Source organism: Lactuca serriola, chromosome 5 (assembly GCF_051521515.1).
Source record: "Lactuca serriola cultivar US96UC23 chromosome 5, Lser_US96UC23_V15, whole genome shotgun sequence".
In the NCBI taxonomy this organism is placed as follows: domain Eukaryota; kingdom Viridiplantae; phylum Streptophyta; class Magnoliopsida; order Asterales; family Asteraceae; genus Lactuca; species Lactuca serriola.
Window position 1 is genome coordinate 241,802,034 of NC_136412.1, and position 50,897 is coordinate 241,852,930.

Genomic DNA, 50,897 nt, shown 5'->3' on the forward strand with positions numbered 1-50,897 from the left:
TTGAAAAACTTAGAAACAGAACACTCACATGATGCCCTAATCAGAAAACTTCTAACCTTGAACAGTAACGTGAATAGCATCGATGAATAGTATCATGAACCGTAACGTGAATAGTGTGATAAATAGTACTATGAACATTATCGATGAATAGTATATAGAATATTATATTTCTTGAATGTTTATCCTGTGTAATTATTGGTTATTATCGTCCCTTTCTTTGCGATAGTTTTGTTACTTCTTGTACCTATTTAAGCCCATTTGGTTGTTTAATGAAACAGATCTGATTTCCATCGTATTCTACATGGTATCAGAGCGAACTCAAAACCCTAAATAATCCTGTTCTTCTTCTTCTAGGATGGCAGGATCCGATCCAAAAGACAAAAGCGGAGAAAGCTCCAGCTCCTCCATTGATCACAATTCTCCATTCTACCTTCACCCGTCTGATGTTCCCAAACAGATCCACGTTAATGAGGTTCTCACAGATTCCAATTATGCAGACTGGTCGCAGGAGATGGAAAATTTCCTCTTTGCCAAGAATAAATTTGAATTCGTTGATGGGACTATTGAGAAGCCATTAAAGGGAGCAAAGGATTACATGTTATGGATGAGGTGTGATGCCATGGTGAAGGGATGGCTCACAGCAGCCATGGAAAAGAATATCCAAGACAGTGTTAAATACGCTAACACAGCGTCTCAGATATGGGATGATCTGCGTGAACGATTTGGCAAAGAGAGTTCTCCTAGGGCTTATGAACTCAAACAGAAAATTGCTTCAACAAGACAAGATGGAACCTCTGTTTCCACTTATTATACGAGTCTTCATACTCTTTGGGATGAAGTTTCGTCGATTCTGCCTTTCCCCAAGTGCACATGCAATATTGGAAAAGAGATAAGCGAGTTCCAGGAGAAAGAACGGTTGTATCAGTTTCTCATGGGACTCGATGCGGATTTTGCAGTCATCAAAACACAGATCCTTGCAACAAAGCCCACACCATCCTTGGCCACTGTCTACCACCTGGTTGCAGAAGATGAAAGACAAAGAACTATTTCCAATGACAAGAGAGCACCAACCGAACCTGCTGCCTTCAAGGCGTTCCAAGGAAAAAGCACTAACTTCAATCCTCCAAAGGAAAGAAATTTTCAGAAAAGCTTCAAGGAGAACAAAGAAAAGAAGGAAGATGAACAATGCACGTTTTGTGGTAGAAACGGGCACAAACGAGACGGAAGTTTCAAACTTATCGGTTACCCGGAGTGGTGGCCAGGAAAGAAAGGTGAGAAAGCCAAGCCAAGGGCTGCTTGCACGGAGACGAAGAGCAGTCCCATACCGGAATTAACCAACGAACAATATCAGTTGTTCGTGAAGCATTTCTCCAACAGCAACGAGTCGGTAGAACCGAAGGCAAACATGGCAGGTAAAGGAGGTAATGATGACTGGATTATTGACTCCGGATGCACTGAACACATAACACATCTTTCTGATATACTTGAAAATAAAGAAATTACTCCTTTTGAGAAACCTGTTATCATACCTAATGGTGAATTCGTTCCTGTTAGAGGAAAAGGAAATTGTACTCTCACAGAAGAAGTTAGGCTCGATGGAGTCTTGTGTGTACCGGATTTTAAATGCAACCTCCTTTCGATGAGCCGAATAACTAACGATCTACAGTGTGCTGTAACCTTTTTTTCCCAATTTCTGTGTCATGCAGGGACTTCGTATGAAGAACTTGATTGGAGCGGGTAAACGTAAAGGGGGGCCGTACCGTATGAGCATGGTCAAGGAAAGAAAAGCAATGCTGACGTTTAGCGACATCTGGCACAAAAGGTTGGGTCATGCTTCGAAGGGAAAGCTCTCAAAGATTGATTTTATTAAAGGCAGTCCAGTTGTTTCTAGTAGTATAGTTTGTGATTCTTGTGCAAAGGCAAAATTAGCCAGGACACCTTTTCCCATTAGCATCAATAAAACGACTTCAAATTTTGATCTTGTTCATTGTGACATTTGGGGTGGGTATCGAATACCCTCATATACAAAAGCAAATTACTTTCTTACAATAGTTGATGATTTTAGTAGAGCTGTGTGGGTGTTTCTAATTAAACATAAAAATGATGCAAGTAGATGCCTCATGGATTTTCACAAGATGGTAAAGGTCCAATTTGGAAAATCCATCAAGAAGATTAGATGTGATAATGGTGGAGAATTCACTTCCAACTCCATGCATCGATTCTACAGCCAAGAAGGAATTCTCCTTGAGACAACTTGCCCCCACACTCCACAACAAAACGGAGTCGTGGAAAGAAAACATCGGCACCTCCTTGAGACGGCCCGTGCAATCCGTTTTGAGGCTAACATACCTAAAAGGTTTTGGGGTGAGTGTATTCTTACCGCTGCATATATAATAAATCGCCTTCCATCGAAGGTCATTAAAAACAAAACACCCTATGAGCTTATCTGGAATCAAAAACCACAATATGACCACATGAGGGTTTTTGGTTGTTTGGTGTATTACAAGAACATGAACACAAAAGGTGACAAGCTTGAAGAGAAGGGCAAACCTAGAATATTTTTGGGTTACCCTCAAGGTGTCAAAGGCTACAAGGTGTATGATGTCAGAGACAAAAGAATTGTGATTAGTAGAGATGTTTTGTTTAATGAAAATGTTTTTCCTTTAAAGGGAATCAATGCCCAAACATGTGACGATGATGAGCAACCGGTGAAGTATGGATATGATAGTCTGAATATGCACCAGTCCTTACATGAGCCCACACAGCCAGAAAATAAAGTTGAATCTGAAGACAAACTTGAGGTTATTTCCTCTAAACAGGACCATGACAATCAAGCAAGAAACACAACCCAATCCAACCATGAGGACGATACCGGTCCAGTTGAAATGATGGACCATGCAGATGAGGCTGGGACAGAAACTCAACTAGGGTCCAACGATACTTTGGATCAACGTGGTCATGATATAGAAGATGATGTTCGAATCAGGAGTACTCGAGTGAAAACTCAACCACAGAAATTTAAGGATTATTTGGTGAAGCTTCCCCCTTCCGTCGTACACCATCAACCGGCTCCAGATCAGGGATCCTCTACGGTACGCCCAATCTCTAATTGTATTTCTTATAAAGGTTTTTCTAATTCACATGAAGCTTACCTGTCAGCCATTATTTCAAATGATGAGCCAAAAACTTTTAAGCAAGCTTCACAGGACCCACGATGGCAGGAAGCAATGAAAAATGAGGTACAAGCCCTTGAACAGAATGGTACTTGGTTCTTAACTAACTTACCTCCAGGAAAGCGAGCTATTGACTCGAAGTGGGTTTACAAGATCAAATATAAACCTAACGGAGAAGTGGAGCGATACAAGGCCCGATTAGTTGCTAAAGGCTTCACACAAATGGAGGGAGTCGATTATCATGATACTTTTGCACCAGTAGCAAAGCTGGTAACAGTTCGAACCCTTCTGGCAGTCGCAGCAAAGAAAAACTGGATTGTTCATCAACTCGACGTGAACAATGCCTTTTTGCATGGCGAATTGGAGGAGGAAGTGTACATGAAAATTCCACAAGGCTTTTCAAGAGAAAATGAGACGCGTGTTTGCCGCCTACGAAAATCTCTTTACGGCCTAAAGCAAGCCTCAAGAAACTGGTATCATAAACTTACCAAGTTCCTTCTAACATTGAATTTTCAACAATCAAAGGCAGATCACTCATTGTTTCTGCAAAATAAGAATGAGAACTACATGGCTATTCTTGTCTATGTGGATGACATTATTATAGTCGGCAACAATTTCGAGCTGATTCAACAAACAAAGAGACAACTAAATGAAGCCTTTAGCATCAAAGACCTAGGAAAGTTGAAATACTTTCTTGGTATAGAAGTTGCACACACTCAAGATGGTTTGGTTCTGAGTCAAAGGAAATATGTCATTGACATTCTTACAGATAGCGGAATGCTAGGATGCAAACCTAGCACTTTTCCTATTGAGCAAAACTTAAAACTTAACCAAGGAGCAAATGAACCAAAAGTTGATGCAAGTCAGTATCGACGTCTCATAGGCCGCATGCTTTACCTACAGGCTACTAGACCTGATGTCACATATGCTGTCAATGCATTGAGTCAGTTTGTTGCTGATCCGAGACAAAGTCATATGGATGCTGCGAATCGCGTCTTGCGGTATCTGAAAGGAACAACAGGTCAAGGGGTTTTACTTCCTAAAGATGGCGACCCGGTCTTGACTGCCTTCTGTGATTCAGATTGGCTTGGGTGTCCGTACACAAGGCGGTCTCGAACCGGTTACTTATTAATGCTCGGTGGTGCTCTAGTCTCATGGAAGACTAAGAAACAAACTGTCGTTTCTCGATCCTCTGCTGAAGCAGAATATCGAGCCATGGCTTCTACTGTAAGTGAAATCTCATGGGTCCGATGGCTCCTTAAAGATTTGCAAGTTCACATTGACACGCCAACAACACTTTTCTGTGACAACCAAGCAGCTAGACATATAGCTAATAATCCTGTTTTTCACGAGCGAACAAAACATGTGGAGATGGACTGTTTCTTTGTCCGTGAAAGAGTTGTTTCTAAGGAGATTCTTCCGATGCGTATTGACAGTAAGATGCAGGTTGCTGACTTATTGACGAAGGGACTTAGTACTAGTCAGCTCAGGTTCTTACTTGACAAGATAGACATTGTCAACTTACATGCTCCATCTTGAGGGGGAGTATAGAATATTATATTTCTTGAATGTTTATCCTGTGTAATTATTGGTTATTATCGTCCCTTTCTTTGCGATAGTTTTGTTACTTCTTGTACCTATTTAAGCCCATTTGGCTGTTTAATGAAACAGATCTGATTTACATCGTATTCTACATAGTACCCATGAACAGTAGCGTGAATAGTAACCGTGAACATTAATTTGCCGACCAGTACTTAACACAAAAAACCCTCCACCCCTAAACCTCGTTTAGATACCATGTTAACAAGAATAGATTGATGGTGAAAATACTTTATTGATTGTATATCTTTTACAAGGAGGCGGTACAAGACTATATAGAGGCATGATCCCTATACAAAAGAAACACTACGGGCCCATGGGCTAACTAGACTTAAAACTAATATATGCAATATTTACATTCTAACAATATTCAAACAAACCCCATGCTTTCAAGAGTCAGGTTGATTAGGTGCTTGGATTGGGGTCTGGTAGCACGGTGCATGTCTTCATTTGGTAAACCAAATAGGGTCGGGGCTTATCAAGTGTCTCACTCTATGTTTCGGTTGGTTTTTACACTTGTTTTGTGCTTTAAGAAATGCACCTTGTTTGTGAAAAAGCATATCATATAACAAAAAACAAATAGAAAATAAAGAACAACTTGATTATAAGGAATTTCAACATTATATAAGCCAAGATATTATCACAGATAAAATAGGGATTCTTTAAACCTACAAAGAATATATCAGACTTATAATACATTTGGTCCTGAGAACCTATTGATGGGCTTGAAGGAAACTTCCAGCACTGTTTTAATAAAGGGAATTGAGTGTTATATACGAATACCTGCAAGACACTATCAAGGTCATAGCTCAGGCATAAAGTCTTCAACTGACAACTGCCTCGGAATCATAGTCACTGGATGGTAATATTTCTAAGGCATCTGTTGTATCATCTGTATCATCTGCAACATCTGAAACATTATCTACAATCCATGTTGGCATAGGTAGTTTTGGTATAGGGAGAGTCTTGTTGGTCAGCATGGCAACAACTTCCTCCATTGTTGGTCTGTCAGCTACATCATTTGAGATACACAGCAGCCCAATGAGGATGAATCTTGCTGTGATTCTTAAACCGGCATGAATTCTACGATCAATCATATTTCGATCTTTTCCTAACCACCAATCTCTCCAAACCCGCAACAACTGCACATGTCTAAAGTTATACTCCAACCATTGCACCAAAAAGAAGTTAGTCATGCATTACATGTAGCCCGTTCATATTTTTCCTTATCAAGATAATACAATCATATAGCATTTCTCTCTTACGCCAAATAATTGAGATCCACAAGACATATAAAAAAATAATAATAATAAAAATTATAAATAAATAACCAAAATGCTTTTCCATGATTTAAACCTTCTGTCAGAAATCAGTAATCACATTGAAAAAAAAAGTTACCAGAGGAAAATGGTTGGTAATAAACTTGTAGGAAAATCTATGTCAAATTATATGCTTGGGTCGATCTTAAACAACCACTATATGATTTTTTGTAGAATATATAGGGTGTGGATGATATTATAGAAGCACCATTCTAATATCATAGACGAATCTGACCATACTTACAGTTCGTTGTGCTGTGAAATAGTGTCTATTATACCCAGTCATGATTTCCAAAATCAACACACCAAATCCGTACACATCATCCTTAGTTGACAGCCGATTATCATGCCAAAAATCCGACAGTTTGGGGTCAAAACTTCCATCTAAAAGAATATTTGCAGGTTTGACATTACCATGTATGACATCATGCTGGTGAAGGTAAACAAGTACCCTAGCAACAGCAAGTATTACTTTTTTTCGCTTATTCCAGTCCAAAAGAGTACATCCACGATCTACAAAAACATCATGGAGCACATGTTTGTCAGGTTTAATCTTTTCTTGAAACGTGTCAGGTTTAATCTAAATCTTAAAATCTATCATTTAAATATGAAGTTTAGATAAAGTAAGGTCAACGGTACTGATTGCTTGCTCTTAAACTCGTTCACAAGTTCGCAAGAGGGTGCAATTTGCCCTCTGACATAAGCATGCGTTGTAGGTTTCAAAAAATAAAATTCATACCAAATAGCATGTGATCTAGACTTCCACACACTGCAGACTCATAGACAAGGAATACTTCTAGTCCTTCAGTGGAATATCCAAGCAACTTGAGCAAATTCTCATGCTCAAGTTTTAGCAACAATGCCACTTCATTTGTATAATATTGCGAACCAAATTTAGGATTATGTCTGGCAATTGATACTTCTTGTCCATTTTGTAGTGTTCCCTAAAAAGAGAAACTAAGCTGTAGCTTTTAGCAGCCTTTGGAAACCTAAAAATAATGTAATTAGATAAGATACATGACTACGTATACCTTGTACACGGTGAAACCATGATAACCCCAACGTGAAATTTTATTATTCTCAGAGAAGTTCTCAGTTGCAACATTGATGATTCTGAACTCAAACCTGCGTAATATTCTGTTTTCACCTCCAATACTATCAAAGTATACCTCCAAATATCTTGTAATCCCAACTAAAAATAAAAATCTGTTAGAAACAAATAAGATAGATTTATTGTGTAATATATTCAATAGAACAAGTCTATGTTCTGAGTTTTGTATCATATATATGAATGTGAAAGTAACGCAAAAAAGCATATCTAATGCTTCAAAATGAAACATCCCTAAAGTTCATACCAAACGAAAGTTGTATCTAGATAGAGTCACAAATTATAAGTTTCTTATGGCGCCTCATGCTATTTTTACATAAATCAAGTTTTTATAAAAACTAAGAGGTTAAATTTGTATGTGTCAAAAGCAAAAGATTTCTTAGAGGTGTCCCGTTTATCTAAAGTTATGATTTTTTGTTGAAAGAATTTTTGATTGGAAATTAATTTTGTTTAGCTAGGCACTTCACTTTTTTTTTTAAAAATGTAAGATTTTATAAAAACTAAAGGAAAAACTTTATATTCTCCAAATAAAAAATCATTTTAAAGGTTTCTTCTGTATCAAATATTATGAACTTTGAAAAAAGAAATTTCAAAAAGAGTTGCTCAAGTGTTCCCACTTTATTTAACAACAAATGCTTATTTTTTATAAAATATAAACTGTTGGGCTGATTTCATTGATCAAATCTGGATGAGACGAAAGAATTATAAATTTTGAAATCACAGTCGGTGTGTTACCCGGCTAGACGGTGTAAATTCATCCAAGTGGATTAAACTCTCAAAAAGGAGAGCCCAACCATGCATATATTATATTCGTTTTGCTTGATTCCTTCTCTACACACTATTTTATAAACTGTGTGGTTGTTTCTATCTACTAGCTTTGTTTAACTTGTGAGTGAACTTAAATTGTCAAAAGGCCATTAAAGTTTTTATCAGCACCTCTCCCATTTTGTGTAACCCATGTTGGCATAAATGGTTTTGGTATAGGGAGATTCTTATTGGTCAGCATGGCAACAACTTCCTCCATTGTTGGTCTGTCAGCTGCATCACTTGAAATACACAGCAGCCCAATGAGGATGCATCTTGTTGTAATGATTGAATTTGCTTGAATTCTAGGATCAATTATATTTCCATCTTTTCCTGACCACCAATCCCTCCAAGCCTACAACAATTTCACATGTCAATAGTTATACTCCCACCATTGCACCAAAAAGAATTTTGTCTTGCATTTTCAATATAAGTTTGGCATTCATTTTGATTGATGTACTTTATACTTCATTCATTACATGTAGCCCGTTTAAATTTCTTCCTAAAAAAGTAACACTATCATATGACAGTTCTCTCTCACACCATAATTGAGCCAACAAAACGTAAAGAACAAAGAATAACCAAAATGCTTTTCCATGATTTAAACCTTTTTGTCAAAGATCAGTAATCACATTGAATCACAAGTTACAAGATCAGTAATCACTTTTGCTTTTGGTTATGGTGTGTCAAATATAGAAGTGAAATGATATAGTAGAAGCACAATCTTAGCATCATAGAATCTGATCCCTTATTGATAATCATACTTACAGTTTGTAGTCCTTCAAAAAAGTCTTTATTATACCCGATCATGATTTCCAAAATCAATACACCAAATCCATACACATCATCCTTAGTTGACAGCTGATTAGTCTGATGTATTGCATCCACTTGGACACAATCAACCTCCTTTATAGGCAAAAATCTTGCAAGCCCAAAATCTGACAGTTTAGGGTGGAAACTTTCATCTAAAAGAATGTTTCTCGGTTTGACATTGTTGTGTACGACATCATGCTGGTGAAGGTATACAAGTACCCTAGCAACAGCCAATATTATTTTTTCTCGCTTATTCCAGTCCAAAAGAGTACATCCACGATCTACAGACATATCATGGAGCATAGGTTTGTCAAGTTTTATTCTAATATTGAAAAATATCATTTTCAATATGAAGTTTTAGTAAAATAATGTTAACAGTGATGATTATTTGGCATAAACACCATCACAGACCCTTAATTGAACCAGGCTGTGAGAAAAGCATGAGATGCACTTTTCAAAAATAGAATTCATACCAAATAGGAAGTGATCTAGACTTTTACATAGTGCAAACTCATGGACAAGGAATACTTGTGTTTCTTCAATGCAATATCCAAGAAGCTTGAGCAAATTCTCATGCTCAAGTTTTACCAGCAACGCCGCTTCATTTTTATACTCTTGGGATCCAGATTCAGAATTATGTCTGGCAATTGATACCCCCTGTCCATTTTGTAGACTTCCCTGAAAAGAGAAACTAAGTTAGAGCTTTAAGCAGTCCTTGGAAACTTGAAAATGATGTAAATAGATAAGATACATGACTATGCATACCCTGTACATGGAACCATCCCCCCATTGTGAACTTTTATTATTCTCAGAGAAGTTCTCAGTTGCAGAATTGATAGTTCCAAACTCAAACCTACGTAATATTCTGTTTTCACCTCCAATAGAATCAAAGTATAACTCCAAAGATGTTTTACTCCCAACTACAAATAGATATCTGTTAGAAACAAATAAGATACGTACGAGTATTGTATGATATCATAGAATATAATATTCAATAGAACAAGTATATGTTCTAAGTTTTGTACACAAATAGGGCATAACACATATCTAATGCAATAAAATGCAGCATCCCCAAAGTGAATACAAAAATAAAGTTGTATCTAAATAAAGTATTATCTAACTTCACTTATGACACTAATGATGAGGGATGTGACATGTGGAAATGGATGAAAGAAATAAGGGTTTTATCAACCTGGGAAAACCTAAGGTATATTTACCCTTTTTGTTCTGGATCATTAAAGCACTTAAGTTTGGCAAAAATGTTTACAAGGCAAAAATACCAAAATAAGTATCAAAACATTTCAAGGATAAATCTAGGGAATGCTATTTTGGTTGGTGACAATATCAGCTAGCTCAATTCTAGTAGATTTTCGATAACAATTTGAGGTCAGATATGTAAATCATAATGTATCGATGATCTCTACAGAAGGAAAGATCTTTTTGTTCAAATACAAAGTTATGATGTGCCAATTCAAATTATCATCATTATACTTCTCAATGGTTGCCTACTTATCAACACAAATTGCATTACATATGTTCTTCCAGTGCATGTATACATGGAAACATATATCCACATGTAAATCAGTTTGTGTGCTTATGCATGAGAAAAAACAAATAAACCGAAAGAGAACATAATACCAGATTTTTCCCCATTGGACCAAGACAGAAGCTTTGGCACCTTATTACCAAATATTCTCAAAGCTGAAGGCTGCAATGTGTGATTGGCTTTTTCCTGTAAGGTTAATACAGACTCAAGACAGACCACAACCTCGGCCATTGTAGGTCGTTGCTTTGGATTGCTATGTAAACACCGATCTGCAAGCTTTGCAAACTCCTTCAAACATTTAGGCAAGATTCTCTCCCTTATATACCAATCAACGATTTGCTTTAGCCTTCCTTCTTTGACAGATTCTTGAGCCCAATTTACTAAACCCCAATGCTCCTCATCAAGACTTTTGTCCACTGCTTGTTTTCCACTCAGGACTTCAAATAATACTACCCCAAACGCATACACATCAGACTTTCTCGTCAGCCTACCAGTTGCAAAGTATACTGGATCCAGGTATCCAAAAGTGCCTTTGACAAAAGTGTTGACATAAGTGGAGGGTTGATTTATGGGACCTAGTTTGGACAACCCAAAATCTGAAATCTTAGCAGCCCAGCTGTCATCTAACAATATATTTGAGCTTTTCACATCGCGATGTATAACTCCATGCTTAATACCCGTACCATTGTGAAGGTAATCTAGTCCGCGAGCCGCTCCTATACATATTTTGAGTCGTCTGACCCAAGGTAAAGGACTCTGGAATCTGTGAAGATGATCTTCAAGGGTTCCATGGGGCATATATTCGTAAACAAGGATCATCTCTTGCCCATCATTGCAGTAACCAATCAAAGACACCAAGTGACAGTGCCTTAACTTAGAAAGCATTTGAACTTCATTCCAGAACTCTGCTGCTCCTTGATTCGACTTTGAATCCAGACGCTTAACGGCGGCAACCAAACGAGTTACCCCATTAGTGATGGTTCCTTTGTAAACTATGCCGAACCCCCCTCGCCCGATTTCTAATGACTTATCAAAGTTTTGGGTTGCTGAGTGAATCTCAGAAATCGTAAATTGACGGCACAGATGTGGCAACTCTAAGGACGAGGAAGATTCAGCATCCATATCGGTAGGAAAGAAGATGGTAGATATGAACTAGGACTTTAATGAGAAGGTAATATTCTCAAACGTATGATCGAAGTAATTAGAGATATGGGTTACGGACATGGCGAGAAAGTATTCTTATTCCTAGTCAAACATGCATATCGATATTGCTCTCCCCAAATTACTACGCAAACTAAGAATTAATTTCGCTCTTGTACCACAGGATTGTGCGTCATAGGAATTTTCAATGATGTGCTCTATCATTCCTACATCGAGCAACTATTTTTAATTCGACAATTAAAAGTTGACCATCATCTTTTGGGTACTCCAGAAGACTTCTTAGGTTGTTAATTGCCGCCCACAGATGAAAGGGTTGACATTTTTCCTGTGGATTGCTTTGCAGGTCTTCCATGGTATATTCTTTTTTAAGTACAATATGTTTCCACAAATAATTGAATTAAATAAATCTATTGGAAATTGACTAAACTATAACGGTATAACTAGGCCTTACAATGAAGCGGGTTTGGAGCGGATCAACATTGATCCAAACCCGTTAAGCAATTTTCAAATGATTATCCAAACTCGGCCATTTGGATTAGGAACTGAACTGGGAAGTCGAAGCTGAACGTCTAACAGTCTAACTCCTCGACTTCTCTACGTGAAGATTGATAAATGTATTATAACTTATAAATAATTAATTTTATATTTCAAAATTTTAGACGGGGTGGGTCATAAACGGATCAGATCGATAGTGATCCATACCCGACCCTTTTAATAAAAATGTTAACGGATACGGGTCATTAACGGGTAAACGAATCATAAAATATGATCCAAGCCCATTAATTTTGCATGGGTTTGGAGCGGATCAGGGTTAAAACCCGTTCCATTGTCAGGTTTAACTATAACCTATAAAAATAGCAATTTTTTTCTAAAATTTGAGAAATAGCTCACTTGTCTCGAATGCAACATTCCTGGATAGTAAAACATGCCCCAAAGTTCTCGGTGGTATGTGAGATTAGAAAAGTGTATTCTGGAATCAAATCTAGAATGTACGGACGTTCCCGAATACTATTCCAGAGGGAAAAGTTAGGCATTTCTATTGTTGCATATTCATATCCAAAGCACATTTAGATTTCTATTATTGGAAAGGCATTCCTATGATTTGTATTTTAGAATACATATTTGTAGTGGAGAACGAGCGAATCGAGTGATCACCGTTGTACATTGCTCCAAACTACACATGCTATGGTATAGATTGAACCAATGATATCAATTTTATGGGTTTACTACATTGGTTGCTTCGAAGTCCAAGTTACAAACTAATCAAATCCGTCTATAGTTATATACATATTATTGAAGATAGTTGTAACATCCCCATTTTCACGGCAAAAAAAAAGATCGATTTTGTTTATGCTTTATAAAAATCAGAGTACCTCTTTTAATAAAAATGTTGCGGAATTTGTTCCCAGTAAAACATGATAAATACTTTATCAAAGCATTTCCGAAGAAAAATATTTTTATTCATTTTAAAATATTTGGGATGTCATCGTCAATACAGAAACATAAGCATTAACAGAACTTACATTCATTATCACTAGTGATTTATATCTCCTTAATCTCTCAGTGTAATGTGACTTCATATCAACACCTGTGATATAAATAAACTGAGTGGGTCAGGTTGGGAAACCTGGTGAGTACATAGGGTTTTCAGCCCACAATAATATAATTATTATGTTTAATCATCAAACAATTAACCCAATTACCCATCCCCATTATCTTCTTTACTCTTAAGGATCTACCCCAAAAATCAGCTATTTCTCATTCATTCATTCCTAAGGATTATCCTAAGGAATAGGTACGAAGTCCATTGTTTTCAATGACACAGCTGTTAAGCACGGCTGCTAGTTCTATCACTTAGGCGCAGCTGCCAGAATTGAGACATTCTCTATGAGGCGCAGCTGCTGGTATTGTCCTTCGGGCACAGCTGCTAAGGTTATTTCGTTTATTGACAGTATCATTTTCGAGAGTCCACTCGCAATACATGCCAATGGGTTCTTAAAGTACACCGGTGAACACATCGTTCACAACACCTACAGGTTGCGAGCCTGCTAGTGTTTCATTGGACTGTCTAGAATAGTCTGTGGTTGTCATCCATACTCTGCTAGATGACGGGGCCAACATTTGGGAACAAGGCTTGTCACATTGTCCACTACTCACCCTTACCTCATGGTGTATATCACCTCTCAACTCATCATCCAACTCATATTTCATCTACCCATGTTTTACCTAACATATTATGTAGATATAAATACATATACAGTTTAAATCATATAAAACTTGTATAAAATTGTTCATCCGGCATAAATAGCAAGTATACAGATAATATGCACACATAGCACGTAGTTTATATAAAATACTTCATATCTATGTGTAAGATGAAAGGGACCATGCACTCACCTGTTACGGTGGTAATTCCGAACTTAGACAATGCTTCGTTACTCTTGAAACAATTTCCTTCGTCAAAACAGCGGGTTTTAAAGAAAACCGGGCTTTGCTCGGAGCAGCGTTTCCAAACCGAAAGACCCTTTTTCTTGGGACTCCGGGAGCCTCGGGGCTTCCTTCAGGTGTTAGGGAGGTTCCCTAGGGTTTAGGGGGGTTAAAACCCTTAGAGAGAGAAAGTAGTTTAGAGAGAGAAGGAGAATGGTGTGAAAAAACTCGGAACTCTCTGCCCCCTTTTATAGCCTGTGAGGCCTCAGATTATGTTGGGCATAATCCTTGGCTACAATGGGCGTAGTCTTCGAATAAGGCTGTCAGGTGGATCCAGCTGTCTCGCACTTTGGACTCGGATGGATAAGAACCGAGGTACGCTAGGCGTACCCGGCCTCGGACACGCGTAGGGAGAAGCGACATCGTGCAAATCCGAAGCGAGGCTGATCAGTGATGGACGGCTGTGGCGCTGCCACGTCATCGACTTCTCATCAGACTTCGCAATTTTGAGTGAAATCTTTAAAAATTCGTAACTTTCGCGTACGAGCTCCGTTTTTGACGTTCTTTATATTCACGCGAAGGCGGGAACATACTCTACAACTTTCGTTTAGACTCCTTCGGCTAATTTTGAATTTATTTTAAAAGTTATATTATTAACAGGTCGGGACAGGATTGGTCCGTTAAAAATTCATAACTCCTTCATCCGACTTCCGTTTTCGTCTATCTTTTTATCGTTATGCTACTATTAATGAGATCTTCGATTCTCGTTTAGGTTATGTCGGCTAAAAACCACTAGATCTTATATTCAAATTTCGAGTTGTACATTGCTAAGCCGAAACTTCGAAAAATCATAACTTCATCATACGAAGTCAGATTTGGGCGTTCCTTTTATGGATGCTCTTGGTTTAACATATTCTACGACTTTTGTTTAGATTTCTAAGGCTAAAAGTCACTTTATCGTAAATTCACTATTTACGCTTCCCGGTGTCGCGCCGGTTCCGTTGTGAAACTTCGACGGGTCATAACTTGTTCGTTATAACTCGGATTTCGGTGCTCTTTATATCCCCGGAATCCTTGTTTTGACCACTAAAACTTTATGTAAAGATATCATGCTTATCTCACACTTTAATTTTGATGCTCATTGTCTCTAAATTGACTAGCCTGGATCTGCGGGCGTCACAATTATCTCCCCCTGAGGATGATTACGTCCCGGAATCATCAACGAAACAAGGCTTGTATGACTCCGTACATTATCTCTTCATCATATGTAATAATTATAACTTCGATATTCCTTCGAATCTATCTCTTAAACTTATTGACTGCAAGCAGTACTCGATCTTGCACCTGCTCTCTATCTCAGGTTAGACTCCAAATTATGACCTACAAGTCACAATCTCGATCCTTAGTGGAGACTCCTTCTTCTTCTTAATAAACTTAAGATAAGTTCTTTTATTACTACAATGGAACGATGTGCCATATTCTAATGACTTATCATCGTATGTTGCAATGCTTAGACTCAGGGCTCTTAGAGTCAAATTCCATAATAGACTATATCCTCCTTCATGTTCTAATATGATATAATCACATCTTAAAACTTACATCTCTAGCTACAAGCTTCTCTAACAATCATCATGATACTTCTACTGATCGCCTTGGTTAGCTTTCATTTCAATCTTCTTGTTTAAGTCAGACGCTACATCGAACTTGGTTCCCTGAACCACGTAACATACTCATCGTAGTCGGACTCAATTTGATATGACCACTAGGGTCGAAATAACAATTATCTTCTTAGTCATTACTGAAACAATGGTAACGACATACTTGAATAAAACGAAATCAATTACCAGTTTCTCGGTAACCTTGTGACTTTCCCTGATCCAAGCGTGAGTCCTGTGCTTCCGGTAGTATAGGCTTCTACTACCATTCACACCTACTCATACTCGTCCCAATTATTGTCACGTAGTTTTCCAATTCACCATACAATAAAATCACATAAGAACTTAACACACCAGATAACAAAATGAAGGTTTTATATTATTCTTTGAAACGATGACATAGGTGTTCAGGTTCAACCTATACTATGCCTCTAATAGGATACACCACGTGGTACTATCTACACGAATACTTCATAACTCGATCTTTGGATGTCAAGCCTTCACTCCTGAATCCTTGCATTGTCATCTGCTTCGTCAAGGATCATTTGAAATGTATCGCTTTTGGCTTTGGCGGCACATTTGGCTTTATAGCCCCCTCTCTCGTTGGGCAGTCTTGCTTAAAGTGCCCTTCCTCGTTACATCCGTAACACACCCTTTTGTTGAATGTACACTCGTTGACATAATGCCCATGCTTCCCACACTTGAAACAAGTCACCTCCTCACCGTATTTTCCAGTGTGTTTCTTTTTGCACTTTTCGCACCATCTTTCTTCACTTCCTCCTCCTCTAAACTTCCTTATATTGGAATTTCTCTTCTCATCGGGCCTTGCCGATCCTTCGAATTTCCTCTTTTCGCCAACCTCAACCTTGTTGGCAGCTCTTCCCTTAATCATATCCTCCACAGATTTGGCAGCCCAGATAGCTGCTTCCAGAGTAGGTGCCTGACGCACTGGCACCGCGTAATCCCATGGAAGTCCTTTTGTATACTTGTCGATTTTCGTCAGCTCATCCGGAACAAGACGCAAAGCGAACTCCATCTTCTCTATGAAGTTGTTGGTGTATTCATCAATAAACATGCTTCCTTTCTTCAAGTTAAGGAATTGGTTTTCTAGCTCGAGCAGATTTTAGGTTGAGTAGTACTTACGTTAGAACTACACCAAAAACTATGCCCACGTCAGTTGCAGGGGCTCATTGGGGCTTAGAGTCTTCCCCAGAGTGTTCCACCAATGAACCGCGCCTCCTCTGAACTGGCGTACCGCAAACATGGTTTGTAGTTTTCCTCTGCAACCACACGTCATGAAAGCTAACTCCATCTTTGAGATCCAATCCATGACCCTGATCGGATCTTCCTTTCCAGTGAAAGTCGATGGCTTGCAAGTCAAAAAATCCTTGTACTTGCATCCATTCCTCTCGACTCCGTCATCCTGGTTGTTTTGTCGAACTATTGGTGGGTTGGCTTGACCAACGGTCCCACTGTAGTTCCCTCCTTCTGACCGCCCATCGTCCAGTTCAGGCTGTTCAACTGGCATTGTAGGTTCGTCCCTATTTTCATGCAACATCTGCCTCATTTCTTCCCTTTGTTCAGCTAACATAGCCCGCATCATGGCTTGTACTCCAGCCATGGTGATTGGCTCAAGTGCAACTTCTACTACGACTGGTATTTGCTGTATCACTGGGGGTTGATCTTGGTTCCCATTTGCATTCACGTTTCCACTACGGGTCCTTGCCATCTTGATCTATGCACCGAATAAGGTGAATCTAGATCTTTATTTAGGATTGACATTTAAACCATCCTTATCACTCTGAAACGTTTATATGCTAGTTCTAATATCGTGGTTAAACGCTTAGAATCCTAAACACATAAGGTTTCCAGATCCGGTCGGCAATAGACCATAGATCCAAACAAATAACAACATATCAGGCACAAGCATTTAGCACATAAAAGCATTTTAGGCACAATTTCTAAAATAATCTAGTGATCACACCTCACAATCATCGCTTAGCATTCTAAGTTTAAGTCTAGAAATAAATCCATATTCCTAGTTCGCTTAAACTAATGCTCTAATACCAACCGTGGCATCCCCATTTTCACGGCCAAAAAAAAGACCGATTTGGTTTATGCTTTATAAAAATCAGAATACCTCTTTTAATAAAAATGTTGCGTAATTTGTTCCCAATAAAACATGATAAATACATTATCAAAGCATTTCCGAAGAAAAGTATTTTTATTCATTTTAAAACATTTGGGATGTCATCATCAATACAGAAACATAAGCATAAATAGAGTTTACATTCATTATCACTAGTGATTTATATCTCCTTAATCTCTCAGTGTAATGTGACTTCATATCAACACCTGTGATATAAATAAACTGAGTGGGTCAGGTTGGGAAACCTGGTGAGTACATTGGGTTTTCAACCTACAATAATGTAATTATTATGTTTAATCATCAAACAATTAACCTAATTACCCATCCCCATTATCTTCTTTACTCTTAAGGATCTACCCTAAGAATCAGCTATTTATCATTCATTCATTCCTAAGGATTATCATAAGGAATAGGTACGAAGTCCACTGTTTTCAATGACACAACTGTCAAACACAGCTGCTTGTTCTATCACTTAGGCGCAGCTGCCAGAATTGAGACATTCTCTATGAGGCGCAGCTGCCGGTATTGTCCTTCAGGCACATTTGCTAAGGTTATTTTGTTTATTGACAGTATCATTTTCGAGAGTCCACTCGCAATACATGCCAATGGGTTCTTAAAGTACACCGGTGAACACATCGTTCACAACACCTACAGGTTGCGAGCCTGCTAGTGTTCCGCTGGACTGTCTAGAATAGTCTGTGGTTGTCATCCATACTCTGCTTGATGACGGGGCCAACATTTAGGAACAAGGCTTCTCACATCGTCCACCTCTCACCCTTACCTCATGGTCTATATCACCTTTCAACTCATCATCCAACTCATATTTCATCTACCCATGTTTTACCCAACATATTATGTAGATATAAATACATATACAGTTTAAATCATATAAAACTTGTATAAAACCGTTCATCCAGCATAGATAGCAAGTATACAGATAATATGCACACATAGCACGTAGTTTATGTAAAATACTTTATATCTACGTGTAAGATGAAAGGGACCATGCACTCACCTGTTATGGTGGTGATTCCGAACTTAGACAACGCTTCATTACTCTTGAAACAATTTACTTCGTCAAAACAACGGGTTTTAAAGAAAATCGGGCTTTGCTCGGAGTAGTGTTTCCGAACCGAAAGACCCTTTTTCTCGGGACTCCGGGAGCCTCGGGGCTTCCTTCGGGTGCTAGGGAGGTTCCCTAGGGTTTAGGGGGTTAAAACCATTAGAGAGAGAAAGTAGTTTAGAGAGAGAAGGAGAATGGCGTGAAAAACTCGGAACTCTCGGCCCCCTTTTATAGCCTGCGAGGCCTCGGATTACGTTGAGCGTAATCCTTGGCTACGCTGGGCGTAGTCTTCGAATAAGGCTGCCAGGTGGATCCAGCTGTCTCGCACTTCGGACTCGGATGGATAAGAACCGAGGTACGTTGGGTGTACTGATATGTGTGTTTTTATATATATTTATTTGAAACATATCTTAATATTTTAGCCTTTATTATTATTATTTAGAACTAAAATATACTTAATATGCTTTGAAATATTTAATGACAGTTAAAATGGGAGATGGAATGCAAAAGAAAGAAATGGAGCTGAAAAGATGCAAAAAGGATATTATTGGCAGATTGACCCCTCTTCAGTGTTTTGGGTATATCTGGTTACTCACAAGTCTAATTGATGAGATTCAAAATGTTCTGAAAACTAGACGAAATTTCCTACGACTTACGTGAGAGGGACTTTTGGCTAATTCGACACTTATCTTATCCAAAATTGGCCTTGAAGATGAAGCATAAAAGCTGGACAGAAATTCCCTCCAAGTTACTTATTCCACAAGCACCACTTTCCTTGTCTTTATTTGCTTAATCCCTAAGCCACATTAGTTTCCTTATTCCAATCCAACTCTAATATTCCATATAATTCCATCTCCATCAACTATAAATACCCCATATCATTCCACCAGTTTCATAATCTATGATATTCCACTTCGACTTATGCAACAAGAAAACTTCATAGTTGCCGTTTTGAGGGTCTAGGAGGCGGCCGGAAGGCCGTTAAGCTAACGGGAGCGGAGACCGGAAGGATTGGAGAGCGGATACATGTCGGTAATCATATGGGTTGTTAACGTGACCATGTTTAGCATTCCATTGTGTTACTATTCTGTATTTAGTTTCTGATTTAGGTGTAAAAACCTTTTACTTTGCGTTTATGATTGAATAAAACTTTGATTATTAGACTAATTCCTATATTAAATTGTTTGTTTGTGTTTAATTTATCTTGCCAAGCTTGTTAAAAGATCCTTATGTATTAATGATGATTATTTGCTGTTAATTGTTAAGTGAATTGAGTTGTGTGAACACCTGCTTGATTGCTTGTCTCTTATGATTTTGATGACCATCGAGATTATAAGTCTAGGAATAACGAATGTGAAACTAGGATTAACTTGAGAATAAGTAAGTTAATGTGTGAGCTTTGTTTGATGACCATCAACAAGAGGTTAAATTGAATTAGTAATTTGATTAACTATATTTACAAGTCTTGCTTGATACGAACTGAACACTAGGAAGCATGTTAGTTTAATCAACTGATCACTGTTTAAATTGACTTGCTTGCTAAAAGATTAGTTATAGTGAACGCGAATCTAATCATTTTAGGAATCGGTGAACATGAATAAATGAATTTTTGTATGCAATTGTCTATGTTTTTAAGGTGTAATTTATCTAAACCAAAGTACCTGAAGAGATGTGCTTTCCTGTTAGTTTATCGAGAGTTGTTAATTGTTAGTTTGAGATTTATTAAACCATTTTCTTTATTATTTTCGTGTGACCTGTAACCTATAATCAAATATATTAAATTAATCCACCGTTCCCTATGATCGACACCCGACTTACCTAAGCTATACTGTAATCTGACTAGGTATACTGCCTATAAGTGCATAGATAGTCTAAGTTTGTTAGGTTATAAATATTAAAATTAGTGGGAACTTTTGTGCACATCAAGTTTTTGGCACCGTTGCCAGGGAACGGCTTTCAATTAATTTAGTTTATTTGATTATTCGTTATTTGTTTTTAGTTAGTTTTTTATTTTATTTTTTTTTTAATTATTTTCGTTGATATCATTTCACTTGTCGGGAAGGTTTTTGTTGCTATGTGCAGGAATTTGTGATCATACACATTGTTTGGTTTTACTTTTTGCATGGGTTTCGGGATTGCAAGCGATCAGGGAATTCTTGACTTGTTTAGTCTACTACTTTGGGTGATTTGTCCAACTCAATCCACGAGGCGTAGTATAGCAAGGCGTATCGATGTGGTTAAGTGGAAGACCGAACTCTTGCTACTCTTGACTAGTTGGGTCGACTCTTGTTCTACTTTTTAGTTAATGGTGCAAAGAAAACAAAGGAAATAGTCTGACAGGTCCCGAAAGTTTTTGTTTTCACAAACCACCTCTTGCATGCAAGGGATTTAATCAACAATTGTAGCTTGATTTCGACGAAGACGAGTGATTGTGATATCCTTTTTAGTTATTTTGTTTTTTTAGTTATTTTAGTGAGTTTTTATTTTTATTTTTAGTTTGTTTAAATTTTGTTTTCCATGTTGATGCTCTTGATGTTTCGGATCTTTGCAAAACTTTTACCCTTCAGATGGTTTCAGAAATTTCACTAATTAAGGTCGAATGTTGATTTGTCACGAGAGAAAAAACCGTGTGAGAGTTTGAAGTTGACACTTGAGAGCCATGACTTTCAATAAGTGTGGGGTGCACGTCGATATTTGGAGGGATTATTATTTCGAAGAGTGGCATTTCTAACTATACATTGATTCCCATGGCATGGATGAGCTATTCCCACACCATGGAGTTTTATTTTGATGCAATGTAGAAGTATCATCCCGGCTGCCATGACATGGTTGACACTTTCCTATGTCGTGGGGGAGTTTTTCATCACGAGAGGAGGCTGCTATTCTACATACCACGACGTGACCACCACTTACTACGTCGTGGCCATGCTATTATTCACGATATGGATTTTTCCTCACTCGACGACACGACGTGGTTGACACTTTCCCACGTCATGGTCACTATATATTGCTTTAGCTTGCAATCGTTTGCACCACATTTCAGAAGTCAATGTTCTTTTATATTTTCCGGCACATTCAGAAGCAGCAGTTCCAGTTTCCAGTCTTCCAGCAATTTTCAGAGCAACTTTTAGCAGCCCCATTCGATCTCGTCACTACTACCCCAGGGGAGTATGTTCCTTTTTCTTCGTTTTTATTATTTTTATGAGCTTAATTAGTTTTATACATACAATGAGGGCATTGTATTAAATAAGTGTGGGGTAGGGGTCGGAAAAGAAAATTAAAAATTACTAGATTAGGAAAATTTAAAAAAATTTATAAACTTGAAATAATAGTTTAATTTAAGAAAATCTAGTGATAATTTAAAATTTTGCTAATATTGTATGGGATGATCCAATGAGAACCCAAATGTTTACTTGAGCCTACACATGTTATAGTGTATTTGTGGCTTCCCATTTCCTAGTAAAAAACCATAAGATATGAAAGGTAATCTGGTAGTTTATATGGCATAATATTTTTTGCAGCCTAAACCTGAAATCTATCCAGGAAAGCTTATTTAGTCATTGCACTTAGACTAATACTCTAACCAATAAGGGTTGAAGTTAAGCGCCCCTGCTTAAGCATGTAGGTTTTGAGTGAAAAAAAGTGGGTTACATGTAAAAAAAAAAAAAAAAAAAAAAAAAAAAAGAGAGAGAGAGAGAGAGAGAGAGAGAGAGAAGAATTCCAAGAGCTCCATTGTGGTATTTTAAAGTTGTAATTTCTAGATTATGTATGCTTGGGTCGTTTTACAAAAATACCTTGAGGTTAAGAAAGATTTCTGAGGATTGATTCGGAGGGTTGCAAAAATGAGTGCCGTATAAACTAAGGGGTGAAGGTTCATAAGGATTGTGAGTATTTAGGAATGAGAAGTTTCTTAGGATTTATAGACACAAATACATGCATTGCGGTCTTGGGATAATGGATGGGTTTGAAATGGATTATTCTATGCGATATTGGTGAAATAATAAAAGTCAGTTTGCTTGGGGGCAAGCAAAGGCTAAGTGTGGGGTATTTTGATATGTGTGTTTTTATATATATTTATGTGAAACATATGTTAATATTTTAGCCTTTATTATTATTATTTAGAACTAAAATATACTTAATATGCTTTGAAATATTTAATTACAGTTAAAATGGGAGATGGAATGCAAAAGAAAGAGAATGGAGCTGAAAAGATGCAAAAAAGATATTGCTGGCAGATTGACCCCTCTTCAGTGTTTCGGGTATATCTGGTTACTCACAAGTCTAATTGACGAGATTCAAAATGTTCTGAAAACTAGACGAAATTTCCTACGACTTATGTGAGAGGGACTTTTGGCTAATTCGATACTTATCTTATCCAAAATCGGCCTTGAAGATGAAGCATAAAAGTTGTACGGAAATTCCCTCCAAGTTACTTATTCCCCAAGCACCACTTTCCTTGTCTTTATTTGCTTAATCCCTAAGCCACATTAGTTTCCTTATTCCAATCCAACTCTAATATTCCATATAATTCCATCTCCATCAACTATAAATACCCCATATCATTCCACCAGTTTCATAATCTATGATATTCCACTTCGACTTGTGCAACAAGAAAACTTCATAGTTGCCGTTTTGAGGGTCTAGGAGGCGGCCGGAAGGCCGTTAAGCTAACGGGAGCGGAGACTGGAAGGATTGGAGAGTGGATACACGTCGGTAATCATATGGGTTGTTAAGGTATTTGCCATTAGGTAAAATTCCACTCTATTAAGAACATCATGTGTACACAAATCTGATTCCTCTCTATTAAGGCATCATGTCGTGATGTATATAGATATCAAGACTAACAAATTTTTATGTATCAAACCCTAATGTCTCTGTCTGGTAAAATTCCAAGAGTGATTAGACTTGTGAAACTCCTCATCCACCTAATAAGACATTCAATACAAAAAATACAGATTAAGAGGCTCATAAACCACTGATATTCTATGGCTCAGCTAACAGAGAATGTAAAAAATGGTCAAAGAACATCATGTGTAGACAAATCTATTTTATCACAAAACAACGGATTTTACAGTGTAATATTAAACAAATGCTTCAGAAAGGGGAATTATACCGGACAAACCAATCGATGGTTCAGAATCCGTAGAAACATGATGTGAGAAGTCGATTTTACTTGCAAATCGAATAGGTTTCATTACAGAAAAAACAAAATACCTCTTAGGCTTAGAAAAAATCCACAAAGGCGCTAGGTATTCCACCTATGTTACATAGCTTGACAATGTTAAATGTAGGATACCTATAACCAAAATGCATAATACAGGTCATCGTCATGAAGAAAACTAAAAATCTCAAAATCCGCCAATACTTACTTGAACAAAAAAGGTTTTAGCTCATCTTCGGAATAATTGGGACCTAAATCTGAAATAAAGAAAGTCCAAAATGCTCCATCATTTTATTTCTGCTGTCCAAAATGCTCCATCATTTTATTTTTGCGTGTGTGAAAGCCCATTCCACCAGTAATTGAAGAAATCATAGCAATGCCAATTTTATCCTCCTTACCGCACCTACATAGAGCTTCGTCAAACAATTCAACCTTTTGATGAAGGAACCATTTTGGTCATCCATATGTGATGTAAAATGAGTTCATTTCCATTAGTTGGTAATAAAAAGTGTATTTTTATTTAATTATACTACAAATCCATAAAGTAGAAAACAAAAAAAAATCAAAAAGTAACAATCATATGCAAAGCCTGTAGACCATGTAATTCTTCAAATTTCAACTGTAACGACCCGTTTCCGGTATGTTAATTCCTTGGTAATTGTTGTAAGTTTTGCAAGAGGAACTCGGCGAGTTCATAGCCTGACTCGCCGAGTAGGGTCGCGGCTGCGAGCACGCGTGAGCTGGGGACTCGGCGAGTCCATATCCTGGACTCGGCGAGTCCATCCGTCTGGGTGAAACCCTAAATCCCCGGGTTGCCCACTATTTAAACCACCTTATAGCCCCATTCTCGCGCTCCCTCACCCTGAGAACACAGTGAGAAAACCCTAATCCTCCCTTGAGAGCTTATAAGTGATTTGGTGCCATTTTGTGAAGGTGTGAAGAAGGAGAAGAAGAAAGAAGCAAGGAAACGAGTTGTAGTGCAAAGATCCAAGGGCAAATCTGAGTTTATTGAGGTATTTTCGGAGTTCCCTTCTTGTTATATGCTTTAAACTTCCATTAGAGCTCTTCTAAGAGCTATTTGATGTTTGTTCCAAGCCTTATGTTTGCATGAATGTCTTAATAAGTCGAAATACCTTTGGATCTGAATGTTGGGGTGTTGTAGAGCCCGGATCTACTGTCTTTTTGGAGTTACTTTGCATATCAATCATAGATCTACCCATTTTATGCATCTTTTAGCCTTATTTCCCTTATTCATGAGGTTGTGCACGTAAAGTTGGAAACTTTACGTGGTAAATCAGCTTATTGGACTCAGATCTATCAATTGTATGTGTTGGATTCAAACAAAATCGAGTAAAAATCAGTTGCATGGCGGCAACTCGGCGAGTCGGGAAGAACGACTCGGCGAGTTGGGTCGCGAGTTCCCGAGTCCTTCATTTTGATCAGTGTCGAGTGAATCCAGGGGGTTAGAGAGTGGACTCAGCGAGTTGAGGGTAAACTCAGTGATGGAGGGACTCGGCGAGTTGTTCATACAACTCGGCGAGTCCAAGGCAATCTTCTTAGGATCATGAACAACTCGTCGAGTTTGTTCATACGGCTCGGCGAGTCGGATGAAGATTGTCTGAGTTCTTGGATCAAGAGGGTACTCGTCGAGTCGACGCCACACTCGGCGAGTAGCAGCGTGTAGAACTGAGAAGTGAGAGTAGGACTCGGCGAGTTGGGTGGCCCAACTCGGCGAGTCAGCCCCAAAAGTAAGTTGACTTTGACCAAGGGTAAAAGAGTCATTTTACCCCAAGTGCAGTGTTTAGTATTTGATTGAGTGTGTTCATGGGCTTGTAGCCGAGGAGATTCAGGAGCAGCAGCCGGTAGCTTTCAGAGACACACACTCAGCCGCCAGTTTACGAGGTGAGTTTCCTTCCAGTAGGGACGGGTCTAAGGCCACAATGCCGGCCCGTCCAGTTAGCAATAGTTTCCGGACTTGATCCGATGCAGAAGTTAGTATGTTTGATGCCTTCGTGGCTCAGACAGGATTTGTGAGCTATGTTTTATGTGTTATGTATTATGTGTTCCGGGCTACGGCCCGATGTAGTATGCAGTATATGTGTTCATGTTAGTTGTTATGATATGCTATGCTATGTTCAGTCCCGGACTTCGGTCCGATGCAGCCAGTTCCGGACTTCGGTCCGATGCAGTTAGTTCCGGACTTTGGTCCGATGCAGGGGACAAGGTCCCAGTCAGTTCCGGACTTCGGTCCAATGCAGTTAGTTCCGGACCTTGGTCCGATGCAGGGGACAAGGTCCCAGTCAGTTCCGGACTTCGGTCCGATGCAGTTTCCGGGCTTCGTCCCGATGCAGTGGGCAAGGCCCGATATGTGTTTATATGCTATTGCTATTGTATGGTATGTGGTATTTGGGGGGGAGCTCACTAAGCTTCGTGCTTACAGTTTCAGTTTTGGTTTCAGGTACTTCCGCAAGCAAAGGGAAGAGCTCGGGATGACGGCATCGCACACACCACCGCCTCAGCTTTAGCCTGGGATTGATTTAGTTGTTTGATTTGATGTAGTATGATACAGTTTTCCGCACAGTATTTTATTATGTTTTGGAATACATCACGCATGTTTTTATTATATGATGCTCCGATTACCGTTTTGGTTATATTTAAAAAAAAAAAACAAAAATTTTTGGGTCGTATTTTTGGGTCGTTTCATCAACCCTCCAAATTAGTAAGAAAACGATAAAGATTGGATTGATTACGAAAAGGTTAATGATTATCTAGTGTTTTTGCTCATCAAATCTTATATTTCGGATACAATGGGCAAATTGTAAAATATGTAGACATATGTGCCCTTGGAATTGAAAAAGTAGAAGCCTATGTTCTTATGTATGAAAAAATTCAGAAAGGAAGAGAAATAAAAAATGATTAAGGTCAAAAAAATTAAACATATATTCATTCCGAGTACAACATGCATGATACTTTTCTTCGGTTTTTGATATTTAGATTGAAAATGACTTGAAAATTCATCACTTTGTCTACAAAAGGCAAAATATACCGGTAAATGTTACCTTATAAGTCAAAATTGAGTTCTATTTGTCCATAAAAGTCACAATTTGCCTTTTGTGTCCATTCCATTAGTAAAAAAAGTAACATATAACATTGAAGTTTGCAGACCATGTACCTTAAGTTAGTTGCTGTCAAGCAACAGAGCGAAATACTACCAAAGATTGAAAATTTATCAAAAATAAATGCAAGTCGGTTAAATAAACCATAAAAAAGAACAAAAAATGATAAACCAGATTGATAAAATGTAACGCCCCGATTCTCAGGTATAGATTTAAATAAAGAATTTCTTTAGTTTTAAGTCCTACTCGACGAGTTAAGGCTGCCCTACTCGTCGAGTAGCAGCAAGGTGGGATCGCGAATTTAGTGATCTACTCGCCGAGTCCACAAAGGGACTCGACGAGTAGGAGCTGGCAGATGAAACCCTAAATTTCAAGGCATTTCATCCTATTTAAAGGATCATTGGCCACCCCTTGGCCTCCCCTTCACTGCCTCTTGTCCCTCTAAAGTTCATATCGTGTGTGTGAGCTCATCTTGTGCATTTTAAGCTTGAATGAGAAATTATTGGAGAGAAAAGAGCTTGGAGACCAAGCATTCAGAAGCAAGGAGCTTGAAGGACCTAAGATCTACTGTGGTTAGCATCTTCTGGAAGGTATAAATCGTTACCCTAACCTCATTCATTCTATTGGGCAACTTCTAGGGTTTTCATAGTGTGTTTGGAAGCTACTCTTCTTTGCAACCTCAGATCTGAAGTTGTAACTTCAGAACTGAGCTCCTTTGGGCTTCTTAGTGCATAAAGTTTCCAGCTTGTGCAAGAATGAGACTCTCCCAAGGTGTAAAACTCCATTGGAAGCATAGATTGGTCATTTAGAGCCTTTATAACCTTGCATGTGCGTAAAGTTTGCAACTTTACGTGATAATCATGCCTTAGAGGCTTGGATCTATAATCTGGAGCCTTGCCATGGCTTAAAAAGCATCTGCATGGATGGAGGTCTGCGAGGACTCGGTGAGTTGGATGAACAACTCGGCGAGCCCGATGAATTTGGCCGTGAACTCGGCGAGTTGGATGAACAACTCGGCGAGCCCGATGAATTTGGCTGTGAACTCGACGAGTCCGTTGAAGTTTGCCTTAAACGCAACGAGTCGTTAGAAAACTTGGCGAGTCGACTAAAGTTCCCCGATTCTTGGACACGTATGAGCTCGGCGAGTTAAAGGAGGACTCAACGAGCCAATCAAGGATTTCACGACTTCTCGAGTTCAGGAAGGACTCGACGAGTCAGTGAACTACACTCGACGAGTCGAGTCAACATGGACTATTGACTTTGATTGTGGGCGTTGACTTTGACCAAGAGTTGACTAGATGACTTCTAAGGGTATTTTGATAATTTGGAAACTTATGAAAAAGGGTTGTATGGAAATTATAGGCAGTGAAGTTCGTGTTGGTGATCCGGGAGTTGAAGCTTTCTAGTTTTCTGACATCAGTTGCGAGGTGAGTTATCCTCACTATACTAAGGGGTCTAAGGCACCAAGGTCGACCCATTGGATTTAATATCTTAGTAGTTATTGATATGTTGAGTTTGAGTTAGTGATGTATGTCAGTTGATATGCTAGTCTGGTAGATTTGTAGGATTACCTGTGATACTGATTGATTATCTGTATGTGCATTTATTTGTTACATGTCGACATGTTATGTGGGATGGGTTGAGGTTGTATTGCTCCGTGCGATAGCCAACAAACCCTAGAGTATTCCAAATATGAGTTGAGGGCCTAGTAGGCATTCCAGACTCATACTGAGGACTCGGGAGCATTCCAAATACGAGCTGAGGGCCCGATACGTAGGCATTCCAGACTTGTACTGAGGGCTTGATGGCATTCCAGATACGAGCTGAGGGCCCGGTAGGCATTCCAGACTCGTACTGAGGGCCCAGGGGGTAGTCCAGCTTGAAAAGCTGTGGACCCAGTGCATGTTGTTCGATTTGATTGATATGATATGTTAATGTTGATATTGCTATGTGGACTGTATGTGTATTGGTATTTTGGGGGTAACTCAGTAAGCTTTCGGGCTTACAGTTTCTATTTCTTGTCTCAGGTACATCAGGGGATCAAGGCAAGACCAAGGCATGATCGTACAGCTCCTCCTATTGTGTTTATGTTTCTGGGAAAACTCTGATAATCAATATTTTGAAAACAAAACTGTAATGTTTTGATGAACTTGATATGTTTTAAAAAGTTAAAATTGGTTTAAAATTTTGGATGTTACATAAAAAAAACCCATACCTTTACCGAAAGTACACAATAGCTTGATTTATACACTTCCATTAAATTCATCTTCCCCAGACCGTGAAAATCGATGATTCTGTTCATCAGAAAACAAAAACATCATCTAAAATTTTTGAGAAAGCTTTTGTTTTCCATGAGAGTTTTATGTATTCCATCACTAAAAAGTTCACAATTTGTAGTAATTTGCATCCAAAACCAAAACAAAACGTATTATAAAGAAATTAAAAGGTTAGAGTTTACCTGAGAAAACCAATTCAAGAAGCCATCGACAATTACAACAACAATCTGCAGCAGAAGCACTGCCAAAAGATCGACAATTAAACATTAGAAGCACGTCGAGTCGGGAAAACCAATCGATCTGAGAAACCAAAGTGTGAACTATGGGGAAGAAACTCAAATCAAAGAAGTGATTTGAAGAAAATCACTGAAGTAGATTTTACCTGAATGAAGGGTTCATCTCCTTCTGCTCATACAAAACCCCATGTATATTCTTAGGTCCTGATTTCAATTTTTTTTATGTATTCGTCTTCCAACCTCACCGCACCTACCTTCGTCGATATTTTTGTGGATGGAAAAATAGAAGATGAAGAAATCGAGTTCATTTGAGTCGGTCGAAGTGAGGATGAAGGCCATCGGTGACCCCAGTCTGAAAATCGGCAGTAGTGTGCTTCATCATCGCTTGAGAGAAGATCGAGAAAAGAATGAAGCAGAAGAAATGAGATGAAGAAAAATCAGAAGAATCGAGAAGATATGGAGGAAGTAAACTAACACTTGGTTAGATTAGATGGGATAAGCGGTACGAGAAGCTTCAAGAAGAAGTCCACAGTTCAAGGTATCCGGAGTTAATAACACGTGTCCAAGCTATCGGCTAATAAAATAACAAAATGTCAAAATATGACCCTAAAGAAAAAAAAACAATTGCAACCCCACCCATTATGCTGCAACTAAAGGGACCAAAATAGATAACTTTGGTCCAAGAATAATGTTACTTTTACGCAGAACTTTAATATATATATATATATATATATATATATATATATATATATATATATATATATATATATATATATACGGTATAGACATATAATATTTTATTGTATTTATTTATAATTATACGGTATAGACAAAGAATGTTTATTCAGGAATATATATTTTTCTTGATAAAATGAATAAATTAATTTTTTATGAATAAAGCATAAATTTGTTTTATGAATAAAGCTTTAATATATGTGATTATAGCGATATGATTGATTTACCAATTTAACCAAGGTTCTAAATAACGTAAGGCGTGACTTAGCGATAATGTTAAGCCTCAAGTTTTTCCAAACCTTGGCGAGCCACGTCGTTTGTAAGGCGTGACTTAAGGCGACAATTTTATATATAATTAATATTTTTATATGTATTTTCAACTATTATTCTATTTTATACACATATATGAGTTAAGACGGCGTTTTGGAAAAACTTGACGTTAGGCACAAGCCTTGGAGCCATGACGCGCCATGACAAGCTTTTTAGAATCTTGAATTTAACTAATGTTTGATGTAAATATGGTACATAAAACAATGTTGTTTTTTAACTTTCCACCAGAAAAGTAATAATGAAAGGGGTAGGATAAATAAATTGAGGGTATGAATAATAGTCCCTTTTTCTTACTCTTTGCACTTGAAGTTTAATCACGTCCCTGACACTGTATTTTCCAATTTGTTACAATTCTGACCACTTGACCGGTCAACCAGGTTACATGATGACGTGGCATGCTGACATGATATGCTGACGTGTCAAATTGAATTTTTCTTCCACAAAAAACACTAAGTTTTTTTTTTTAATTTTCTATTTTGACACTAAATTTAATTTTTTCTTTCAAGTTTGACACTATGTTTTTTTGTTCCAAATCGAACATCATTTATCAAATTTTGTTCAATTTTGACCATTTTCCATTTGAAACCGTATAAATATACTTTTTTATTACATTTTAAACCGTATAAATATATTCTTTTCGTTTAAAAACCACATTTTTATTTAAATAAAAGGTTTTTTTTACATTTAAAGCATAATGTATAAATATGCATTAGCTATATCATGAGAATCAAATAAGATGTAAAATTTCACGGGTTGCAAATTTGACATCCGGATTTTGATCGACTACATGCCTCCAACCCTTCAAACTTATTTTAAAGGTGTGTATTTAATATAAAATACGGTTTTGATATAACTAATACATATTTATATATAAAATTTTGGTTTGAATGTAAAAAAAAAACCTTATATTTATACAAAACTATGGTTTTAATTGAAAATTGTCAACATTAAACAAAATTGGAAAAAATGATGTTCAATTTGGAACAAAAAACATAGTGTCAAAATTGAAAGAAAAAATTAAACTTAGTGTCAAAATCGAAAAAAAATGAAAACTTAGTATTTTTTGTGGAAAAAAAAATTCAATTTTAACATGTCACCATATCATGTCAGCATGTCACGTCAGCATGTAACCTGGTTGACCGGTAAAGTGGTCAGAAATATAACAAATTGGAAAACACAGTGTCAAATTTGATACAAAAAAAAACACAGTGTCAATTAGAATTTTGGTGTAATCTGAGTGTTTTTTGTGTTGTTTACCCAAAAAATAATCATTAATCCGGGAAAGAAAATACGTCGGATATGATGGAGCATCGTACGCTCCCCCTTGATGTGAGCATCTATCCGTAAAAATGAGGATATTATTTTTCAGTTATGGGTAGACATGGTGAATGTATTGCCGAACTGAACAAACACTGTAGAATATGTATGATAAACTCGCTGCTGAAGAATCATAATTGCTAAACCGAAGTAATGCTGAAAACCGAAATGCAAACCCGAACTCCCAAATAATGGTCCAAGACCATATATAAATAGTCCGAAGGGAGTAAAAATGTGAATAACTCGGTAGAAGTGAGACACAAAAATAATAATATCTGAACCAACTGTGTCTTCACTCGTAATCAACAAGAAGAATGAAGTCATGAGCCACAGGGCTAAAATTGGTGTTAAAAAAATTGTTTTAATAAAAAAAATTGTATTAATAAAAATAATTGGTATTAAAAAAATAATGGGTTTAAAAAAATAATGAGTGTTAAATATAATTAATTGGTTTAAAAAAAAATAAAGGAATAAATTGGTTATTTAAAAAAAATAAAAATAAATAAATAAATAAATAAAAACAACTTGAAAATACATGGGTATAAAGAAAATGATATAAAAAAAAAAGAAAGTGGGTTAGAAGGTGGATCCACAATGAAAGTGGATTAGGTGTGTGGATCAATAGAGTGAAATTCCGAATGGATCCATGGGATGGGTATGGTTTGGTCAGAAATGGGTTATGGCCCGAATCTTTTTTTTTTTGGACGGAACTTTTTTGGGTCCAGATTTTTTATTATTATTATTATTTTTTATTAAGGGAGTAAGTAGTGGGAAATATGTTAGAACTTAGAAGTGGAAAATGGATTAAGAAGTGGAAAAGATTAAGAGTGGAATATGAGTTAAGAAGTGGAAAAGGTTAGGAGTGGGATATGGGCTAAGAAATGAAAAAGGTTAGGAGTGAAAAAAAAAAAAGTAAAGGTCCGAAATGGGTTATGGTCCGGATTTTTTTTTGGTCCGGAATGGCTGGTCTCGGAATTAAAGGACAAATGGGCGGGTCATCTCGGAACAGATGGTCAAAAGTGATTGAAGGTGGTTAACTCAAAAATTGTTTTGAATCGGAACAAAATTTGTGTGGATCTGAGGTAGGAGTTGACTCCGGAATTAAAAAAAAAATGGGTTCGCATGCAAAAGGTTTGGTCTCAGAAATAGAAATAAATAAATAAATAAGTGAAAGGGACATTTTTGAGATGCATCGGACTAGGCATCCAAATTCAAATGCACAAAAGGACAAAATGGATTTAAGGACTGATGATTTACGACACTCTCATCTTAATGATACATTTATTTTTGATATCCGGTTTTTGGTTATCAAAAATAGGGAGAGAATATTATGATGTCATCCGGATATGGTTTTTATGATTATTTGAGTTTGGATTTTTTGAAGACTTCTGAAGACAATGATTTATTTAGTGATGCGATGTGACACTGATTTTTGGTCTTCACGGATCAAATTTTTGGTATTACTGATGTTTCCCGGTTCTAGATTATTTATTATTCAAACTCCACCACATGATGATTCTTTTGTGTTCGCATCCGGTTCAGATCTTATGACTTCTCGAGTTTGGATTTGTGATTTTTTGAAGACGAAGATTATTTTGGTGATGTGGCGTGACACTTATTTTTGATATTTCGATCTAATTTTTGGCATTGCTAGACCATGTCTTTGGACTCACATTATTTATTATCTGGACTTCATTTTTTGGATACTTCACATTTTTAGCAGGTTATTCTTTGAAAAATTTTAGGTGTATTATGATTCGAGAACTATGAGATGTTTTTCAGACTTTTTGAAGCCAAAGTGTTTCTTTTATTAGATCTTCTACTTACTCATGGTGCTTATGACTAGTTTGAAGATTTGGATTTTATTTTTCTGCTTCATTGGTGGTGCTTTGAAGCCAAAGGCTTTCATTGTTTAGAGATTCATGGCTAATTTCAGACATCACAAATACTTCAGAGTTTCAGAGACATTTCAACGTTTGGTTCTCATTATATTTCATTTTATTACCACACTTGCTAGTCGGACTACTGTATTATAACCTTTTATCACTTCCTTTGTATCCTTCATCATTTGTAAGCATTTAGGGAGAGAATGTTGGAGCATGGAAATGGTCTACAAATAATGAGTGATAGTTAGGTTATTTATTTACCTTTATTGTATTGTAGGTGTATTTTCTCCCTCCTATATAAAGGGAGAGTTGGTCATTTTCTTAAGTGTACACTAAAAATGTAACTTTGCTAGAGAGAGAGAGAAAGTGGTGGGATCTCTCCCATGTATGGAGAGTTTTCTCTCCCATGTATGGAGAGTTTTCTCTCCCACCAATGTTCTTCATGTGTAATATTTGATCTCCTTTTTCTAATCTATGAAATTCTCATCATATGTTCTTCATTTTTAAATCTAATAAATCTCGAGATATTATTCTTTCGCATCCACCGATCGTTCAAAATGGGTTCCAACACCTAATGGGTTAAAAAGTTAGCTTAACTCAAAAACACAATTTACGAGTTGTTGTGAAATGCTCTAATTTGTCCCAATCTTTGAAAAAATCATAACTTTGTCATGGATGCTCAATTTTTGTTGAAACCAATTCTCAAAGTTTTGTATATGAGTCTACTTCATTTCATTAATTTTGGCCAAAAGTTGGAAACAACTCTAAGTAGGGTGAAAAATACGATTTTCACTGACCAGTTAGGTTTTTAGCAGCTATGATACATAGTTTTGTAAAATTCATAATAAATTGTAGAAAAATCGTATGAACTTGTGAAAGTAGTCCGGAAAGCTAAGAGACAGGGCTACTGGATTATGAACTTAGATTGCCTTTTTGACAGGTTTAAGTGGGGCTAAAGCAGTCTTGAACAGACTGCATTGTTTTGTGAAAAACAAAAAGGCTTTGTTTAGTCAAAACGACTTCAATTTTATGTAAAACAACTTTAGAAATAAGAAAAAAGCTTGGTTTTACTTAAAAACATCACATTTTAAATATTTTTGTTGAAAGAAAACATCATATTTTCTGATATCATAATTTATGCATCAGTTTTCTGCATGAGAAATCAAATTTTAGAATTTCTGCATCAGAAATCAAGTTTCATAATTGTTCAAACATAGATTTTTAATTATGTTGAGTTTTGTCTAAGCAAGAGGCAAACATATTTTCTGGAAATTAGAATTCTAAACATTTATATTTAGAGTATAAATGATTTTAGAAATGTCACCATCCAAAGTGGAACGATTTTCAAAGTAAACTCTATGGATGCTAATTTCATTGAGTGATGGATTGATATGGGTGCTACACGCCATATGTGCTCAAAGAGGGAGTGACTTAAGAATTATAAGGTTGTCCAAGTTGAGGCAAAAATTTATTCTTGAAATTGTGATTCTAAACACTTAAATTTGGTGTTTAAAACATTCCAAAAATTGTATAACATAGAAAAGAGCTAACACTTAATGATGTGTTGTATGTTTCACATGTCCTTACAGATCCACGTTATCTTAGGTGTTGTTTGTTTTTTTCTAAAAAAACATCTTCTAACCACTTATTGTTGCGCTGCGCAGCACACGCACAATACTTGATCCTTTACAGTTGTTTGTTTTTTAGAAGACTTCTGATTTGAAAGCTATTGTGTGTATGCTGCGTGTGGATTGAGTTTTTAAGTTTGATCTTTATTATTTTATCCATGGTATCTTTACAATTAAAGATCAAATAGGGCTTTCACTTAACCTACAAAAAAATAAAATAATAAGAGACTTATAATACAAGATCCGGTTTCTTTAGCATCTATTGACGAGCTTAAAGAAAACCTGTAGCATTGGTTTTAGTAAGGAGATTTGAGAGTTATATAAATACCTGCTAGACACTATCGAGGGCATAGCTCAGATATGAAGTCCTCATCTGCCCCAGAATCATAGTCATTGGTGGGTAATAATTCCTCAAAGGCATCTGTATAATTTGAATACTTTTCTATCAACCATGGTGTCATATATATTTTTGGTTTAGGAAGAGCGAGAGATAAAGTGTTAGTGAGCATGCCAACAACTTCCTCCATTGTTGGTCTATTAGTTGGATCTTCTTGAACACACAACCGCCCAATGTGGATGACTCTTGTAATGGTGCTTGAGTCAACATGAATTCTAGGATCAATTATATATGAATATGGTCCTTCCAACCAGTTTGTCCAAGCCTACAACAATTCCACATATCTATGATTATATCAAAACTATTGCTCCAAAAGATGTGTGTCTTGACATTTTCTATATACATAAGTTTGCCGTTCATTTTGATCATGTTCCTCTATTAGTCATTCATTAAATGTGGATTGTTTAAAGTTCACGTTGAATACATAAGAGACACAACATATAACATTTCTCACTCACTTCACATAATTAAGACCCACAAAATGTGAAGAAAATGAAAAACCAAGCATCTTTTCTATGATTCAAACATTGTCAGAAATTGGGCATAGAAAAGCAAGTACAAGTTGAAAACGATTGACAATAAATTGATATGAAAATTCATGTTAAAACATCAATATATGTACTTTGGATTATATAGGATCTGATCATCCATAATCATACTTACATATACATATCTTTCAAAGGTCATGTTGCCTCTGGGATTGTGTATTGTATACCCAGTCATGGTTACCAAAATCAACACACCAAGACTATACACATCAGCCTTAGTTGACATACGACCAGTCTGATGTACTTCTGGTGCAATATATCCCCTGTCACACATAGCAGTGACATAGCAGGTATTAGCTTGGACCATAACTACTAATTACAGGAGCTTTGAGTAAAAAATATACATTGCAAAGATAAATTAATGTATCTGGGAAACTTTTCTCCTAAAACTATAAGGAGTTGATTGCCCCAAAAAATAGGGACTCTCTCTGGCTGTCCTATAACAAATGCAATATTTTACCATCTTGGGGAAGTTAACAGTCTACAAGATTTTTCAAAGTTTATAATTACTAAGGGATATCATACATATATTTTTCTAATATTCACTTTCTTACAGCTATGTCTCGAGCTTAAAATACTTGCGTACTTAATATGAACTGTAATAGACAGTTATGATATAGACTAGAATTAGAAGGATACAAAGTGTAATTATGAAGTTTATATATATCCTATGTAATCTATCGTTCATATACATAATACAATATTTTTTACCAAGATTATTATGGTATCAGAGCGAGGTTTACTCCTAAACCTAATCGGCGCCTAACATCTCTTACTGTCGATCAAACAATAATCGACAATCCCAAATCTTCAAACAGCGACAATCACAAGTCTTCTGATCCTTCAACAACAATCAGCAATCCAACACACAGGTTCTGTTCTTCTTTCTTTTCATCAGCCCTTGTTTTTCTGATTCTATTTGGCTGCACAATGGCCTTGATTGCTGCATTCACCACTGCTGAGAAAACTTCTCACAACTCTCACAAATTCGGATTTACTCTCTCCCCAACCAACTATGGTTTTTGGAAAACAATGATTCATCCATTCCTTGTTACAAACAATTTGATTGGATATGTTGATGGTACCATTCCCTGTCCATCACCACTTGTTGAACAAACCTCCTCATCAGACAAAGAGCCTGTCACGACATCCCAGCCAAACCCTAATTATCCTATATGGGTTTCTAACGACGCTCATGTCAGGATGTTGATCATCTCGACGATCTCGGAGGCTGCTTTTCCTCATGTTCAAGGTACCTCTACATCTCGCGAAGTCTGGCTTTCCTTGGAACGAGCATACGCCCCTCATACCTCCTCCAGGGAATATACCCTAAAAACACAATTACTAAAGATTCAGATGAAGGGAGACGAAACATCCTCAGCATATCTCAATCGGGCAAAGGAGTATGCTGATGCTTTGGCTAATATTGGTGAACCTTTTAAAGAGAAAGACCTTGTCATGCTTGTTATTGTAGGTCTTCGTGACGACTATAATGGATTAAAGTCGACTCTTCTTGCTCGACAGGTTCCTACAGCCTTCAATGAATTGAATGGGCTGCTATCTGATCATGACTACATGTTTAAACAGTCCATTCCTGTTGTCCCACAACCACAGGGTTTTCACACAAATGCTACTGGAACGACTTCTGCAACAATGTCCTTACAATAGGACTCCATGCAAGCTTTAACTCAACTTGTTTCCCAACTTGGCTTCAAACTACAACCTGCTAATCAACAATCTCAAGCATTTTTCACGTCTTCTTCTCTAAACAACCGTGGCCGTGGTCGCTTTCCCAACAACCGTGGTCGAGGCCGTAATCTAAACAATCGGAATAATAGAGGGCAATTTACTTGGGCCTCTAATCAGAACACCGTCTATGGGACATGCAACCGGTGTGGCATTGGCCACCTTCCATCCGATTGCCCTAATCGTGACCCTGCCACCTTCCGGAACCGACAGCCACCTTCGGCTAATCATGCTGAGTATTGCTCATAGGCACAAGCTCCTTGGCTTCTTGATACTGGCTCTAATAGCCATGTAGTACAAGATCACTCTAGCATCGGAACCACCGAACCATACTATGGTGATGAGTCCCTCCATGTTGGCAATGATAATGGCTTACCTATTTTACATATTGGTTCCACTAAATTTTATTCTTCGAAGAAAACTTTTTCCTTAACCAATATTCTTCATGTTCCACAAATCAAACGTAATCTTCTCTCTGTTCAACAATTTTGTCATGATAATAACGTTTTCTTTGAATTTCACGATACTTTTTATGCTGTGAAGGACGAAATTTCACGTAATACCCTCCTCACGGGTCCAAGTGAACATGGGCTCTACTCGTTTCAACTTCCGTCCTTTCAACCAGTTTCAAGGAGTGTCTTCACCGCTGTTCGTGCTCCTATCCATACATGGCATCAACGGCTTGGTCATCCACATGCACAACTTTTGAATTCCATGTTATCTAAATACTCTCTTCCTGTTTTACATACACACTCAAGTTCTCCTTGTAATGCTTTTCATATAGGGAAATCCTCAAAACTATCTTTACCATTGTCTACTTTTAAAAGCTCTTGCGTTTTAGATTTGGTTTTTTGTGATGTATGGGGTCCGACCCCCGTTACCTCCTCTGATGGACATAATTACTTCTTACTTTGCGTTGATCATTTTACTCGTTACATGTGGATCTTTCCTTTAAAACAAAAATATGATGTTTATGCCATTTTTAAACACTTTCTTGCTATGGTTGAACGACAGTTTAAAACCAAACTCAAATCTGTTCAAACAGATTGGGGTGGAGAATTTCGAAATCTGCCACAATTTTTCTCTCCCATTGGCATCATTCATCGTCGTTCATGCCCACACACAAGTGAGCAAAATGGTTTTGTGGAGCGTCGTCATCGACAAGTTGTAGAAACTGGGCTCACTTTACTTGCTCAATCTGGCATGCCCTCTCATTTTTGGCATTTTGCATATGAAACAGCGGTTTATCTAATCAACCGCATGTCATCCCGTACCTCATCAAATGTGTCCCCTCTTGAACATGCCTTTTCTCACAAACCGGATTACTCTTTCTTACGTGTTTTTGGTTGTCTGCGTTATCCTCATCTTCGTCCATACAATACCCATAAAATGGATTTTCGTTCTATCTCTTGTGTCTTTCTTGGGTACAGCCCTGATCATCATGGTTATAGGTGTCTCGATCCTACAACCGGTCGCATCTATATAGCTCGTCATGTCCGGTTTGTAGAGCAACAATTTCCTTTTTTACAATCATCACCCATTCCACCTACCACTCTTTCTCCTGATCCATACATCTCCAGTTACCCTACCATTATTCCATCTTCCGATAACCCCATTAATACTGCCACACCACCTACACCTCCTATTATACTCAACGAAACTCCCTCCACCAGCTCCTCCCCTTCTACGGTTCTCAACAATGAACCAACCTCCACTACCGAACCAACTTCACCACCTTCTGTCCAATCCACCATTCCTGTTTCTGTGCAGCCCGAGCCATCCACTCGTGTCTGACCATCCCACCTTTGACAGAACCCAAAACCACGGGTCCCTTATGACCCGTCTGCCTATGCTGTCTCTACAAGCTCTTCTGATATTGAGCCCATCACCTTTGCCATTGCCAACAAATCACCCTAGTGGCGAGCTGCCATGGCTGAAGAATATACTGCCCTCATACGAAATAACACCTGGTCTCTTGTTCCGCCGGTTCCCGATGCGAATGTGGTTGACTGTAAATGGGTGTACAAACTTAAAAAGGATCAGCATGGTAAGATCACTCGTTACAAAGCACGTTTAGTGTCCAAGGGGTTTAAGCAGCAACATGGTATTGATTACTATGAAACATTTAGTCTTGTTGTGAAATCTACCACTATTCGCACCATTCTTTCTCTTGCTGTTACACAGAAATGGACGCTTCGCCAACTAGATGTTCAAAATGCCTTCTTACATGGTGAGCTCAATGAGACCGTTTATTTACGTCAACCACCAGGTTTTGTTCATCCCACAAAACCTAATCATCTATGTTTATTACACAAATCTCTCTATGGTCTCAAACAAGCGCCTCGTGCATGGTTTCATCGATTAACCAAAGCTTTACAAGCTCTTGGTTTTAGAGGATCCAAAACTGATCCCTCTCTTTTTATTTTTTCCTCTAAGGGCACTCTTTTATACATGTTGGTCTATGTCGATGATATCATTCTCACAGGTAACAACTCTAGTGCTATTGTGCAGATCATCAAGAATCTCAGTCACACATTTGCGATTCAAGATTTAGGTCCCCTTTCATATTTTTTGGGCATTGAGGTGATTAGAAAGAACCAGGATATCATTCTCTCTCAAAAGAAATATATCTTGGATCTGCTTCATCGGGCGAATCTTTCACATGCGAAGCCGGTACCCTCTCCGATTACTACCACAAATAATTTATCTATTGGTGACAGCCCTTTATTTGACGATCCAGTAAAATATCGCCAACTTGTTGGTGCTCTTCGGTATATCACCTTGTCTCGCCCTGACATCACCTTTGATGTTAACAAAGTCTGCCAGTTCATGCACTCTCCCACTGAAAATCATTGGTCTGCTGTGAAACGAATACTACGCTATCTTCAGGGTACATCAGATCATGGTCTTCTCATTCAACATGATTCTGGATCGATTCTTCATGCCTACACTGACTCTCATGCATCCTTCTTAACTGCCTTCTCAGATGCCGACTGGGCTGGTTGTCCTGATGATCGTCGATCCACCGGGGGGTATGCCATATATCTTGGGAATAATCTCATCTCTTGGTCAGCTAGGAAACAACGAACCGTCTCGCGCTCATCAATAGAATCAGAATACAAAGCCTTAGCTGACACTGTAGCTGAACTTACTTGGCTTGAAGCTCTTCTTAGAGAACTCAAGGTCTCTATGCCATCGGTCCCAATTTTGTGGTGTGACAACTTGGGTGCCACATACTTATCAGCAAATCCTGTCTTTCATGCTCGTACAAAACATGTTGAAGTTGATTTTCATTTTGTTAGAGAAAAAGTAGCTGCCGGCAAACTTTATGTACAATTTATTTCCACATATGATCAGATTGAAGACATCTTTACAAAGCCTTTATCCTCTTAACGATTTGCTGACTTACGGTCCAAGCTACAGGTCGTTACCCGGCCTTAGCTTGCGGGGGAATAATAGACAGTTATGATATAGACTAGAGTTAGAAGGATACAAAGTGTAATTATGAAGTTTATATATATCCTATGTAATCTATCGGTCATATACATAATACAATATTTTTTTACCAAGATTATTAAACCGTAACAGAGTTAAAAACAATTTTCAATTGTGGAAGAGTATATGATGATTTAAAGCATTTCCGATGCTTTAGCTTTACTAATACCGAGTGGCCCAAGTGGTCATCGGGTCTTCACCACAACTGTGACATATTAGGTTTAAACACTACCTTGCAACCATGCACAAATGGAACCAACCAAAAAGCAAATTGATTTCACAACCTTTGTTGTTGAAAAACAAGAAGAAAGTAAGTTTTGAATAATATATATTCTTAGATAATTCGAGGACCCTAGTAGTCACCACCGTGATCCCAAAAAGCAGTTGCCTTTTTGTTGGATCCAATGGGATCACTAAGAAACAGAACATCTGAAGGAGTTCAAGACCGCAGCATGAGATCAAGAATGGAAGTGTTTAAATAAAAGGGTATGTGCGTACTTACATATGTCCCGTATACGTGATCCACTTCGATGCAATCAACCCCGTTTGTCGACCTAGACCTGACAGTTTGGGGTGTAAAATTTCGTCTAAAAGAATGTTTTCAGGATTGAGATTACCATGTATGACATTATTCTGGTGAAGGTACAGAAGTACACTTGCAACACCTAGTATTATTTTGTTGCGCTTATTCCAGTCCAATACAGTACATTTAACGTCTACAAAGACACACACACACACACACACACACATATATATATATATATATATATATATATATATATATATATATATATATATATAATTAAGGTTAATAGGTACACTTTGCCCTCTTTTGAACCAAGGTGTGGCATAACGCATAAGCATGTGATGTATGTTTCAAAAATAAGAAGCGTACCATCTATCAAGCAATCTAGACTTGCATAAAGTGCAGACTCATAGACAAGGAATACTTGTGTTCCTTTGATGGAATATCCAAGCAACTTAAGCAAATTCTCATGCTCAAGTTTTACCAGCAACGCCACTTCATTTTTATAATCTTGGTACTTGGAATCAGAATTATATCTGTCAATTGATACTCCTTGTCCATTTTGTAGCCTTCCCTGAAAAAGAGAAATCAAGTTGGAGTTTTAGGCTTTTAGCAATCTTTGGAAACCTTGAAATAATGGAATTAAAGAAGATGTACGACTATGTATACCTTGTACATGGAACCACAGCCCCATCGTAAAATTCTATTACTATTAGAGAAGTTCTCAGTTGCGTCAACGATAGTTTGAAAGTCAAACCTGCGTAATATTCTGTTTTCACCTCCAATGGTGTCAAAGTATAACTCCAAAGATCTTTTACTCCCAACTACAAAGAAAAATCTGTTAGAAACGAATAAGAAAATAGAGGATTATACGAATATATCATTCAATAGAACACATAAATGTTCTGAGTTTTGTAAACAAATGAGCCATATGAATATGAAAGTAAGAAATACAAGCATATCTAATGCAATAAAATGCAGCATTCCCAAAGTTCGTACAAAAAGAAAGTTGAATCTAAATAGAGTCCAACCCAAAATGTATTTCCATCATATCTTTGTGGATTTCGTTTTTATAAAAGCTCCCCTCCCCCATACTTCATAAAAAGGCATTTGCCCCAGTAACCGACTACCAACAGAAGGTCGGCGACAATCACTAATTGCAAAATAAAGCATTATTTAACGTCACTCATGACACAAATGATGAGGGACATGACATGTGTATTGGGTAAAAAGAAATAAGGGTTTTGTCAGCCTAGGAAAACCTAAGGTTCCTCGACCCTGGAACAGTCAAAGGTGAGAGAAGGATTGGTAAGTCATTCCAACACAGAAGAATTAGAAATTAATTCTGAAGAAAGATCATCTTAATATTAAAATAGATTATGGATGGAAATGAAGTTTAGATTAAAAAAGAGGAATATGGAGACAGTGAACAAGGACAATGAGTCACCCATGCAAATTAATGAAAAAATTTCAAGGATGGATGAAAAGAAAATATTCATCTGTTAAATTGCGCTCTTGAATTCATCGCAACAGAGAAGAAAACATGCATAACCTCTATCCCGACACACAAAAAAGAATTCTTCTATTAATGCCAATAAAAATATCAAGCCAGATTGAATATGAGATCAAAACAAAAAGACACCCTTAACCCCTAACCATGAGGATTGCTATGTTATCAATCTTGTAAGGTAAGGAAGTTATTTATGAAATATGTAAAGTTAAACAATGGGCAACCGTAGTAGCACCAAGTCATTTATTCTTGATTCATTTGGAATCAAAACAGAGGAAGCAAGAACCCTGAAGAAGTTGGAATGAAACTTTGACATGCAAATCAGTACAACTGTAAATCTCCGAATGAACATAAATTGAATAAATTATTATATATGCAAGAAAATGTAGGTGGAGAGATAGCAGAAAAGAGCAGCCCTGTGGAACAAAAGACGGTTTTTGTCCTCGGCACACAAAACCAGGCAAAAATGCCAAAATTGATTATCTGTTTATTTCAACAGGATGTCATTTGGAAATGGTGACAATTTTTTATTCAATTATGTAAGCTACCTCAATTTCACTAGGTTTTGCAATTTTTTTAATTATTAAATTTTGTATTGATGATCCTCAATGAAGGAATATCTTCTGTTCAACTGCAAAGTTATCAGACTTGTATATGCTCACCTACTCGCCAAAACAAATTGATAATAAATATGCTCTTGCAATAGGTGTATACAAGCCAACATCCACAGGTAGATCAGTTTGTGTGCTTATGCATGAGAACAAACAAAGAAACCAGGACAAAACAACAATTTACCTGAATTATGCCCACTGAATGAAGACAGAAACATTGGCACATTATTACCAAATATTTTCATGCGTTCTGGGTGCAATGTGTAATTGGCTTTATCCTGTTGAGATAATACAGACTCAAGAGAGACTACAACTTCAGACATTGTAGGTCGTTGCTTTGGATTGTTATGCAAACACCTATTTGCAAGCCATCCAAACTCCTTCAAACATTTAGGCAAGATTCTGTCTGTTATGGTATGATCAACAATTTGCTTTAGCCTACCTCCTTTCAGAGCTTCTTGGGCCCAATTTACTAAACCCCAATGCTCCTCATCAAGACTTTTGTCCACTGCTTGTTTTCCACTCAAGACTTCAAATAATACAACCCCAAACGCATACACATCAGTCTTTCTCGTCAGCCTGCCCGTTGCAAAGTAGACTGGATCCAGGTATCCAAAAGTGCCTTTCACAAAAGTGTTGACATAAGTGTACTGTTGATTAATTGGACCAAGTTTTGACAGCCCAAAATCTGAAATCTTAGCAGCCCAGCTGTCATCTAACAATATATTTGAGCTTTTTACATCGCGATGTATAACTCCATGCTTAATACCCGCACCAGTGTGAAGATGATCTAACCCGCGGGCGGCCCCTAAACATATTTTGAGCCGTCTTGCCCAAGGTAAAGGACTCTGAAATTTATGAAGATGGTCTGCAAGGGTTCCATGGGACATATATTCGTAAACAAGAATCATCTCTTGCCCATCATTGCAATAACCAATCAAAGACACTAAGTGACAGTGCCTTAACTTAGAAAGCATCTCAACTTCAGCCCTGAACTCTATTTCTCCTTGATTAGAGGTTGAATCTAGGCGCTTAATAGCAGCAACCAAATCAGTTGCCCCATTAGTGATGGTTCCTTTGTAAACCATGCCAAAACCCCCACGCCCGATTACCAATGACTCATCAAAGTTTTGGGTTGCTGAGTGAATCTCAGAAAGTGTAAACTGACGGAACTGCTGTGGCAACTCTAAGGACGAGGAAGATCCAGTATCCATACCGGTAGGAAATAAGATGGTTAGAGATCTTGAAAATTTAGAGAGAATTTGAGAAGCTGGAATGTTTCCAGTGTATAGTTACAGATATGCAGTCCAAAGCACTCTTAATGTCTTGTAGAATTTTCAAAGTCAAACATCAATAAATATTTAGGGACGTCAAATCGGAGGTGGAAATGCACGATTTCTCGATAATGAAGAAGTAATTTCGCAGAAAATGTTACCTTTTAGAAACGGCCGCGTATGATAGCTACTGGTTTTGCTTGACTCGGTTTTTTTCTTACTCTGCAGTTAAGTTTAATTACGTCCCTTGGCGTAGAAGACTACGATCACATTTTTCTCGCTGAAAAGCTTTGCCTCTGTATATTTTTCAAACAAATAAACCGTTAAATAATACTAAAATTTAATGTGATTTGTTGATATTTTATTGTTATCTCGTTATTTTAGTGTAATTTAATTCACAAATTAACAGTAAAGTTCAACTCTTATTTTAGACAGGCTAGGAAGTGTAGATTGCATGTTTGTATAAAATAATATTGATTTTGGTTCGACTAAATGGCAGGGGTGAAGGGAGTTGCGTCTCCTTAGGGTCCAAGGGCCAAAGCTCAAGTGGGGTTAGGATAAAATCAACATTTGATGTTGATTGATCTTATCTTTGGTAATCATAAGAATCTGAATTCCATAAAACCCTAGTTTGTGGTCTCATATTAATGCAATGACATGAAACTGTCCCTCGAAGGATTATCTTCATAATCTGAATTTCGTGTAACCCATGTATAAGGTCGAAATATCCTATTCAGAAAATGATCACACGGCCCCTTCAATTAGATCCAAACTACTTATTGATTTCAAAACCTTTTTTTCTCTTTCAACCCCTAACAATTCAGTCAGTTTTAAATTGTTGATATCACACTTAGAAGTATCTGATTCGTTGTTCCTGACCCCTTTTATATGCCTCTTACTCGGTAATTATCAAACAAACCTGTAACTACTACTTTTGTTAAATTTAACCATATCTGTCTTTTTCTTTCGGTTTTTTATTGTTCTTTTTAATTCATTAAAGAGTAAAGTGTGAAATTGGTCGTCTAGTTTGCAAAAAACTATAGATCTCATTCAATCAACAACCACCAAATACCCGTTTGATTTTCATCACTAAACATCTCAAAGAATTTGATGGATGTTGAGTATACAAATCATAATACAACTGTACATGTTGTGGCAAAACCATATGGGAACCGAAATGTGAGTAGGCATTCAACTACGGTGGTGGGGGTGTATAATACGACATTGTATAGTTGTTCATCGGTGTTGTAGTTGACTATGCACACCACAGTCGGCGGTCGTGTGTAGTAATGAGGTGGTAGATATCGATACCCATGATGTTGTGGATGGACTTGTTGGGGGTCTACTTGGTTGTGAGCTACCACCACTACCATTACCGACACCTTCATCACCCTTTTCACTACCACTACCATTACCATCGCTAATTGTAGGCTCTCCGCTGCCATGCAACGATTTTACTAACTTTCTTTGGATCTTCAATAGGTTTTCCATAGTAGTCGTTAGTGACTTGATTTCTTTAATGGAGATAGAAGTTCTTCACTTATACTCCATTGGGTGGTGGTGGGTGGCATTTTAGTTTCCTTCACACGAACCTTAGGTGGCATTTCAAGCCATAACTTTGCATGCTTTCCTGTTACCAGTTTCCGAAGAAAAGTCTTCGACGACACATCCTCAGTGAGGCAACCTATCATATCCTTCAAGACGAAGTCTGTGCATCATAGAGAAAGAAAGAAAAAAAATAGAGAATTCATTTGCCACTTCTTTTTAAAAAATGGGTCTCTTATAAAAAAAATTCCTTATGCATTAGTAGTTGTTTGGTTCACCACATTTTTTGTTATTATAATTCTTATTTTTATTAAGTGTTTATTTATGCACGTTTTATTAGTCAACAAGAATAAATCAAAGCCATGTAGGCTATGAAGTCCGGGTCTCATGCTAGATGGAGTTAGTTGCATATTAGTCGTAGGTGAAGTAGTTTAAATTAAAACATGCATATGTACTGTGTTTTTATCTCCCCTGCATCATCAATTCACAATAAAAGCTTTAAGCTTCAAAAGGTCTCCTGTCCCAAATCTCTATTCTCTTACTGTTATATTGAGTTGTGGTTTGTGAAAAACCAACATTTGGTATCAGAGCTAAATCTGGGGGGCGTATGCCAAAGTATCAGTCCAAAGAAGATATGACGATCGGCTCTGGAAGTGGAAATGGAAACGGTGAGAAAGAAGGAAATGTTACACTGCACTATCCGATGTTGTCAAAAACCAACTATGGCGCATGGGCAATTAAAATGAGGGTTTTTATGTTGGCACAGGGTGTCTGGGACGCGGTGGAGCCTAGAACGCCAAATACCATTGTTGAAGCAAAGAAAGACAACATGGCCCTAGCCGCAATCTATCAGGGTATACCTGAGGATCTACTGATGGTGCTAGCTGAGAAGAAGACGGCAAAAGAGGCTTGGGAAGCACCGAAGGTTATGTTTGTAGGGGCAGACAGGGTGAAAACTGAACGAATTCAGACGTTGAAGACTGAATTTGAGGCCTTAAATATGAAGGAATCCGAGAGTATTGACGAGTTCACCGCGAAGGTAACCAATACTGTCAGCACACTGAGAACATTAGGAGATAAGATTGAAGAATCGCACGTGGTAAAGAAACTCCTGAGAGTTGTGTCGACCAAATTTCTCCAAATTGCTTCAACACTTAAGCAGTTTGGGGATTTGGAAACTATGCCTGTCGAAGAAGTGATCGGAAGACTCAAGGCTTATGAAGAACGTATGAAAAGCCATGGCGATAGTGATGATCGGAAACTTCTCCTGACTCATCAGGAATGGTCAGAAAGAAGCAAGAAAAGAGGAGATGGAGATGTCAAATTCAAGTCGAGTCGTGGTGGTTCTAGTGGTTCTCGAGGCAGAGGCAGAGGCCGTGGAAGAAACAATAGTGGTGGTCGTGGTGGCCGGGGCAGAGGTGATCACAATTACCATAAAAAATCAAACACTCACGGCTCAAATAGCTTTGACAAGAGCAAGGAGCAGTGTTACAGATGTCAAGAATATGGCCATTATGCCGCAGAATGTAAGAATCCAAGGAAAGAAAGAAGCCACGAAAACAACTTGATTCAGGAAGACAACGAACCTGCATTGTTACTCTCGTCCATTGATGAAAGGGAAGAAATAGGGGAAGTATTCTTAAACGAAGAAAACTTGAAGCCAGAGCTGAAAACAAAGGGTGCTTGTTTTAATCAATCAAAGCTCTGGTATCTTGATTGTGGAGCCAGCAATCATATGACTAGTGATAAATCAAAGTTTAAAACTTTGAATGAGTCTATCCACGGACATGTAAAATTTGGAAACGATTCCAAAGTGAGAATTAACGGAAAAGGCGCGATCGTGTTCAGATGTAAAGATGGTGGAAGTCGAAAACTTGATAATGTTTACTACATTCCCGACTTATGCAGTAACATTATCAGTTTGGGGCAGCTGGCTGAGGGTGGAGATGAAATACGGATCAAGGACCCATTCCTGTGGGTACATGACCCATTTGGAAAATTGCTCATGAAGGTTCGCAGATCAAGCAACAGGCTCTACAAAATAGAGCTGCAAGAAATTAGTGCAGTGTGCTTGAACGTTGAAGTTAACGAGTCAATTTGGCTATGGCACAAGCGACTTGGGCATACAAACTTCAACTCCATGAAACAGATGGTCGACAAAGAAATGGTTACAGGAATGCCAAAGATCAAAGCTCCTTCATCACCCTGTGAAGGATGTTTGGTGGGAAAACAAACAAGAAATCTCTTTCCAGCACAAGCATCATTTAGAGCAAAGAAGAGACTTGAGCTAGTTCACAGTGATCTGTGTGGACCAGTCTCACCACCCACACCATCTGGGAATAGGTATTTTATGCTAATCGTTGATGATTTTAGCAGGGTAATGTGGGTGTACTTGATGAAAACTAAAGACGAGGCACTTGAAATATTCAAGAGTTTCAGATATAAAGTTGAAGTTGAGACAGGGGAGAAAGTGAAAGTACTAAGAACAGATAGAGGTGGTGAGTTCTTGTCGAATGAATTCACAAGATATTGTAAGGAGACTGGGATAGAGAGGCACTACACGTCTCCCTAACAGATAGAGGTGGTGAGTTCTTGTCGAATGAATTCACAAGATATTGTAAGGAGACTGGGATAGAGAGGCACTACACGTCTCCCTACTCTCCACAGCAAAACGGAGTAGTAGAGAGACGAAATCGCACGGTATTGGAGATGGTAAGGTGCAATTTGAAAACAATGACAATGCCAGACAGTCTATGGGGAGAAGCAGTGTCACACTCTGTTTATGTTTTAAATAAAGTTCAAACGAAAGCCTTGAAGAACTCAAACCCATACGAAGCTTGGACTGGGAGAAAGCCTAATATTGACCACCTCAGAGTGTTCGGATGCATAGCTCACATGAAGGTCACGAAGGGATACTTAAAGAAGCTCGAAGACAGAAGCAAGCCATTGGTCCATCTGGGAGTTGAAAAAGGCTCAAAAGCGTATAGACTATTAGACCCAGATACAGGAAAAATGTATGTGAGTCGAGACGTAGTATTTGAAGAAAATCGAGCTTGGAATTGGAAAGAAAGTGCAAAGATCAGGGCAACACCAGAGATGAGCTTTACAGTGGAAGGATTTAATCTTGATGATGATTTCTTTGATGATGAAGATAGCTGGGGTGAATGGATACCGGACACGCCGGACCAAGAAGTAAACCCGCCTCCAATTAGTGAAGACGGTCAATTTTGACCAGTCAAACAACTCGGGTCATCCAGATGAAAGTCAAATGGATACCCCGATAAATTCCCCAGCGATCCCCAATTCACCCATTTATCAAACTTCCCCAATGTCACCAACGAGTACAGCTTCAAGCTCCACCGGCGGAGGTGCCCCAAAGCGATACCATCTTCTTACTGATCTATACGAAGCCACAGAAGAAATCCATATACCCCCCAAAGAATTGCTATTGTGTCACAGTGATGGGGAACCAACATCATACAAAGAAGCTTGTACACAGAAGGAATGGAGAGATGCAATGGAGGCGGAACTAGATGCAATCGAACGGAATAACACATGGAGACTGGTCGACCTCCCACGGAATCGGAAAGCGATTGGCGTAAAATGGGTATACAAAGTGAAAAGAGATCTGATGGGGAAAATTGTCAAGCACAAAGCCAGACTGGTAGCGAAAGGATACGTACAGAAGCAGGGTATTAATTACAGTGAGGTGTTTGCACCTGTAGCTAGAATTGAAACGGTTA

At 37.8% G+C, this 50,897-nt stretch overlaps 2 protein-coding genes and 1 long non-coding RNA gene across 5 annotated transcripts; all 3 read right to left on the reverse strand.

The window, feature by feature from the left end:
* Nucleotides 1-5,374: 5,374 nt before the first annotated feature.
* On the reverse strand, nt 5,375-11,743 carry LOC145053849 (uncharacterized). The gene is made up of 9 exons (XM_079001961.1): nt 10,455-11,743; nt 9,582-9,736; nt 9,290-9,494; nt 8,772-9,097; nt 8,136-8,358; nt 7,123-7,283; nt 6,831-7,035; nt 6,336-6,604; nt 5,375-5,914 (listed from the first exon to the last, which is right to left on the reverse strand). The coding sequence occupies exons 1-9, from the start codon at nt 11,482-11,484 to the stop codon at nt 5,597-5,599; spliced, it is 2,892 nt and encodes a 963-aa protein (XP_078858087.1). The 5' UTR covers nt 11,485-11,743; the 3' UTR covers nt 5,375-5,596.
* A 12,106-nt stretch (nt 11,744-23,849) lies between these two features.
* On the reverse strand, nt 23,850-24,366 carry LOC145051515 (uncharacterized). The gene is made up of 2 exons (XR_013683669.1): nt 24,187-24,366; nt 23,850-24,113 (listed from the first exon to the last, which is right to left on the reverse strand). It is a non-coding gene; the product is annotated as an uncharacterized LOC145051515 (long non-coding RNA).
* Nucleotides 24,367-35,625: 11,259 nt separating this feature from the next.
* On the reverse strand, nt 35,626-45,677 carry LOC145053850 (putative receptor-like protein kinase At5g38990). Of its 3 annotated transcripts, none has more exons than XM_079001963.1 (7): nt 44,520-45,677; nt 42,884-43,038; nt 42,584-42,788; nt 42,191-42,248; nt 36,563-36,710; nt 35,831-36,164; nt 35,626-35,704 (listed from the first exon to the last, which is right to left on the reverse strand). In XM_079001963.1, the coding sequence occupies exons 1-6, from the start codon at nt 45,547-45,549 to the stop codon at nt 35,841-35,843; spliced, it is 1,920 nt and encodes a 639-aa protein (XP_078858089.1). In that variant the 5' UTR covers nt 45,550-45,677; the 3' UTR covers nt 35,626-35,704; nt 35,831-35,840. The 3 variants fall into 3 exon arrangements, with proteins under 3 accessions (XP_078858089.1, XP_078858088.1, XP_078858090.1); XM_079001962.1 differs by having other exon boundaries at nt 42,191-42,404; XM_079001964.1 differs by lacking the exon at nt 35,626-35,704 and having other exon boundaries at nt 35,974-36,183; nt 42,191-42,404.
* Between the last annotated feature and the right edge of the window lie 5,220 nt (nt 45,678-50,897).

Coding starts and splice junctions, on each gene's coding strand:
- LOC145053850 (XM_079001962.1), bottom strand. CDS start 45,549: ATGGATACTGGATCTTCCTCGTCCTTAGAGTTGCCACAGCAGTTCCGT. Junction 43,039..44,519: donor ATTCAGTGGGCATAATTCAG/GTAAATTGTTGT, acceptor TTTTCTTTGTAG/TTGGGAGTAAAAGATCTTTG. Junction 36,165..36,562: donor CCTTTGAAAGATATGTATAT/GTAAGTATGATT, acceptor GAATTGTTGTAG/GCTTGGACAAACTGGTTGGA.
- LOC145053849 (XM_079001961.1), bottom strand. CDS start 11,484: ATGGATGCTGAATCTTCCTCGTCCTTAGAGTTGCCACATCTGTGCCGT. Junction 7,036..7,122: donor ATGGTTTCACCGTGTACAAG/GTATACGTAGTC, acceptor TTCTCTTTTTAG/GGAACACTACAAAATGGACA. Junction 5,915..6,335: donor ATTTCACAGCACAACGAACT/GTAAGTATGGTC, acceptor AGACATGTGCAG/TTGTTGCGGGTTTGGAGAGA.